This window comes from Mirounga angustirostris, unplaced genomic scaffold (assembly GCF_029215605.1).
Source record: "Mirounga angustirostris isolate CCGP_5_RB_7025 unplaced genomic scaffold, mMirAng1.0.hap1 SCAF_3, whole genome shotgun sequence".
Lineage (NCBI taxonomy): Eukaryota > Metazoa > Chordata > Mammalia > Carnivora > Phocidae > Mirounga > Mirounga angustirostris.
This window is the reverse complement of record NW_026991711.1, coordinates 95,777,598-95,849,686: the sequence shown is the minus strand read 5'-3', so window position 1 is coordinate 95,849,686 and position 72,089 is coordinate 95,777,598. Positions and strand designations below refer to the sequence as shown.

The window sequence follows — 72,089 nt, the reverse complement described above, 5'->3', positions numbered from 1 at the left end:
GCTGGGGTCTATGGGGAACACATGGAAACAAGAGAACCTTCTCTGTGACTTAAAAACTATGCACACGACTCAGAAAACTTCACAGAAATGGCTTATAAATTAGCTTTTTACTTATTTTGTTTTAGTGGAAGAATGGAGTTGACAAATTATGGGTTAGCAGGTTCATGCCAATTGGGAGGTGAATATACCCCCTTCAAAGTGGGAGGAAAGGAAAATTTGTCTCCTTTTTTCCACTTTTTTGAAAGAACCAACAAATCAATCAACACAGATTTCCCGAGCTAGAAATACAGAGATACATCTTTGGCAGTATGTCCTGAATCCTTCTTCATTCCTTAAAGTTAAAATTCTTCTTTATTCTCTTCATTACCTTTGATGACTTAATGTTTCATTTTAAAAAAAAATGATAAATTTTTAGCACTTTAATAAATAATATTATACATATACAATGGATTCTAAATACATGCATTATTTAATTTCTTACCCTAATATCTGTATTTTCTCATAAAATAGAAAAGCATTAAATAAGCACAAGCTTATTTTGACTATGGTCTCATCACCCTCCATGAGGCTGATTCTTTCTTTACATTTAATGGCAGTAGCAGAATGGCCCCTTCGTTGGGTATGGAGACCACTGGTGGACACAGTGATGAAGACACAACCCAAGACATTCCCATTCGTGAGATTTGCTGACCCCCAGAATCTGTCTCTGCCCCCACTTCCAGCCTTTGGGGAGGGGTCTGTTAGCCAAGAACAGTGTCTCCAACTACTAATCACTATCTTCCCCTTCTTCCTTTTCAGGTGCTTCGTGGTGCTGTCCAGTCCCAAGTACCCACAGAAAGTCTTGTGATACAAGAGGGGTTGCTGTGATTATCTAGGCACATAGAGCATGCTAATAATACCCATCTTTATTTAACATTTATGCAGTGTGTTTTGTATTGTTATTGCTACTTCTATCAATTGCTGACTTCTCTTAAAAATGAATTTGGGGTTATAAATCTGAAAAGGCATTTCTGAAATTGCGCCTTGATACCTGTATGCATGAAAGAGCTCTTAAATGTTAGCGTCTTTGTGTGTATTTGAGTCTTAATACCAACAAAGAATGGAGGCTGGCCATGATGTGGGAGCAAAGGGTCTGCCGATGCTTTCAGGCTTGGTGGGTTACCAGCTGTTACAGTCCAGAGAAGGGGTGAAAAGAAGAAAGTGTCCTCAGAGAAAAGGGAGAAGCTGGAGGAAGAGGTTGGAGACCGCCTCCTCCAGAGCAAATCCTGCTCACTTCACTTGGAAGCAGACCCTGCTTTGAAGGCTGCTTGAGAAACCTGCATCCCAGGCCCAGATGGTTCCTCCCCATGGTCCTCACACAAGGGTGACTTGACTTCCATCTCTAGACCTAGCTGTGGCCTGGGCCCGGGAAACAAACCTGTTTATCACTGGGGGATTTGAGGAAGGAGCTAATCAACATGGGACTCCTTGTCAGCAAGGGCACTGGAAGGTTCCTCCGAACAATTCCATGTACTCCATCAGTCGAAGTGTTGGTTGTTTAGAGGAGAGCTGGCCATTCACTCGTCTAGTAAATAATTAGTTAGTACTCGCTATTATGCCACCGCTACCCTAGGTTCTGGGGACCCAGTAGAACATTCACATACCCTCTCCATAGAGCTTATGGTCTACACAGGGAGGCAGCGTGAAGTGGTGGTGGGGGGGGGGCGTTACATGGTGGTTGTGCTCAATGCCACAAAGAGGAAACCCAGTGAAGTATGGAGTGTAAGGAATAGGAGGTTGGGGGGAGGGTTCCCAAAGAAGTGTCATTTTATGCCAAATCTCAATGACAACTGGAGACTAGCCTGGTGAAGGGGGGGGAGGGTGTACAAAGAAGAGTAAATGGTGGGTGTGGGAAGACCCTGAGAAAAGAAAAGGTGGGCAAGGGAGAGAATAGCATAAAACTGTCTGGACCCTATGACCTAACCGTTCTCCTCCTGGGTAAATACCTCACGGGGAGACGTACACTTGCACACCAAAAATCTATACTCAAATGTTCATAACAGCAGTGTTGGTAATATCCCCAAACGGGAAACTACCCAAATGCACGTCAACACAAAGATGGATAAATGAATTGTGGCAGATTCACATTGGAAAACGATTCAGCAATGAGAAAGAATGAACCACAACTATGCACAGCAGTATGGTAGAGTCTTGCAAACATAAGGGTAGATGAGTGAAATCAGACATGGGCAGGTACACGTGTGGGATTGTGCAGATCGAAGGTGCCAAAGCTGAGCTGTGTGGCTGGAAGGCTGTAATGAGGGGCTTCTGTGACGCTGATCACAGTCTGTTTCATGATTAGGGTGCTGGTTACATGGGTGTGTTCAGTTTGGGAAAATTCATTAAGCGACACACTTAAGATTTGTGCCCTTTAATTTGTGTATGTTATACTTTAATAAAAATTTGCAAAATGTGAGGCTAGACAGACAGGCAGAGACATTGTAGGTCTAGTCTAGGTGTGGAGCACCACCCTGCTTATGCTCCTGACCTGGCACCTGGAGCTGGCTATTCTGTCCACGTTTCTACCTTTGACAGCCTGATTATGTGTCTCAAGTCCCACCCTGCAAGCCGACCCCATCCCCTCTACTGGGTTCTGCATCGCCTCCCACCAGCCCCCTGCTGCCCAGCTCACGCGCATCCCCTCCCCCCCCACCGCCGCTGGTCCCCTCCCTCCATCTTGTCTCACCCATTCCCTGTGGATAGCAGGTGTCACGCCCCTCCCCTGAGGCTAGATGGGCAGCATCACTGGGACATGAAGGGGAAATAAATATTTGCTTCTACTTGAGTCATTTGGCGCCACCCCTAAAACACCACAGAAGACCTCCCGTTTATGGTCTCACTTGGAATGTTTTTAAAGCTTATTATCTGGGCGCCTGGGTGGCTCCGTCGTTAAGCATCTGCCTTCGGCTCAGGTCATGATCCCAGGGTCCTGGGATCGAGCCCCGCATCGTGCTCCCTGCTTAGTGGGAAGCCTGCTTCTCCCTCTCCCACTCCCCCTGCTTGTGTTCCCTCTCTCACTGTGTCTCTCTCTGTCAAACAAATAAAATCCTAAACAAAAAGATAAAGCTTATTACCTGATGTGGGTGAATCTTGACCTCCGTCTGCATCCAAAGCCTTGCTCAGGACTTCTTGTTAGGTGACAAAATAATGGTTCAATATTGTTCAAGCTACTTTTCGTTGGCTGCTCTGTCACCTGCTGCTGCACGTGTCCTAACATGCTTGTGGCATCTGCGTACAAACTGCCGCCACTTCCCGTGAGGTCCTCTCCCTCCTGACACCAAGGCTGGTAATGTCTTCTGAGCATGGGGAGGAGTCTGGCCTGGGAGGGAGCAGGCTGAGATCCAACCCCTGTGGAGCATAGTGTTAGACCTTTCAGCATGGAAACAAACAAGCGAAAAAACAAAAAACAAAAAAAACCCCAAAAAACCAAAAAATAAAACCAAATAAGTAAATTGGTGAATGAAGAGATAGAAATTGATTTAGGTGACTGTGGGCAGTTGGAAACCTCAGGACTTCAGTTCCTCTAAATGTTAACGTTCTGTGTCCCGCCAGTTTCATACTTCCTATGTTTCAGTTATGTGCTTCCCACCTTCTTGATTTTTGTCCTATTTTCTTGGCACCCAAACTGCTCGAAGTATTTTGTGTTTGAATTGAATCCCTTTTTTTAAACTTAAATTCCTTTCATAAGGAAGCGTCATATCATTACTCTAAATGAAAAACCAGAATCACTTACAACTAAAGAAGGTAACTAAAAATGAGTGCAACGTCAACAAAATAATGTTATTAAATGCTGGCTGGCTCCAATTGGGTGTGGAAGGCAAAAGGGAAATCAGCAAGTGTTGGACACCCCCTTGATGTCATCAGAAGGGTAAGGGAGTGTTCAAAAGGGACTCGCTTTCTCACCGGGCCAGCCAAAGTGTGTTCACGCCTTGCCTGCCCACCATCTAAAATCGTTCTGCAAACCTCGGGGGAGGTACTGTCCCACGCCTTGGGAAATGCTGGCCCAAGGATCCCTAAGGATGTGGCTGAAAGAAGCGGGGAACTGGAGAGATGGTGAAGAAGGGAGTATATAGAAGTGACTCCCTTCAGCAAAGGGAAAAAATGTGAGACCGATACTTTGCTTTGCAAGTGTCAACGGGTCCCTTGTCCCTGCGCTTCTCATTCATTGTTTGAATGGGAATAGCAACACAAAACTATTCACATAGCGAGGATGAAAAGAGAAAGGGGCTGATGGCTTGAGCACCTCACCATGCTGCCTGCCTGCCTTGTTTGCCCCCGATGTGTCCTGGCTCTTCCCTCATCCTCCTCCAAGTCCAACGCTCTCAAGACTCAGAAAAAGCCCAGAAGTCCTCTCAGTATGGGGCCAACTTCCTGCAGCCTTGTCCTGTTCTTAAATCAAAACCACACTTCCTCAGATCTTTGTATTTTGCATTTCGGCTAGATGGTGGGATCTTTTTGGGGTACTGTTCCCAATCTGTATGGAAGTGAGTTGTGAATGATGAATACCGTAGATCATCTTGTTTGTGAATGGCACCTTAATATGCTGAAAGTAATGTGAAGCCGTATATCTTTCCAGACGAATATATCCAAGTCCTGAAACAGCTTAATAGAGTCCCCTACCCCCTTCAGCTATCGTTGAGGCTCATCAGATGGAGCTCACCAAAAGGCATTATGGCTTTTGACCAAAACTAAAATTTCCTGTCTCTGATTTCCTGTAATTTCAAAGTTATTTCCCTTCTGTCCTGTAACTTGCAAACCCAAATCCCCAAAGCGGAAGAGGCTCTATATTTGGCTTCTTCCATAGCCTTATAATGAATAATTAATATCTTACTGTTTTATGGTGTTGCTTTGCCCTCAGAAGGGATCACAGGACATCCCACATTCCATGGACCTCTGTGGATGCTCCTTTAGTTCTCAAAGAAGCTAACATTGTCAGTCATTTTAAATTTTAATTAAGATGTTCAGAAAGAATAAAAAGCCTGTAAAATATCCCGGGTAGTTTATGACTAATATTTCTTGAAGCAGGTACTTATTTTTCCTTCTGTATGAACTGGGACATCTATGAGCTTGCTTTTTTAACCCATGATAGTACTCTTGTTGCCCACTTAGCGTTAGGCGATTTCCAGTTTCTTAAGTCATCCCAGAAAACCATGTCTGCTTTATTCTTAAAAATTTTATTCCTGCTTCTCGTCCCTCTCAAACTTCTAGAAAAAAAGAGATGATGTCTGTTCCTTTTCTCTTTGTTTCAACCATTGTCTAAATCAGCATTTTCAAGATGTCTGATGCAGAAGACTAGTCCTAAGACATTCCAATGTCAAAATACTTTGGGAAATGACACATACCATAACCTACTTTTGTTGGAGATTCCATGCATGTTAGGCTTTTCAAGGCTCTGAGAATCCTGGGGAGTTGAGAAAACTGTTTTACGTTGTATAACCACATTTTGCCAAACTCACATTGCCCCCTTATTGTGGGTTTGGCAAGATGTTCAATAGCTATTTCTAGAACTGAATTTAGATAGAGGGTTTGTGTCTAAAGGGAGGGTGGTAATTTTAAAACAGGGCCTCGAGTTCATTGACAATCCTTCCTTCAGGAGGTGGGGGGTCTATGTCCATTCCCCTTGAATCTGGGTGGGTCTGTGAAAGGTTTAAACAATGGATTAATGCAGAAATGTGCTCAGTGACTCGTTCACACATGTCCCTATAGCTTCTGTCGTGTCAAGTTGGGAGTCCTAAGCCACCATGTAAGATGTCTAACTACCCTGACACTACTATGATGCTGAGGTGGTGTGTAGGTGTACTGATCAACAGCTGAGCCCAGCTGGCCAGCCATCCCTGTAAGGTACCAGCACAAAAGTGAAGCCATCTTGAATCCACCAGACCCAACTTCTATAGCAGCTGAATACCACCAAGCGACCCCAACTGATGCCTTTTACAAAAGAAGGATCACCCAGCTGCACTCTGCTTGAATTCCTAGCCCACAAAGTCATGAAATTTAAACCCCTAGGTTTTGAATGAGCTTGTTACATAATAGCAAGAGATAATCGGGACAGGGATGGTTGAGTTCTTTAGGTGTGGGAAAGAAATCTGGGTGTCTTCTCTGAGGCATTCCAAAGCTAGAAAGGCCAGAGACCCACTGGTTTCTCCATATAGGTTCTTTCCCCTGTACATGTTACCCCAAGAATGTGTTCATCAGGAGAACGCCTCCCTTGGCCAGCTCTGGGACCTTCCTAATAATGGCACTCCCAGGCTGCCCTACCAGTGAGCCAGACACAAATCATTTGACAGTAGACTTTGACGTGAGTTAAAAGACGGGGAGCAGAAGGGAAAATGTGCCATCTCCTTATAGCCCTCATAGGTTCATACTAAAATGGCTGATGCTTATGTGCAAACACTCTCATCCAATTAGTCATTAGAACCTGACAATGCCACCTCTTAAATATATTATTAAGCCAGTAAATCCTCTCAATCACTGCTTTAGCTCAGATACTCATCATCTCTCTCTTATATAACATTTGCCTTCTGATTCATCATCCTTCTTCCAATGTCTCCCCAACTGTAGCCTGAGGGGTTTTTCTAAAGCACAAATCCGACATATCCCTCTCCCGAATAAGACCCTTCTCACTGCACACAGGAAAAAGTCCAAATTCTACAGTCCTACTATATTAGTTATAGTCCACTGCGGAAAAAAGAAACTATCCTAAGTTTTCAAATAGATGGAACTTATAGAATGAATTAGTTACCCAGCTAGTGGAAGAGCGAAGAAACCAAACAGAAGATGATAAGGTGATGCCGACGTGAGCCAGGGGGAGGTGGGAGCTGGAGGAAGGAACGGAGGCACTGAGAGGGGGTGGAGGGGGAGCTTCGGCCACAGGGACCACAGAGCTGATGCTGGAGAGGCCACTCAGCACAGAGCGAGAAAGAAATAGCCTGGCTTCTGTCCTGCTTCCAGCCCCACACCTCTCCCCAGTTTTCTACCTATGCCTCCCATTGTTTAAACTTCCCAGAAAGCCAATCAATGAAGGATCCCACTCTGGTTCCCAGCAGAGCTGAGGAAGAGTGGAAATGCTAGCTCAGTCACATGGGAGACCTTTGTGGTCTAAACCTATGTTGTGTTTCCATCCTCCTGTTTCAACATGTCCCCAACTTCTTCCTCTCTCCCCGCCCCCACCCCGCTGTACTGAACCACTATTTCTCTATTTCAGAGTAGGTGAACAGGTCCTTGTTATTCCTTCCACTTCCAGTATCCTCCCCTCGAACCGGTTCTAACCCACTCACTATCTTCTGGGTTAAAGTCTTTCTTAGATCTCTCCAAAATAGAACTGACCGCTTCTTTATGAGTTCTATCCCTGCTCCCTGCTTCCTTATTGTAATATCCATCTATCGTATTATTAGTGAGGCAGAAGACTCTTATTTATGTTTGCCCCTATTTTTCTCTCCCAGAATGCAAAAGCCCCTGTTTTTCTCTTAGGAGCCACCTTTCCCAGTTGATATGATGCTAGAGACGTTTTTAGTTGCGTGGAATTTTGTCCTTGTTTTGGTATTGACGTATGACCCAGGTTGAACAACAGGAGTACCTCATCTCAGTGACTGGGGCGGTGGTGGGGACACGAGTAAATGGCCCATCAGAGTTCTTCTTAGAGACGGATGTGGAGGGTAGAGGACAGGGTCACAATCTTTGACACACACAATGCAAGTAGAGCTTCTTGTGCTCATCTTTGCCAACTCTTGGAAAAAACCTGCCTGAGGATCAAACCAAAAGAGAACAAAGCCAGACCAGGTGAGAAAGAGAGAGATTCCAGACATTGTTTGGGCACCTGGATTTAGGGGTGCCTGAATGAGATTAACCCCTAAACTTCTCCAGTGTGTGAGTTAACAGATACCCTTCACCATTCTTGAGACAATTAAAGCATTCCTCATGTGCATTTAAATAGGTTAATTCTCCTTTATTGGAATTCAGAATTTGATATATATCCATAGGATACATTATTGTGTTATTCAGATCTTCGATCCTTACCAGATGGTTGTCTGTCTGTCTTGGGCCCTGAGAAATGTATCACTGTTGTCTATTACCTGTGTATTTCTGTCTGTGTCTCCTTGCTCCACCTGCAGTTTGTTTCCCCTCAGGTAGTTGCTGTTTTATTGGATACATAGATATTATTATGTGTTTATTGTGAATTAATAGTCTGTAGTGTTATAAAATGCACTTTCAAAAAATGCTTTTTGGCCCCTGCCGTGTGTGTGTGTGTGTGTGTGTGCATGTTTTATGCCATGTGGTCTATTTATTTGTTTTCTCACTCTCTTTCTGATCTTTCTCTTGCTATTTGAGAAGGTTCACATCTTTTTTGGTCTTACGCATCACCTTTCAATTAATATCTTTACATAATACCTTTAATTCTGTCTCTATCAGATATCATCGATTAGTTTCTTACTATGAACACTTAGTGTGTAGGTGAGGGGACCTTCCCCTGTAAAATACTTCCCTTCTCTGAGCTCTAGTCTGGCTGGTGTGGGCAATCCTCAGCCTCAAAGGGAAGTCTGGAGTGCAGGTTTTATTTTGTTTTGGGAATATTCTGACCTCTTCTTCTTTTCCAGCCAGCCATTAAGATGTCCTTCCCTGTTTCCTCCTCTGCATTTGGGTTGCCTCCAGTGTGAGACAGGATGAGGTGGGCAAATCTAGTTGTCGACTCCTCCCTTCTGAGCGGCTCTGGCTTAATAAATTCCTCAGTGAACTAAGGGGTGGGGTCTCTTGCCTGGTCCACGGTATCCCTGGGCTGCACACTAAGGATTACACAGATCACCACTACCGTGGAGAGCACAAATGTTCAGGGTTTAATGCCCACCGAGGTCCTTTCCCCATGACTGTCCACCCACTTGGGCATTGCCCCTCCCCTCTTGCTCTCTCCTTCTGTTCTCTCCTCAGCTGCTGGACCTCCTTCCTGGCTGGCTCATTTCTGTCTCCTCTTTGTGGCTCATCAATGGCTTAGACAAATAACAAATGCCTTTTTAGCCACTCTCCTTCCAGTGATTTGCGTGCGCTGTGTCAAATGCTTCAAATTGCTCAGAGTCGGGTTGCAGGGTGTTGGAAAAGGTGCAAAGACTTAAGCCTTGGATTGGTGTCAGAGTGGCTGGGAAGTCTTTATAGATGTTTACTAAGGCTGTTTTGCAAAGAGCTGCATTACAACCATGCCTTACTGCTGGATTTGATTGTCAATTGCACTCTCCTGTGTACTTTGGGCTACATACACATCAGATAGAGTCACTTTTGGAGAAAGAACCCACTCTTCAATGAAGAAGGGCAGAAGAGATAGCCAGTCATGTTAGCGACTTTTACGAAGTCCCCGAAAGGCTGTCAGCGGGAACATCCTTGCAAGCGCCTCTCCGCCCACACCTGCCTCCAGCAAGCACCCTCCCACTCTTTGTCCCACTGTGGGAATATTTGGGAAGGCTCTTTACCTCTTGGACTCATTTTACATTACATTCTGGCAGCAGTTGATAAATACTATCTGTCTTCTGAGCCCCAGGCCCCCCTGAGATGGCTACTTATAATTGAAGAAAGAACAGATACCAAAACTTGACTCAGGCAGTTTAGGTTTATGTGCTTTGTCAATTTACCTGGGTTATTCCCCGGAGGACTAGGAGGATAAAGTTACCTGGGAGTGAAAAACAAGAAAGAGAGGTCCTTACAATGGGGGTTGTGCTTTACACTAAATAAAAATGAACAGTCAACCTCTGACGCAGGTGCTTTTATTCACAAAGGTCAAGTTAAATAACTTGGAATTCATGTCCAGCCTTCACATAAACATCCAGCCTGTTGCCAGAAGTGCATCGTTGTGTTGTGTGGCATTTGTCTGTACTGGGCAAAGGCACAGTTAGTTAGACTCATGTTAATGACTTTGGGGCTCTGGTTGTGATTTCCACACAGGCCTGGCTTTGCCATGGCCACAGACTTTCTGCAAGAATCAGTATTCCCTAAAGCTCCGGGATCAGCCCTCAGTGCTCTCATGTTAGACCTTCTCCATCTGAGGGCACATCTGGCCTCATGACTTTAATTACTCCCCCAATGTGAACAGACTTCCAGAGCTTCCTTTTTCCGTCTTTTGCTATCTGTGGAGCACTAGTTCTGAGGCCCAGGTCAGGTGCCTACCATATTTTCTCTGTCTCAACCCCCCAAGCACACACTCCCACCACCACCGAAAACGACATTTCCCTCTCAACTTTCTGATCTTTATAAACGGTGCCTTTAAAAGAGGAGACTACTGTCCCAATAAGAAGACTCATGCGTATGGAGTAGCCCCAGATAGTCCAATGCTGTTTGCTGCAAAAGAATTGAGTCCTCTGACTTAAGTGAGGGGCCAAAAACCAAGTTCCTCTCATTCGCTGTAGCTTTTTGCAGCACCGAGTGTCTCCTATGTTATAGGTATAACCATTTTGGCCTGTTTTATTTCCTGTTTTCGACTGTGTGAAATCCTTCAGGGCAGAAACCGTGTTGCTATTTTTTTTTTTTTTTATGCACCCCACAGAACATCAAATGGTATGTGCTCAGTAAACACTTGCTGAAAGAATAAATAAGAAAAGGACAAATGAGGGATGTCTGGGTGGCACAGTCTGTTGAGCTGTCTGCCTTCCGCTCAGGTCATTATCCCAGGGTCCTGGGATAGAGTTCTGCATTGAGCTACCTGCTCATTGGGGAGCCTGCTTCTCCCTCTGCCTGCAGCTTCCTCTGCTTGTGCTCTGTCTCTCTCTGCCAAATAAATAAATAAAATCTTTTTTAAAAAAAGAAAGGGAAAAAAGGACAAATGAGCAGGTAAGAGCTTCTCTTATGGGAACCTCAGCTTTGAGTTCTCTGGCCTTTGATGACAATACTGGGTCTTGTGGCATTCCTGTAACAGCATGCCTTCTCTTATTCTTTCTAACTGGTAAGTCACTTCTAATGCTGTTAGTTACATTTAAAAAGTGAGATGGTTGGCATTTGAGTCTCAAGAGTTTTCGAAAATCAAATCTATAAATACTGATGCCTATTTTCCTCACTCAAAGGACAGAAAAAGTGAGACAACGTCTTGGAAAAGGCACATTCCAGGGAAGTCTCTAGGTTGGGGTTGGGTAAGAATGAATGCATTACCACCTGAAAATGTGATACATATCATTGAACTTTGAGCACTAACCTTGTGGGAACCACACTGTGAAGTTAATCTGTAAAGAGTTGCAGTTCCCCTAAAGACATCTCTGCTTGGGATATGAAAGTCATCTAGAGTTCTAACAATTCTGCATTCAAGGTCACCGAGTGGATTTTGACATTTTTTTCCTTTTCAAAAAAAAAAATGCATAAAATTGCATATGTAGAATAAAAAGCCAGGGTAAGAAACTCTCCTAATGAAGTGAGACCATCCTTTCCACCTCAAAAATTCTGAGTAGAGTATGAGTTAATGCTCAAGATGACTAGGCACACTCATCATAGAAAGATGCCAACTTCACATGATCCCTAGTGATTAGGATTACCATACATAATCAAATATCTGAACATCATGGTGTAATTGGCTGAAACCGCTCCAGTGAATCCCAGCGTACTTAGCATAAAATCCATACTCCTTCCGATGGATTGGGAAGTCCTACATCAAGTTTCCACCAGTTTTTCCCATCCCATCTCTTGCCACTCATCCCATCACTCTTGAAGTCCCATCCAGATCAGTTGTCTCTCGATTCTTTGAAAATATCAACTCCATACCTCACTCTACTCATGCACTTTTCACTTGCTGGTGTACTGTACCAGGAATGTCCTCCCACACCTTTGCATAGCTGGTTAATTCTCAGGCCTTTTCTCAATAATTACTGAAAGTAGTGTGCCAAAGTCTCTCCCAGTCATCGCGCTCCACTTTATTTTTTCTTATAGCTCTTTTCACAGATTGGAGTTTATCTATGTATTATCGTATACCTCCTATTTGCTTATTTACCTATCTATGTGCTTACTGTCTCTCTCTTCCACTAGAATATAAATTCATAGAGTAGAAAACCACAGAAAAACATAGCTCTCACCCTGGCACAAGAAAAACTGAATAATCTACAAAATCAAACTTTCTCAGAGCCCATCACAGACTGAGGTCACAAGACAACCAAGGAACTAAATTCCAAAAAGTGATAAACCTCTTCACATGGAGACAAGACCCACAAACTGGGTCTGACAAAAACAAAAACAACCTCATAGTCAAGAGATAAGGCATTGACAGAGCTGTGCTCAGAAACTCAGAGATAACACATATGTTGGAACTATCAGGCAGAGTCTTTAAAATAACTGTGATAATTTATATTAAAAAATCTAGTGAAAAACACAAAGCAGCATGCATAAACAAATGGGGAATTTCAACATAGAAGTGGAAAATTGTAAAAAGGAGTCAAGTAGAAATATGACCAAAACCCTCAGGATATCCGAAATGAATAGATACTATGATGGGCTTATAATAAGACAGACCACACATGAAGAAAGAATCAGTGATCTTGAAGACAGGTCAATATAGAAATTATTCAAACTGAAATATATAGGGAAAAATCAATGACTAAAAGCAAACAGAGCATCCAAGAACTGTGAAACAAGAATATCAAGTGGTCAAACACATGAGTTACTGAAGACCCAGAAGGAAAAGACAGAGAAAACAGACCCAAAAATATAAACTTAAAATGATAATGGTTGAGGATCAAAGACAACAAATGATAGATCCAAGCAGCACAGAGAACCCCAAGCAGAATGAATAAATCCACATACCTAAACAGAGATAGTGTGAGATGGAGAGAGGGCCGATACACTGAGACAGAGCATAATAAAATTGCTGAAAATCAAAGTCAAAGAGAAAATTTTGAAGGTAGACAGGGATAAAGGAAACATAACAGGGCAGCAAAGAATACAGCAGATATGTAGCCAAACCTATGCGAGCCAGAAGACAATAGTGTGACATCTTTAAAACACAGAAAGAAAAAAAAGATTAGCCTGAAGTCACAATTTGATATGCAGTGAAAATATCTTTTTGAAAATTAAGACAAGGGTGCCTGGGTGGCTCAGTCGTTAAGCGTCTGCCTTCGGCTCAGTTCATGATCCCAGGGTCCTGGGATCGAGTCCCACATCAGGCTCCCCGCTCGGCAGGAAGCCTGCTTCTCACTCTCCTACTCCCCCTGCTTGTGTTCCTGCTCTCGCTATCTCTCTCTCTGTCAAATAAATAAATAAAATCTTAAAAAAAAAAAAAAAGAAAATTAAGACATTTTTTTTTAAGATTTCCAAAAAAAAGCTAAAAGAATTTATTGTTAACTGACCTGCACTAAGCATTAAGTAATGCTAAATGAAATGCTTCAAGCAGAAGAAATCAGGTACTAGTTGGACATTTGTTTCAACACAAAGAAAAGAAATACACTTGAAATGATACACAAGAAGGAAAACACAGAATATATTTTCTGTTATTTTTAATTGCTCTAAAGGATGATGATTGAAAGCACATGAAAAGATGCTTGACACCCTTAGTCATCAGGGAAATGTTAATCAAAACCACAATTAAAAAAAAAAAAAAGAAAAACACACCATAAAGTGCTATTCCAGGGCCACTAGAATGACTAGCATAGAAAAGCTAGACAATAACATATGTTGAGGAGGACATAGAGAAGACACCAGAGACTTTCTACACTGCTAGTGGGAGTGCACAATAGGGCAGGTGCCCTGAAACACAGTCTAGTGGTCCCACAGTTAAAAACAGACTCACCACAGGACTTCACAATTCCACTCATAGGTATCCACCCAAGAGACATAAAGATGTGTCCACACAAAAACTTGTGCAGGAATGTTCATAGCAGAATTATTCATTAATAGCCAGAAGTTGGAACCTGCTCAAATGTCCATCAACTGACAAGTGGATAGACATGTGGTATATTCATATGATGGAATGTTATTCAGCATAAAAAACAATAAAATACCAACACATACTAAAATATGAATGAACTTTGAGAACATGCTAGGTGAAAGAAGCCAGTCACAAAGGATCACATATTATACAATTCCTTGTATATTCATTTTTTAAAAATAAGCAAATCTTTAGAGGCAAAGGAAGATTAGTAGTTCCTAAGGGTTGAGTGAATGGAGCCTAGGGGATGATAGCCAAAGGGCACAGAGGTTCTTCTCCAGGTGATCAAAATGTTCTAAAATTTATCGTGGTGATGATGGTACATATCTGTAAGTATACTAAAAACCATTGATTTTTATGCTGTAAATGGGTTGTGTGGTATATGAATTATATTTAAATAAGCTTCTTAAATTTAAAAGAAAAAGAAACTTACTCTAGGGCAAAAAAAGAGTAATAATGTATTGTGAACTTTATAACATATGGAGAAGTGTAAAATGACAATAGCACACAGGTTTGAAGGGAGCCAGTGGGGGTTTACTTTTGCAATCAGATGAGAATAGTACAGCTGAAAATACAATAACTGGAATGATCAACTCAATAACAATAAATTAGGGACAGAAAAAGAATTCATAGCACACCAAGGATATGTTGGTAGAAAATATTCAGATAAAGGCATTGGAGAGAAAAGGGAGTGAAAAATGTGAGAAAGAACATGAATGTTTAATTGGAATTACAAAAAGAGAAGAAGAAAGACAAAAAGGACACAAATAATATTTGAAGAGATAATGGCTAAAAAATTTGCAAAGATTCAGGAATGTCTCTGAAGTCCAGGGCACGTGGCAGACTCAGTCAGGTACGTGTCCGACTCTTGATTTTGGCTCAGGTCATGATCTCGGGGTTGTGAGATGGAACCTGGTGTCAGGCTTCCCACTCATCAGGGAGTCTGCTTGAGATTCTCCCTCTGCCCCTACCCCTGCTTGTGCATTCTCCCTCTCAAATAAATAATTTTTTTTAAAAGAATGTCTCTGATGTCCAAGCAAAATAAATACAAAGTAAGTCATACTTCAGCACATCATAATAAACTCCTGAAAACTGAGAGTAAAGAAAAACGTTTTTAAAGACCAGAGAAAAAGGACTCATTACCTACAAAGTTGCAACAAAATGACTTACAGTTGACTTCTAAAGAGAATTTGTGGAAGTAAGGAGACATTGGCGTGGCACTTTCAAAGTGTGGACAGACACTATCAGCCAACTTGGAATTCAGGACCCAGTGAACATATGCAATTTGCAAGTGAAACTAAAGTGGTTTTGTCATACATAAAGATAACTTAGTCCTAATAGTTCTGCACTAAAATTAAATTGAAGACCATCTCTCAGATTGAAATAAGAAACTGTAGGAAGAGTAAAGCAATAATGGGAAGGTCTTATGTGGCTAAAACATATGTAGAATTTAAGTACATAAATACAATAGCACAAAGTAAAAGAGGAGTAAATGGAGATAAATATTTTACTTTGTATAATACCTTTAACATGGTTGATTTTTTTGAATAGGTGACATTACACACCTAATCTACAGAACACAAATTCTTTCTGAGTGCAAAACAAGCATTTATCAAATTGGCCACATTATAAAAATAAGGCTGTTCTCAACACATTTCCAATGATTGAGATAGTAGTGTCTTCTCTAACTGCATAGATTTAAGCTAGAAATCCATCTCCAAAATAAATAAATAAATAAATAAATAAATAAATAAATAAATAAAACCTGGGAAATAATCAGATGTCTTAACATTAGTGATAATCTTCTGAATGATGCATGGGTCAAAGGGTTACTTGTAATGAGCAGTGGAGAATATTTTGAACTAGATGGTAACAAAAATATAATATATATAAGCTTTGGGATGCAGCTAAAGCCATGCCTAGAAGGAAATTTTTAATCATAAATACATCTATTAGAAGATAAAAAAATAAGTGATTGAAATATCCATCTCAAGAAATTAGAAAAAAATTAAACCCAAAGAAAATGGAAGGAAAAAATAATAAAAAACAGATATTAATAAATTAGAAAACAAATATATAGTAGAGAAAAATCAGTACATAAACATTCTTTGGAAAGATTAATAAAATTGAAAATTCTTAATAATACTAAATGAGATAAAATGAAAGAAGCCACAAATCAATATCAGTAATGCAAAAGAGGACATCACGAAAGACCTTACAGATAACTGAAAGAAAATATTATCAACAACTTTACGCCAGTAAACTCAACAGCAAAGAAAATGCACACATTCCTTTAAAAAATACAGCTTACAAAAACGGACAGGAGGAAAAAAATTAAAAATTCCAATTTTTTGAACTAAAGTTAATTCTTTATTAAAAATCTACTGTAACAAAACTCCATGCCCACATAAGTTCACTTGTAACATTTTAAAAACATTGAAGAAAGAAATAAAACCAATCCCACAGAAACTGTTCCAGAAAGTAGAGAGGACACTCTTCTCAACCAGTATTATGAGGCCAGCATAACCTTGATTTCAGAATCTTTTCAATGACATTAGAAGAAAGGAAAATTATAGTCCAATCTCTTTCATGAATTTAGACACAAAAATTCTCCATAAAGTATTAACAAATCAAATCCTAAGAAATATAGAAGGATAATAAAACATGAGCAAATTGGGTTTATCTGAGGAAAGCAAAGCTTATTTAACATTAAAGAGTTAATCAGTGTATTTGTCATATAAGTGGAATAAAAACTGTGCTATCATTTCAACAATTGCAGAAGAATCATTTGATCAAATTTAACAATAATTCACAAAAAAATTCTTAGCAAATTAGGAATTGACAAAAACTACTTTAATTAATGGATTTCTTATAAAAAACCTTTCAACTAACATCATAATTAATGCTAAACTATTTAAACTTTTACCACTAAGAAACAAGACAAAAGTACCTGCTACCACGCTTCTGTTAACATTGTCCTGGAAGTTCTAGGCAGAGCAGAAAGCAAGAAAAGGAAATAAAAGCCATTATGATGGTGTATTAGGTTCCTGTGACTATTGTAACAATGTCACCACAAATTCAGTGGCTTAAACAGAAATTTATTCTCTTATACAGGTCTGGAGACTAAAAATCCAAAATTGAACCATTGTACTCTTGGGGGACTCTAGGGGAGAATCCACTCCTTGTCTCTTTCAGCTTCTGGTAGTTCCAGGCTTGAGACTGTGTCATGTTAATCTCTTCCTCCATGTCCATAGAAACTCCCCCTGGGTGTATATCCTCCTTTTCTTCTCTCTTATAAGGACACAACATGATGGCATTTAGGGTCCATCCAGTTAATCCAGGACAATCCCCTTACCTCAAGATCTTTAATTTAATTATATCTGCAAAGGGCCTTTTTACAAAAAAAAGGAATGTTTACAAATTTCAAAGATTAAGATTTGACATCTTTGGGTAGCCATCAATCTACCCTAATGGAAAATGAGTAAATAAAATTATCATCCTTTACGGACAACATGAGTTTATGTCATTAACTAGAAAAATCTATAGATAAACTGTAAGGGAAGTGAATTTGCTGAGGTTGCTAGATACAAAGCACTGTTTTAAAATTAATTGCATTTGACATACAATCAACAAACAACTAGAAAATAAACTTTTAAGAAGATACCATAAGCATTAGCATAAAAACCCACTGAGTATCTAGAACTAAGTCAAACCAGTGATGTACAACACCTCTACAATAAAATACGACCATAACTGAGGGACATCGGGAAGGCCTAAATAACTAGAGGGGTAGATCATGTTTCATAGATTGAAATATTCAATACTGTAAAGATGTCAGTTCTCCCTAAGTTGATCAATGGATTCAAGGCAATCCAAATAAAATTCTTCGTTGCTTTTTAAAATGGAAGTTGACAAGCTGATACTTGAATGTATGTGGGAACACAAGGGGCCAATAATAATCAAGATAAGCTTGAAAAAGAGCAACAGCAATGTAGTTCTTAGACTACCAGACATCAAGATTTAATATAAAACTGAAGTAATTAAAATAATGGTATGAGTAATTAAGATATACTGGCATGCTCATGGGAAAGAAAGTCCAGAAAGAGAGCAGCACTAACATTACTCTTTCCTTAAGTATTTTCTCCTTCCAGACTCCCACTCTCTCCTCACCCTTCCTGGCTTACCTAGTGCACATTATTTTTTTTAAATGAGAGAATTGTCTGTACATTGATCTTAACCCTCTACTATTATAATCTTCTGGAGGGAGAGTAACAAATCTACTGTCCTTTTATATATAATAAATGCTAGCCCCCTCTGTAATTTCACTCACAGAAAGGAGACCCTGCAGAGAACCTTCTAGATGACCCAATCCAACTTACTGTCTTACTAAAGAGCAAACCTCAGTTCTGAGAGGTAGAGAGACCTGCCAGAGTAACATATGTAGGTAATGGAGGAACCAAACCTAGAGTCTGGGTAAGAGAAATTCTAAGCTGACAGTCAGGAAATTCTAATATCTCTGGCTCCCTATGAAAAATACAAAGAATATACTCTAACCCCATATTAAAAAATAGCCTTTGCTCTTTGTATATTTCTTAAAATATTGTGATCTGTTTTCTATTAAGATCTGGCAAGTAAAAAAAAAAAAGATCTGGCAAGTCTCATCAGAATGGATTTTCATTTATAGAGTCAATCCTCTGGGGAAGGAGTGGGATGGAAGGGGAGACAGGAAAGGCAACTCCAGCATCTCTGAGCCCTCCCTGCTCTCTTTACACTAAACCTTGAGCAGAGAAGACATCTTGACAGGTGCTTCTGGTACTGCTGTTGGGGTGGGCAGATGAGGAATGATAAGGCAGCACCTGCTACAGAAGACAGGAGAAGAAGGAGACGCCAGCAGTTGACTGTGAGCTGAAAGAAGGTGAAGAAGTTCCACCTTGTGGGCCACAATCTGAGTTCTGAATTGATTCCCCCTTTGAAATCCTATCACGTATGAAAGTTCATTTCAGCTCTTCATAAGGTGTCATTGGAAAGGCCATAATCCAGACCTAAGGACGGTGTTAACAGACAGTGGTCCTACCTCTCCTCAGAGGTCAGTGCTGGGGGACAGGAGTAATCCAAGAGCACTCTAAGGGAAAGGAGAATCTTGGGGAACAAAAGGAGCCACCTTAATGGCCTGTGGACCCATCTGAGCCAGAAATCTCTCTCTATTGCACACTTTTCTCTACTACATGAATTAAGATTTATCTTATGAAGGAAGTTACTTGTATCTTCTGCTTCCTCTGGAAGCCTTCTGCTTCCTCTGGCATGTGAACCATTGTGCTGGGAAATCTGACCTCACTTCTTCCCATGTCTGGTCATACCTTTCTCTTATCAGAAAATTGGTCTCCTTAATCCATGGGAGATTTGTTCACAAATAGGCAATCCAACTTTTCACAGGCCAGTTTTCTGTCTCTCTCTCTCTCTCCCCTCAGGCTTCTGTCACAACTTGAAGTTCTCTGGCGGGAAATGCATTTGCATCTGGTGGCTGTGAAATGCGCTGCCAACAATCAGGTGGGAGAGAGAAGAGCTGGGGCAGGTATCTCAGCACCAAGAGGCCCAGACATCCCAGATCCTGGCAGTATTTCAACAGGAACAGAGAGAGACTTCCAGAGATGGGAAACAAGACTCTTCCAACTAGGAAAAAAAATTTAGTTTAAGCTTAAGCTTCAAATCACCACAGCTAGCTGCCTCAGAGAGTCAGCCAGGCTCTCTTAATGGAAATAACTTGTGGGCAAGGGTTAATATCTATACCCTCAAAATCTCACCTGTCTCTGCCATGCTGGACAGGTCCATGTCAAGACAAGGTAGCCATGGGAAGAGAAAGAGCCTTATTTTTCTCTCTCACCTCTCCATAATGCCCTGTTGTGTCTGGGAAGGCATGGGGATAGAAAGTATGGTGAGAAATTTCACCACATCAAACTGTCTCAATCCCCTTTTTTATAGCTGTTATGGAAAATGGAGGAAGTTTTTAAGCCCTGGGTCCATATGTTTTAAAAAATAATTATAAAATAAGAGAAATATGCATTTCATGCATGAAGCATTTTAAGACACTGGAGTATGGGGCGCCTGGGTGGCTCAGTCGTTAAGCGTCTACCTTCAGCTCAGGTCGTGATCCCAGGGTCCTGGGATCGAACCCCATGTCGGGCACCCTGCTCAGCAGGAAGCCTGCTTCTCCCTCTCCCACTCCCTCTGCTTGTGTTCCCTCTCTCTCTGTCTCTCTCTCTGTCAAATAAATAAATAAAATCTTAAAAAAAAAAAAGACACTGGAGTATGAATTTCACAAAAACCCACGCTTAGGTCAGAACACTGGTTGGCATTCATCACTTACTATAAACCTTGATTTTAGTGCCTGGATTCCTGGGAATCCTCTGCCAGCTTTCAGAGTTCACAGCTCTCTGGTGTCACAATGTCACATTGTGAGAGAATGTGTCATTCAGGACATACTCCCATAGTCCTTGGTACAACCCATGGTGAAAATGACCAGGCGATATGTTCTGTGGCTTCCTTTTGTTTTTCCTTTGGAAAGATTTCAGGAGAGATTTGGTAGATTTTTTTAGGAACCATAGGCTTTTGGGGGGAAAACAGTGTGATCACTTATTTATTGAAACATTAGACAGTAGAACAGAATGTCCAAGGTGACAAGTCCTAGGGCTAGCCTGCCTGGCTTTACTTCTCATTGCCATTAATATCCAGTTGTGTGGACTTGGGTTGTCTATGTCTCAAAAAAATCTTCATACATGATAAAATGGGGATCATAACAGAACTTGGCTTCATACAATTATTGTATGTAAAGGAACACATTGCTGACGAGTACATATTGGCTGGTAGCATTAAAAACTTAAGAGTTTCTCCACATCCATGTGGGAAACTGCCTTTTATTTGTCCTTTTAAAAATAAAATTTATGTATAAATAAATTAAATAAATTTATTATAAATAAATACAATAAAATAGAAAAGAGGAAAAAAACATTCTTGTTGCCGTTCCCCAAAAGAAAACCTTAGTTAAATTTAGTATGTTTCCTTCTGGTTTTTTTATGACATAGATCAAAAAATCGCACACATAGTTGTAAATTTGCTATTAATTCCAATCAAGGAGATGCCTTGTAAACATAAATGTACTGGGCGACCCTGTCATCTTGCTTGATGCACTGTCCAGAGTGGTCTCTGTGGTCATTCTGTGGAGCACTCCTGCTTCCTCAGCCAGAGGGCAAGAGTCCCAGGGGGCATTTTTACCAATAATAGATCTCTCACTTTTATAAACACAGATCTAGGCATATGATAAATTCTCAATAAATAGTTATAGAACAGGATTGTGAAACCATGGGGTTATTGATTATTGTTACAGTAGTAATATTGAAAACTCTAGATAGGGAAGGACCACTAACCTTGTTTGCTGGAACGGCTGATGTTTCTTTCCTTTTTTTTTAAGATTTATTTATTTACTTTAAGGGGGGAAAGGACAGAGGGAGAGAGAATCTAAGCTCCACGTTGAGCCCAACACCGGGCTCAATCTCACACGACCCTGAGATCACGACCTGAGCCAAAACCAAGAGTCAGATGCTTAACTGACTGAGCCACCCAGGTGCCCCTTGAACAGCTGATGTTTCTAAGGGACAGTTACTGTTAATGAATTCAAAGAAGAATCCCAAGTACTACCTTTTGAGGGTAACTTTTGGTCCCATTAGGGATAACATCAAAGTTTAAGAGCTGGTTTGGAAATTTTTATGGAGGAGCAAGGATACTTGAGTAGCCAGACCAAAGATGGCTGCTGATTATATTCCTTCAGGGCCCAGCTGGAAGAGGGTCACAGGTGGTGGGATGGTGGAAGAAAGGTACATCGACTCAGTTGGCCCCATCGGGTGGGGTGGTTGTCAGAGTCTGGTTGATCTCACCTTGGATGCTCTCCCAGGACTGGCTCTCACAGCGAAGTCAGTGTTTGTCTTTGAAACCCACGTCCTCATCCTCTTCTGGGTGGTAAACTTACCCCTAGACTTGCTGAGCTGCTTCTGCTCTATCCAGAATTGACTTTAGGAAATCAGCCTTTGTTTGCCATTTGTGTGTCACTAGGAATGAATCACTGTGCTCCCCCCCCCCCGGGTGGCTTAATTTTTGAAGCATCATCTATCATTGTGAGAAAGGTATTTCTGGCTCCCACGTCAGGCAACGGGGAAGGGAAGACTTTGGGGAACATTAGATCCACCCCAGGTCCTGGACTTGTACTACAAAAGTGGTCACAGCACAATGCTGCCCTTGCTCTTATTTTCCCCAATGCTCCTGGAACTCTCCTCCTAATAACCCTGACTTCAGTATTCTTCTTATCTTCTTTTCAACTATGGAGCGGCACGAGTGGATTTTCTTATTGGATCTTTGCAGTAATTAGTACAACTGGTAGGGAAGAGACTAATTATCTCCATTTCACAGATGGAGAAATTAAGATTTCAAAAGAACTGTCAAAGCTAAGGTACCTAGAGTTTAGTGGCAGAGCCAAGAGTAGAAGCCAGGTGCCCTGCCTTGGGCCCAGAGCATTCTCCTCAGAAGCACACCACCGTGGGGAGGTGGTGTCTGAAGTTAGGACCAGTAGCCCTTTCTCGGGGCTGGGTCTTTCTTGCCATTCAAGTAAGGACCAGGCTTTGGTGGAAGAGGTTGTTTGATCCCCGTGAGCTGCCACCCACATCCACAGGTCTGCCCACTGGTGAGAGTGGCTCTACTTGGCCTCTGCTATCACCAGTCCCTGAGGCAGTCCAGGACTTCTTTCTAGTGGAGCTGAACAATTTTTCCCCCAACACTCCAGAGAAATAAGGTCTTATATGTGCAATCTTTTTATTTTTTTTAAAGATTGTATTTAGTTATTTGAGAGAGGAGGGGAGAGAGTACGAGCAAGGGGAGAGGCAGAGGGAGAAGCAGACTCCCCGCTGAGCAGGGAGCCCAAATTGGGACTCGATCCCAGGACCCTGAGATCATGACCTGTGCTGGAAGGCGGACGCTTAACCGCCTGAGCCACCCAGGTGCCGCTATTACGTGCAATCTTGCATGTCTCTCTAGTAATCCCAAGTCAAAATTCACATTTTTCTAGTCTATATTTACTCTTGACTCCCTTTTATTGATATCTGGTTGTCAAGGTATCATTGTTATTGATATGTGCTGAGGGAGAGGGGCTATGGAGACAATCTCCTGGGTGGGTTATGTTGATATGGGGGGGGGGGTAGGTTACTTGTCCTAATCTGTCAGTTCTGATGCTGATAAGGTAACAAGAGCCGTTACTCTCTTAGTATTTCCTTGACTACATGCCCTTGGTGTCAAACACAGATAATATATTTAACGTGTAATATGTGTGCTTATATCATATATATTTTTTAAAGATTTTGTTTATTTATTTGTGAGAGAGAGAGAGAGAGTATGAGCAGGGGAAGGGAGGGGTAGAGGGAGAAGCAGACTCCGCACTGAGCAGGAAGCCAGATGCGGGGCTCGAGTCCAGGACCCCAGGATCATGACCTGGGCAGAAGGCAGACGCTTAACTGACTGAGCCACCCAGGCACCCCATATCATATATTTATATGTACATATTTATCCTGTATACAATATTTGTGGAATTGATTTGAATTGAATTAAATTTTTAAAAATATGGTGTAAGGGCTGTAACAGACATTTGATAGGACTACTTATACTTCAGAATAGAATAAATTAGTCCATATTAAATTAGTCCTCTATTATACATTATATGTTCAATTGCTCCTCTGTTATAGGAGGATCCGTCCTCTTGTAAGCGTGAAGACAAAGGAGATGGTAGCATATGGTCACTAGGAGTGTCAGGTTTGGAACCTGACACTCTCAGGCTTAAATCTGTTTTGACACTTACAGCTATGTGGTCATGATCAAGGTAATGAATTTTCATCAGTTTCAACTCTGCCATCTGTAAAATGGGTATGATAACAGCCCCATCCTGTAGGTGAGATAACTTCAGAGTTCATGTAAAGCACCTGGAACAATGCTCAATAAATATTAGGTACTGGTATCATTCCAATTAACTGGATGAGAAGACAATGTGGGGGTGGTTATGAAGTGGGAGACTCAGAGAAGTCAGGATAGACAGACTTTCCAGCAGCTCTTTCAAGGACAAGCTGCAGGGGTGGGAGTCTACAGATAGACGGTTGGTTCTGAGTCTATTTCAAGGGCCCGGGATGATGAACAGGGCTTGAACTTGAACTAAGCTGGTGCCCAGTTCAAGTGGTGGTGAGGACAGGATGGATTTGAGAATTCTTTAGGAGGTAGAATCAGAGGGACTTGGCGATGGGGAGGGAAGAATTGAGAATAACTCCTAGGTTTCAAGTCTGGGAGCCTGGATGGTGTCATCAACAAAAAGATGCTTTGTGAGAGGAAATGATGAGCTCAGTCCTGGCCCCGTTCCCCTCCAGGTGCTGTGGGATCCACAGGTAGAGATGGCTATAGTCCATGGGGCATGTGGCTCTGGGTTTCTGCTTTCTCTGTGTCCTTCAAAAATAAAGACAACATATGCAGATAATATCTGCATAGGAGTAGTAGGGAAACCATGTTTGTGTGAATATCACCCAGGGATAATATGGAACAGACTTTCTCAGTTTTGACACGATTGACATTTCAGATGGGAGAGTTTCTTGCTGTGGTGGTGAGGAACTGTCCCATGCATTGTAGGACGTTTAACAGTGCACCTGGCCTCCAACCACTGGATGCCAGGAGCATCCCCTCTCCCTAGGTACAGAAACCAAAAATGTCTCCAGAAGTCGCACAATTCCCCCGGTTGGGAACCACTGGCTAGAAGAAAGGCAAGAGTCCAAGGAACTGAACTCTGAAGTCTACCAACATTTTTTTTAAAGATTTTATTTATTTATTCAACAGAGACACAGCGAGAGAGGGAACACAGCAGGGGGAGTGGGAGAGGGAGAAGCAGACCCCCCATGGAGCAGGGAGCCCGATGTGGGGCTCGATCCCAGGACCCTGGGATCATGACCCGAGCCGAAGGCAGACGCTTAACGACTGAGCCACCCAGGCGCCCCTACCAACATTTAAAAGGAAGACAGAGGAATCAAAGTGTGAACCATCATCGAAAGAGGAGAGTCCCAAGAAAGAAGTGTTTGGAAAGTCCACCTCTTTAGAGAACAAAAATCTTTGAATTTGGTGCTAAGGAGGTGCTTCAGGACCCTCTTCACACAACTGACCGGGGACCAGGGCTCGAAGATGGAAATAAATGGAAGGCATGGGAGAGTCAGGGAAAGTAAACTCTACTTTCAGTAAGAAATGAAGCGTGAGGAGCACAGTAATTAAAGGGGTGGAGCGTGAAGTGTCTTCTAAGGAATGAAACCTCTTACGTAGTGCTAGTTGGTGAACGCTTTGAAGGCAACGGCCATAGCTTCCTTCTTTTTGACATGTCATCCTGGATTTATAGAAGAGGCTCAAGAAATATATGTCAGTTAAATCAGGGACTTGCTTTGTACTCTTCCTTGGATTGTGGATATTTTAAAACAGCTCCAGGAAGAAAGTGATGTTTAACACAAAAGGATGAATCACAAATGGCAGAATTTCAGACATGAGTCAGAGATATTTTGGGTGTAGACTTGCCTTGTGTCCTGTAACCATACCACCTACTCACCTCACATTTCCCATATGAACCGATTGTTCTTTTCTTTGCCAACCAGACTTCGTTCCCTAACTCAAGCCATGGGTAATCATTTCACCCTTGACTAATTGACGGTGACAAGTGGCTACTAAATTGGGCAGATAAGGAGAACAAATTTTGTGTCCTTGTTTTTCCCGGAGTCTTCAGGCTGGGCGAGATTGGAATGTTCCCCTGGATTGAATTGCACAAAATTGTACCGTCAATCTTAAGGATGTCTGCCTGAGCTAATGAGATGCAAATAGTGACACATCAGAAAAAGAGCCCAACTGAAAACCTCATAACGTATAATGTTGTCCTAAGGGCGGCAGCAGAGTACATAAAAGGAGAGGGGAAAAGAATACAGCTCGCAGAATGACTTTTGAGTGATGAGTTGTTGGTTTATCTATAGCTTATGAACCTAATCTCAGCCTCAAAAGATGAACGAGAACAGATTCTGAGAAAGGAAATCTCTTACTCGAAGACGCGGAATTGTCATTTTGGAAAGCCACAAAGGCGAAGTTTATTTTCATTTGGTTTTGACCTCAGTTCGTGTCTTCTCCCCCAGAAGAACTCATAACCAGAAATAGCTTTTTGTTTTAAATTTGGTAACCAATATCACTTACACCAAGAACCATCCCAGACCATAGCCGCGGAGAAGCAAGGATTGACTGAGGTCTTACTTATTACTCATGGCTGTGAGTTACAGCACTCAGCAACTCAGCACTCAGTTACAGCACTCAGTCTGCCTCCTAGCAGTAGCTTGGTTAATGTGTGTTGAACTAACAGGGAGTGGTGTTTTTTTTTTTAACTGATGCAGTTTAAAGTCGGATTTTGAATCTCTAATTTGATTTTACATAAAAATTCAGAAAAGTCAGCCTAGTATCAGGCGACACCATTGGCTTTGAGGAGAACAGCTCTTAGGTAAGCCCCGACTTTTGATGTATCGCTCAACAGCGAGCTTAATCAGAATGCCTTTCTTGAAGCCCATATGATAAGCAGTGAAATGCTAATTGAAATGTACTTTCCCCAGCGAACCACTTAACAATTTATATAAATATCAAAGCCCCGGGCTTTACTGTCAGTCTTTGTTTTGGAATGAGAAATTTATGAAAAACATATGTTTCCAACTGTCATTGACAAAGCGTTCTGAAAATATGGCCACTGAATCACATCCGACTTTTCTTTCTGCAGACACCAAACTAGTCAGGGTGCATTTCTCTGTTAATAACATCTTTTTTTTTTTTTTTTTTTTTCCCAGAAGGAATCTACTCTGCACTGGGGTTTCATTACCAAATTCCGGGGAGCTGTTAATAATGAAGGCGGTGTCGAAGAAAAGAATGGCCAGGGAGAAGGAGATAATGTATTTGAAATTCTAATTCTGAAAGATGAGAAAAAGGAAATCAGTTGTGAGAGAATGGTAATCCTAACGAAAAATATGGTCTCGAGGTTGAGTCTGGATCACTTTCATGGGCCGAGTTCTGTGATTGGGAGTGAAATCCTTCCCAAATCTGAAGAGCTTCCTGCATGAGTTGGGAGAGGGACAGACTGCAATCCTAAGTCTGGCTCGCAGAAGGACTTGGGAGTTGAACGGAAAGTGTGAAATCCTACAATAACTGTATCATTGTGCCAGACAGAGCCTCTTTTGTCTCCTTAAGCTATCTGACTTTCCCATAGGGTTCCTTTCCCCAAACATGCCACAAATCGTGTTGCTTAATGAAAAATGCCACTCAGGACAAGGTAGCTTTCACCAACGGCCATACGTGGTGGACATTCTAGTAATTCTAGTCCTATGGGAGAGCAGGCCAGGCTTAGGCAGCTTGGGAAAATGAGTTCTGAGAGTGGCACCCAGGGAACTGCCCGGCTGGTGGGGCAGAGGGAATGGGTCATATGTCAGCCCATGCCCTCCATGAGCCTCTCCAACGCATCTTGAAAATGCCACGGACCCTGAAACCCATGCAATCGTTTTGTTTCTGGTCTATGTATAAATCTTTTAATTGCATGTCCTAAGCCTTGAGACATTTATGTGGAATTGTTTTGGGGAAAAAAAAAAAAAAGGAAAGGAAGGAAGAAAGGAAGGAAGGAGGAAACTTGCTGGCAGTCAAGCGATCTGCATTTCATTTCAATTTAGATAGTTTTGCTATACATTTTTTCCCAAGGTTTCCTGGATTTCAATAATATATCTTTCATCACCAGATCACCAAAAACTAGTTGTGTTGAGCTGTCCTTGGGGCTTTGGAGTGCATATCAGGGATTACTTTATAACTGGGAACTTATGAATTGTACTGGGTTTACAAATGACTTGTTTTTCTCAGTTTAATGGTCAAACCATGAAACTGATAACGTATTGATGGAAGGGTATGTGTATGATATGTTAATGGGTCTTTGAGAACAGGATTAAAATGCAATCAAAACACACACACACAACTAGTTTTAAATAAGACATTTGCTGGGTAGATGAGCTGACTGCCGTGGAGTGCAGGCTTTAAAATGTCCATTTTAATGTGTTCTTATGTCTCTACCCTTGACACCCCTATCCCACCTACTCTAAGAGCTTGGGGGTTGATTAAAAATTTTTGGCAGCTATCATTTGCCATTGCAACCCAAGCAAGGCATTGTGCAGCCCAGTGGACTGCTGGCAAGAACCAGTCCTGAGCTCCAGTGTTTGCTGACGTGCATGGTGGAAGTCACTGGGTGCTGAGGGTGGTAGGCTGGGAAGGGCAAGGGAGCATGGCACTTTTCTGAGCACATCTGTTTTATTTCCCATCAGTCTGATGGCTGTAGCAGGGCATGGGGGCCCATAGGTGGGGGAGGGGGGTTTCTATAAAAGACATGTTTGGATTTCCATTTTATTGGAATGAAAGACCCTGTGTTTGCCAAATTGCAAGCTCATAGAGCTTCCTGGGCCGGGAGTGGGGAATTCAGCTGCAGCCTTTGGAGTGGAGGTGATTTATGGCCGGCAAAAGGAAGAGTCCAGGTCCACACAGTGAGGGAGTTGGGAATTGAGAAGGCAGCCCAAGAAAATGCAAGCAGCACTGGAATGTTCCTGCCTCTCCAAATGCTCTCTCAGTATAACATTGTGAGGAGTTGGGTGTAAACGAATCAGAAACATATGGATTAAACTTCCCTCCAAATGGGGGAAAGAGTGGGAAACAATGATTGTCAAACTGGGGGCGTGGATGATTCTAATGTGAACTCACTTGAAAAATATCCCAGCTGACTGACAGATGAAAGGTCTCCCCGTGATAGCCTCTCTCCAATTTTGGAGGACAGTTACATTGAAAGCTGATAGTCGAAACTGCGTCTATTATTCCTGAGATGATAGATGTTCTCGCATTCACGGCCTGTCCCTTCCTGCACCCTCCACATCCAAGGCCACCTCCAAACTGTAGGGTCTTTCCACTGTCCTCTTAGGAACCCCCTTGGCTGCCACTCCTCTTACCTTTTTAGGTTCCTTTTCAACACAGTTACTTTACTGGTAATTTCCCCCCCAAAGATAATGGAATAAAAATGCGTGTTGTTTAAAGTTGCAGCATCGTTTCTCTGCCACATGCATCCTATGCATGACAATTTTGGTTAATGTTTAAAAAAAAATTGGAAATTTCATTTGGAGAGTTTGTAGTTCTGTGAGGTGTTACTGGGATGCTAAAGTGATTCTTGGGATGAGGTGCCCTAGAGGGAAGGTTGGAGGAGTGAGAGACGGAGGATTCCGCAGGTAATCTGAATCCGAGGCTGAAAACATAGCTATGCGGTTCCACACCGGCATGGAATAATCGTCATAACATTTCTGGGCTGCTGAAAATGCTCTGGGCATGATGCTAAGATTTCAATGTGTCCTCTGAGAGTAACTATGGGAGCGAGTGTGTAGGATACCCATTTTACAGATGGGAAAACGGAAGCACAGAGATGTCAATCACTTATTTATGTGTACAAAGCTCATAGCACACAGGAGGACTAGGGTGAGGTTCCTCAGCTGCAACATTTAAGAGAGGGCCCCCAAACTAAGGAATCCAGATAAATGTTATTTATTTTTTGTTTTTCTCAGTTTAGTTAAAAATTTTTTTTTTTATTGAAGTAGAGTTGACACACTGTGTTACATTAGTTACATTCGTTCCAGGTGTACCAGATAAATGATATTTAAAAGTAAGATTTTTAAAAAATTGAAATTCAAGCAAAATAATTTGCACTGAGCATGTTATCACAATTGTAAAGAAGAAAGACTGTGACCTTGCACTTACACCATCCCCACCTCCCCCTTCACCCCAGTCTGGGCCCTGGTGCTCACAGCTCCATGGATGTAAGAAATCGGGACTCCACCCTGCTTCCAACAAGTGTCCCCACCACTCACCAACGCCCCCATCCCTGGTGCCCAGGACCTCGGAGCAACGAAGTCAGAAGCAAGAGAGGGTTGAGCGGACTAGGGGTGAAGCAAACACAACCTGTCTCTGAGGGGAGGAAAACCATTGAACCCAGGTGACAGCAAAGTAATGAAGTGGGAGGGACCAAGAAAAGAACTTGAAACCAGAACTGCCCAGGGTTGTGGAAAGAAGCGAAATTGGGTAAGGAGTGCACCCAGGGGCTGGAGGAACTGTTGGGGTTTGTAGTCCTGATTGTTCCAGACTTCCCACCTCGCTGAGGGGGGCAGACAGCATAGTCGGGTCAGGGCAGGGCTCCACAAAGTCCCTGCATGTGAGCATGCCGGCGGGGTGAGAGGGCTGTAGGCTTTTGGTGGGAGAGGTTGAGGAAATGGGCAGTGAGGTCTGGAAGGGAATATAGGGGAACTGTGAGTTGTCAGCAGGGAGAGGAGCCAACTTCACCTCCCTCACTTCAGAGAAAGACTCCTGGGGAGTGTTTATAACCAAACAACTCATTCCTCTCCACCACAGTGGTAACTAGTGTACTTCTCTTTAGAGATGGGGAAACTGAGGCAATGACCATTCAGTCACTTGCCCAACTCACATTTCCCATGAGGTAAAGGTGGATTGTGAACTCCGGCAGGCGGCTCCACTGGTCTGGAACCCCTCGTGGGACTAAGAGAGGTCAGGGCAATGTGGAAGACCAAGAAAGGGAGTTTAAAACTCTCAATCCCTCCCCTGGAACTGTCCTGGGTGAAATCTTACCCCCTGTGGAAAAATCCCCCAGGGGTCAGGGCTGGGGATGCATCCATTAACCCTGCCCTGATTTCCCATAGAGTGATAATTAATAGATAGACTGGCAGCAGGGAGACCCAGACTGGAGTCCCCTTAAACTCACTTTCCTCATCTGTAGAATGGGGTAGTAATCCTACCCACACAGAACAGTTGTGAGGAAGAAACAAGAAAACACAGGTGAAGACAGAAGATCTTTAGTAACCTGAGCTGCCCCAGTATGTGTTAATGTCATTAGGGGTTGGATAATCATCACTGTGAATATCATCTGCCACAATTATTATACCAGAAATAATAGCAGTAATAATAGCTAATGTTTATAGAGTGCTTACCATGCTCTAGGCACTGTATTCCCTCCTTTCATCCTTTACCACTGTCTCAGAGGTAAATACTGTGCTATACTCATTTTATTGTTAAATTAGTCTGAGTGCTGATGTTGTAGGCACTGGTTGACCACTGTGGGTTTGTTTCACCACTGATCACATTTTGAGATTTAGGAGGCATTTTATAGTGAAGTTGTCTTAGCAGAACAAATTCAGTGTCTGCCCACCCTCAGGACTCAGAGCAGCCCTCGTTCCCTCCGTGGAGTCCCCTGTGACCAACACGGTCTGCTGTGGTCCCTTCCAACTGTGAGCGATCAGTCCAACTTCCTGGGATAGCCGTACCTCAACTGGCCGGGACAGAGGTGCGGTCTTGTCATTGCTCTTGGATCTCCTTCCCTTCTATTTGTGGATGACCTGGGGTGGACACTCTGTCTCATGTTACTTTGTCTTCCTTACACCCTCAATAAATAAGTGAACAAATGGTATACCAGAGAATATTCCATGACTTACATCTGTTCACGTTTAGCTAAAAGTAAATGTGATTTCCATTCTCAATCAACTATGAAGGGAATCAGTGGTTCTGTTCTGTTTTATTTGTGGTTTCATGTCCCTCTGCCAGAAAAAGCACTACCACCCTCCATAATCCTATGGTGCTTGCCTGGGTAACAGTGCATTTGAGTATTTGTCTTTCTAATCGTTATTTCATGGGAGACCTTAGAACGTACGCAGGGGAGAATGGCAGGGAAGATGTCAGAGAATTCAGTTCATAACTCCTTGGCCCAGTGATATGATGTGTAAATAGCTCCTTGAGTTTTGGAGATGTCAGCATGCTGAGTGCATGACAGGTAATGAAAGAGGATTGTTCCCACACATTGTTTTTATGGGCTCATTGGCTCCAGTTGTGGAATAATAGAAACAAATCCTGTTTGAAAACATAGCATTGTGCTTCCAGGTAGACTTAGCACCTTGAGAACAGTCAGTGCAACCTGCAGCCTGGACAGGGATGAGCACTGGCTTTTATATCGTCTTGGGTAGCAGAAGTCTGTGAGGGATGAAAGATAAGGAAGGAGCCTATGTGGTCCCATTTCCCACTCTCTTATCTGCGACAGTCATCACTAATCAATTATAGCAGATTTTCCCACTTTGCCCAGTTCAGTTTCAGAATTTTCAATAAAGTGTTCTAGGCAGTCATTCCCAATCAGATGGTGTTGGAATGAGGAAGGAAACTTATTTGCCAACTATGTTCTTTCTATAGGCAGGCTCACGTTGAATTTAGTATTGTTTGGTAGCTAAAGTGAGTTTGACTCTTAATGGTGGGAAGTATCATCTATGTACTATATATTTGACTTTAAGAATGTTACTTAAATTTTTTTGAGCCGTGGTTTACTCAGCTCTGAAGTGGAGAAATAATGGTAAATCCTGCAGGGCTATTGGAGTGATTTATAAAGTTATACACTTAAAGTGCCTAGCAGAGTACTGGGCCATTTAGTTAATTATGGCTCCTCTTATGACTGGCTTTGAGCCTTGAAGAGCTTGAGATTCCACTTGGTCTGTGAAACTGCATCTAGACTGAATCCTGGTATATTTTTTTAAGATTTTATTTATTTATTTGACAGAGAGAGAAAGAGAGTGAGATCAGGAACACAAGCAGGGGCAGAGGGAGAGGGAGAAGGAGATTCCCAGCTGAGTAGGGAGACTGACACAGGGGTCGATCCCAGGACCCTGGGATCATGACCTGAGCCGAAGGCAGACGCTCAACCGACTGAGCCACCCAGACGTCCCTAGACTGAATCCTGTTTAAACCTTTCCCTTTTGGGGTCTGACTCTCAGATGGTGAGAAACTTCATCTGCTTCCTTCCTCAACCTCCTTGTAAGTTTTACAAATACCTCTGTGATAATACAAACTGGCAGATTCTCTCACAATGGTTTTCCTTCAAGAGGGCATGACTGTTGGGATTGGCACAGAGATTTGAATTTAAGGTAGTGACACCAATCATTTGGATAAAGTTGAAAAACTTACTCCAGTAACGATACTGCTATTGCCTGTCACTGTCACCATGTTAATGGCCTTGGGATTGGTCACCTATTCCTACCACACAACAGTGCATTCTTCACACAGTTCCAGTGTGTTTTAAAATGCAAATCTGACAAGTGCCATTCTCCTCCTTAGAGATTTTCAAAGGCTGCTGTACCAGTCAGCATTCTGGTAGGAAATGGTGAGCTCACTCATATGGTAAGCAGGGAAGTTCAATACAGGGATTATACAAAAGTGTGGGCAGGAGTAAGGAAAACCAACAAGGAATGGGCTAGCAACAGTGGGAGCCATCACCACCTGGAGTTTGAAGGGTAAACATGAGGGAGTGGCTGTAACTCAGACATTCTCAATAGGGTGATATCACTCCCAAGGGGGAAAAATCGGTTGGGGGGTTGTGAAAAAAAATGTTCTCTCTGTATGTACAGAGCACATGTATGTGTAGAGCGCACAAACACACACATACAATACATAAACACATCTCACTGGGGAGTGGTTAGGAAAACAAAATGTCTTAAAGAGTTCTGTAGGGAGGTGATAATGGAAAGAAGATTGAGAAACGCTGCTGAAGCTGCAGGATTGTGCCATCTCACAAAATCTATGACCTCACTCCTTGTCTGTCCTCCGATAATCTGCACACACTGTCTGTGGGCAGAACCCAGCTAGAAGCCAGAGCCCAAGGGACTTGTTGATGTAGACCAGCAGGTCTGCCTCCTGGTGCCCAGAGCAGGGTGAGGAAGGTAGAGGGGGCGTTTGGAGGGGCAGATGGAGAAGAGCCAACGGCACCATCAAGAGCTATTAGAACAAAGAGCCAGAGACTTATTTTGGCTCATGAGGGTCTGGGCATCTGGTCTCCCGCCCTGCTCTCCCCTCATGCCCCTTTCACCTGACGCTACCAGTTTCCCAAATATTGAGCTAGCTACTGACTCAGGTCCTGTGCCCTTGAACATGCTGTCCCTTTGATATGGTACATGTTTTCTTCCCTCCTCATCCTTCCACTCCCAGCTTAAATGCAACTTTCTCAGGGGCCCTCCTTGACCCCCTGGCAGAAATCCATTTTCCCCATTATAGTTTCTCCAAGAAGCACTCAGGGCTTCTTCTTTATAGCACTAATTATAATTGTAATTTAAATGCTTATTTGTGTAATCATTTGCTTAACTTCTGTCTCTCCCACCAGACAAAATGTTTTATGAGGTGAGAACTTAGCACATAGTGAGAGCTCAGTCAATATTTGATGAATAGATATGGGCCAGCAGGAAATAAGTACACCAAAGGCACAGAAGCTTCCTGAAGCCACTGTCTGTGTTAGAACATAGCTTTAACCACTTATTAGTTGGGTGATCGTAAGCAAGTTGCTTCACCTCTCTTTCTCCCAAACTTTGCTCATCTATGAAATGAGGATAATAATAGTAGCTATTTCATAGGGCCGGGGAGAGAACAAATAAGTTAGTACATGTGAAGTGCTCATGAGAATTGCTCAATAAATGATATCATCATCATCATCATCATCATCAAAACTTCATTGTGCAATTCTATTGTTGACTGGCTGTTTGGCGGTGATATTTGCACTAGTCAGAGTGGGAGAAAAGCGTATGTTACCCTGAAGTAGTACTGACTCTTACCATATCATTTTTGGAACTAAGAACCCAGTTGTCTTGAAACCGGATCCTAAAAACCGTTTTGTTTTTCATTCGTCATATAGTTAGCATCTGGGGAAGAGTTATTTGACAACAAATCAAATTCACCCTGTAAAAAGCAAATATTCATCTTTTTGCTATTCAGATGGTACGGGAAGGCTTGTGCTGCATTGCAAGTCCTTGCTTTGTGGGTTCTTTCCCAAGACTTTGCTCCTGACTCAACACCAAACAAATTAGGGACAAAGGCGGAGAGAGGATAGTAAGTGGCATCAGGATCGCTCTGAGTTCCCAGGGGCATGGTCTTGGGGCGGTCAGAATTGCTTCCTGAGAGGTCACTGGGAGATGCAGGAGACACCTGAGGAGCTACTAATCCCACTGAGTGTGGGCACAGATGAAGGACCAGGAGAAGCATGCAAGGCAGCAGGAGGGATACCACCAGACGGGAGCTCTGCCGGCATCTGTGAGACCCATCCGATAAGTTCTTCTGGATGGAGCATCTCCTGTGTGGGAACAATTCAATGAGATTGGGCATACAACACTGACTTTTGCATGCAGCCTTTTAAGGATTTCTTTCTGATGCTAGCCACAGGAGTCTTGCGCTAGTCAGAACCTTTCCACTCTGTCCTTTAAAAGTGGGAGAAAGTGAGGTCCAAAGAGGTCAAGTGACTGACCTCAAGCCATGCAGCTATGACAAAATCGGTTTGTGATCTCGAGTCTCCCTGACTCCACGTTATTGCCTTCCATGACTTTCCTTTCAATTCAGCTCTTACCTCCTCTTGTTGCCCTCTATTCAGACTGTAAAAGTTAAAATTCATTCCCATGAAGTCTTGCAAGCAAATCAACTCCATTCTTTGAGCCACACCACCTGAATGGGCATCACGACAATCACACACACACACACACACACACACACACACACACACACACACTACCTGCTAGCCCAGCTCCGTTTCTGGAACCTGAGCAATGTCAGCACCATGTGTCCTTGATTTTTCCGAGTGAACCGTGCATTTGACATGGGTGGGGGCATGCATGGCCGAGCAATCACTGTCACAAAGGGAAGAATTTATGTTTGCATCTGTGTCTCACCTCTTTTCACATCTGGTCTTGGTGGGCCTTTGGGAATTTGCTGGGGAAGGGGAAGGAGAACAGTGAGGAGGGCTCTCCGTACCTCGGGGGCCAGGGCTGAATAAAGATGAGATCGCCACTCTCCCACCTCAAGAAAAGCAGTGGCTTGATGTCCTTGGTCTGAATGGTTCTCTTGTCAGATATTAAGGGCCTTAGAAGCATCTCATAAGGTCAGTTTCATGGTTCACTGAGCCAGGATTTTTTTTCTCAATGAGGGTCACCAAGGAGAAGGAGTGTATCGTATCTTTAGGGATATGTCTCAAATAGGTCTGGTTTCCCTTATTAACCAGGGGTAGATTTATTACTCACGAATCCATCTAGACCATTTTGAAATAGTACATTTCTGTATCATCTTTGAGGTAAGATCCCATTTGTTTAGCTCATGTTGATAAAGTAGGTCTTTCTTTCCCCTGTGACGCGGGTACAGAACTCAGGGGGTGAGTAGCAAAGACCTTCTAGATATTCTAAAGACCCATTTAATCTCTCCTCAGCCTTTATTCTCAGAGTTAAAAGGTCTGTGTTCTTTGATCAGACTTCATATGATAGTTTCTCAATCCCATTGCTTATCATACTTGCCTCCCACTTGGACCCCACCTCCTTTGGATGCCAAGGACAGAACCATATGCAATATTCTCAGTCTAGATATACCACGGGCTAGGCTTAAGAAAAGGGGAAAGTCTTCCCTTTGGTCTATTTTGACCTTCATGGAAATGCTGCACATTTGGAAAATGTGGTTATTGTTGATAGGATACGTCGCCTCTCTTTGCTATAAGGGTGTAGTAGCTTGATGATATCAAGGGGTTCATTTTATCTACACGGATTATTCCCTAAATGCAGATGGGTTCAGAGTACATCACCTTCCAAACAGTATCCCTTCCACACTGATGTCGGCTGGACAGCTGCCTGCTCAGCTTCCCGGCACTGTGGGGCCATGCTCTGGTGACCACACAACCTTGTCTGATCAGTCCACTTGCTCGGCACTATTGATTTAGTTCAGTGCATGAGAGCTTGGTGTGGAGGGCACCCCACCGGCTGGGGTGAAAGACAGGCTTGCTGGCAGGCACCATCCTTTTTACAAGCATGACCCACAGGGTGTCTTGCAACAGTGTATTCCAGGCTTTTTTGTCTGCAATGCCCAGAGATGAATATCTTTTACATTGCAAATCAGTTTATGCACACGAGCACACCCATACACACACACACACATCTGAAACCAAAATTTCACAAAATAATGCTCTTATTAAGTGATTTAACAATTAAATTTAAAAATAAATTTAAAAATAAAATATGGTAGAAAACCATTCCCAAACAAACAATATTCTTAAAAGATGCTGGGTGTTTACTATTAAATTGATCTCTGACACAAACTACTGAGCTGAGGCTAGCAGATTGAAACACAATAGGTTAGTAGAACTTTTATGTGAAGGACCCAGACTTTCTCTTCATTCTTTTCCTTTTAAAATTTCTTTTCCTCCCTTCCTCCCTCCCTCCCCTTCTTTCTTCCTAGCTCTGTTTCCTTTTTGAGAAATGCTTTCGCGAAGACATCATAGTACAAAGTTAGCAACATGCCAATCTGATCGTCACTGGAAGATCTGAAATTCATTCCATTTCCCAGCCTATGACTCATATCCTGGGTCATAGGCTGTTAAGTATCCTCAGTGTTACTGGTTGTTGCCAAATTATGCCCCAGAAAGGTTACACCAATTTACCTCCCCAGCAGCAGCGTATGTGGCTTCCCAAGTCTCCACATGCTTGGTAACACAGGTATTGTGAAACTTTAAACATTTTTACTAATCTGATGTGAAGTTGTTCAGATCATTTGCATAATTATTAGTGAAATCGAACACTTATCTGGCAAATGTAGATCAATCAGATTTTCTTGTATGTGAAATGACTATTCATACTTCTGGTCTATTTTTCTATTAGGTAGTGTTTTATTATTATTTTGTAGCATTTTTATATATTCGATGCACCAAGCATCTCTATACTAAACATTTGCTAGTTAAATGAATAGCAAATATTTTTCCCTGTAGCTGAAGGTATAGGAATTGCAATTAATTTTTTCCCAGTTGTCCCCAACCATACATTAAAAAGTCCCTCCATGTCTCTCTGATTTGCTAGGGCATTTCTATCACTTTACAAAGTTTTTATATATGCACGGGTCTCTAAGATTTGTACTCTCGTCTGTTGTCCTATTTCTTCATCTTTGAACAAATATCATACTGTTTTAATTGCTATACTTTCATAATAGGTTAAAAATCTGGAAGGGTAGGGGCGCATGGGTGGCTTAGTTGGGTAAGTGTCTGCTTTCAGCTCAGGTCATGATCCCAGGGTCCCTCTGCCCCTCCCCCCGCTTGTGCTCGCGCTCTCTCTCTCTCTCTAAAATAAAAAAATAAAATCTTCAAACAAACGTGGAAGGGCAAATGTTCTGTCATCCTTCAGGTTTACTTGGCAACTCGTGGCTCTTAATTTCTCTATCTGGGTTTTAGCATATTTATTTAAACTCCATAAAAATTCTTGTTGGTATTTGAATGGAATTATGTCGTGTTTATTGACTAATCTGGGTAGGTCTGCCATCTGTCGAAACTTCTCAAACTGTTTAATAAGGTTTACATCTCTATTCAGATGATCTTTTATTTTCTTAATATTTTGTCATTTTTCTCCATTAAACTTATTGAAAATATCTTGTTAAATTTAGTCCTAAATAACTTAAAGTTTTGTTAACATAATCTTTTCCCATAATATTTTCTAATTGATTATTTTTGATGTATAAGAATACTATTGATTTAGTCAGTCTAGAAATCTTTATGAGCCCTCTTTCTACTTCAGAACTTTGGGTTTTCTAACTAGACACCTGCATTATAATATAAGGATGACTTTATTGTTTTCAAATTTTTGTAGTGTTTGATTATTACAAAAAAAGCTGTTATGATTACTCCCATATAAATATTTATCTGGAGAGAGCTTTTATTTTTCCTAAGTAAAGAGTGGAATGACTGGGTCATATGGTATGTTAAACTTTTTAAGAAACTTTTCAAAGGGCTGTATGATTTTCCATCCATTCCCACTAGCAATGTAGGAATGTTCCATTTGCTCAAAACCCTTGTACACTTGCTATGGTCAGCCTTTTTAATTTTAGACATTCTGATCAGTGTGTAGAAATACTTATTGTTGTTTTAAATTGCATTTCCCCAATGCCTTATGAGGTTGTGTACATTTCCATGTACTTATTTGTCATCTGAACATTTTATTTGGTACAGGGTCTGTTCCCATCTTTTGCCCAGTTTTTAAAATTGGGTTGTCTGTCTTATAATTAACTTGTAAAAGTTTCTTATATATTCAGGATTAAAGTCCTTTGTTAGGTAGATGTTTAGCAACTATTTTATCACAGACGGTGGCTTGTCTTTAATTTCTTTAACAGTGTCTTTTGGAGAGAAGATATTTCTAATTTGATGAAATCCTATGGGTTGATTTCATTCTTTTATAGTTCATATTTTTAGTGTTGTGTTAAGAAGTTTTTCTCAAAGCCAAGGTTATTAGGATTTTCTCCTGTTTTCTGTTTTATTTTTATAATTTTAGCTTTTATATTTAGGTTTATCCATTTTGGGTTAATTTTGGCATCTGGTAAGAGTTGAAGTTTTGTTTTATTTTGTTTTGTTTGAATGTGTTTATCCAATTGCTCCAGCACCATTTGCTGTAAAGATTTTCCTTTTCCCCATTAGATTTCCTTGGCACTTTTGTTGAAAGTCAGTTCCATAAATGTGAGATCTACTTCTGAACTCTCAAGTCTGTTCCATCGATCTACATGCCTATCTTTTTGTCAAAACCACACTATCTTGATTACTGCAGTTTTATAATAAATCCTGAAACCATTAGTTCAATCCCCTGACTTTTTTCTTTTTAAATGTTGTTTTGGCTATTTTAGGTCATTTGCATTTTTTTAAGAGAGAGAGAGAGAGAAAGTGCATGCAAGCATGGGGGAGGGGAAGAGGGAAATGGAAAGAGAGAATCTTAAGCAGACTCCAGGCCCAGAGTGGAGCCCAACACAGGGCTTGATCTCAAGACCCTGAGATCACGACCTGAGCCATAATCAAGAGTGAGACGCTTAACAGACTGAGCCACCCAGGCGCCCCAGTCATTTGCATTTCCATATAAATTTTAGAATCAGCTTGCCTATTTCTGTAAAGAATAAGCTTGCTGGGATTTTGATTGGGATTATAATTAATATCTAGATCATAGCAGCCTTTGCTGTAATAGCCCCAAACTGGAAACAACCCAAATGTCTTTCAAAAGGTAAACAAATAAGCAAATTGTGATATATCCATATGATGGAACACTACTCAACAATAAAAAGAAATGAACTTTTGATACATGCAAACACATGGATGAATCTCAAAACCATTATGCTGAATGAAAGACCAAAAAAAAAATGTATGGGGTATACTTCCATTTATATAAAATTCTAGAAACTGCAACCTAATCTGTAGAGAGTAGTAGAAAGCACACCAGTGTTCCATGGTGCTGGGGACTGGGGCTGGGAGGGGAAAAGGAAGGGATTACAAAGATATGGGGACATTTGGAGGTGTTCTGGATAGGTTCATTATTTTTATTGTAATGAGGGCTTCATGAATGCCTATATATGTCAAAAGTTAGCAAATTGTATACTTATTGTGCAGTTTATTATAGATCACTTATACTTTAATAAATCTATAAAAAATATCTTATAACAATTAATTTAAAAAAATCCTTTTCCCTATCAACAACACTGTGTAATCTATGGATGATGGTGGGCATCTTGGTGTTGCTCCTGACATATAATGGATTGCTGCTCTGTTGGTTCATAGGGATCGCCCTTCTCCTCTCCTCCCCTGTCTCTTTGTCCTGTCCTTTCTTTTCCCTCCTTTCTTCCTCCCTTCTTTTCTTCTTTCCTTCCCTCCCTCCCTCCTTCTTTTCCTTTCCTCCTTCCTTCCTTCTTCTCTTTTCCCCCATAGGTTTGTGACAAAGTCTATCAAATTAAAGAGTTTCCTAAATCTCTAATTTTTTTTTCCTAAGCACATGTGAAAGTTGAAGTTTCCAACTGTTTTTTTTACATTTAAAGAATTAACATACATTATTATTCTTACTTTGTTAATGTAAAAGATTATATGCATATATATGAATATATATACACCCACACCCACACACACACACATATATATAAATGTCCAAATTGCTTGCATTTTTTTGGATAAATCTTATTTAGGCTTGAGACATTTTTATTCTTGAAACGATAGATTTGATACACTACAGTTCATTTAGGGTGTTTTTTGTTGTTTTGTTTCTTTTTTACATGAATATTCCCAAGCGAGATTGACCAATAATATTTCCTTGCCTTTGTTTTTCTAGTTTTGATGTCAAGTTTGGACTCATAAAATGTGTTCAGACACTTCCCTACTTTTATATTTTTTGAAGCAACTTATATAATATAAGATATAATATATCTTTTCTCTGAAGGTTCACAAAACCTCATCTAAAAATCATCTATTGATGGGACTTTTGGATGGTGCAGTCATTTAAGCATCCAACTCTTTTTTTTGGCTCAGGTCCTGATCTCAGGGTTGTGAGATTAAGCCCTGCGTTGGGCTCTGTGCTCTGTAAGGTGTCTGCTTGTCCCTCTCCCTGCTCCTCCCCCTGGCTCGTGCACACTCTCTCTCTAAAATAAATAAATTGTTTAAAAAATCATCTATTGTTGCTTTAGGGGTAAGGTATATGTATGCATATTTACAGATTCAATGACTTTAATAATTATGAACCTTCTAAGTGTTCTATTTCTTCCTTTAATTGTTTAAAAGACTTTAATTTTTAGAGCCATTTTAGGTTCACAGCAAAATTTAGTGGAAAGTCCAGAGATTTCTGATATGTGTCTGGCCCCCACACATGCATAACTTCCCCCATTATCAACATCTGCCACAGAGTGGTGTATTTGTTACAATTGAGAGACCTGCATTGTCACATCATAGTCACCTGAACACCATAGTTGGTGTTACAAGGTCACTCTTGGTGGTGTACGTTCTGTGGGTTTGGACAGATGTATAATGCCATGTATCCATCACTGTGGTATCATACAGAGTATTTTCACTTTCTAAAATTCCTCTGTGCTCTGCCTCTTCATCCCTCTCTGTCTTAACCCCTGGCAACCACCAAACTTTTTACTGTCTCCATAGTTCTGCCTTTTCCAGAATGTCATTTGGTTGGAATCATAGAGTACGTAGCCTCCTCAGGCTGGCTTCTTTCAGTTAGTTATATGCATTTAAGTTTCCTCCATGTCTTTTTATGGCTTGATAGCTCATTTCTTTTCAGTGTTGAATAATATTCCGTTGATTGGATGTACCACAGTATTTATCCCTCTTAGTCAATTTTTGTAGTTTGTATTCCAGAAATTTTACCATTCTAAACTTTTTAAATTTATTTTTTAAAAGATATTCATAGTGTATATTTTTCTATGTCTATGCATTATATATGTATACAGAGAAAGAAAATCTCTATTGTATCTGTGGTTTTGCCTTACTTGTAATCGCTAATACCATTTTCTTGTGTTTTCTACTATTTGCTTGGCTAGGCTTGCTTAAGTTTTCTCATTTAAAAGAACCAGATTTTGGGGTACTTAGATGGCTCAGTTGGTTAAGTGTCTGACTCTTGGTTTTGGCTCAGTTCATGATCTCAGGGTTGTGAAATCAAGCCCCGCATTTGGCTCCATGCTCAGCGGGGAGTCTGCCTGAGATTCTCTCCTTCTGCCCCTCCCCCTCCACCTGCACTCACACGGGCTCTCTTTCTTTCTCTCAAATAAATAAATAAATAAATATTAAAAAAAAACAACCACAACAGATTCTGGTTTTGTTGATTTGTCTGATTTATTAGTGTATTCTCTGCTCCATTAGTTTCTTCTTATATCACTATTTATTCCTTTATTCTCCTTTTTGTTCTTATTGCTTTTCTAATTTCTTGAACTAAACACATAATTTTTCAATAAATACATTTAAATACATTTAAAGCTATGAATTTCCTTCGAAGCACAGCTTTAGCTTCATTTTACAATTTTAAATATATTTATCTTTCCGTCCTAAGTCTGGGCTAAGTCCTCAGAACTATTTTGCATTTCACAGTTTGTTCTGTGTCTGATCTAGACTTTATTCTTGATGTCTTTTTTAAAATTAAATTAGCCAACATATAGTACCTTATTAGTTTCCGATGTAGTGTTCAATGATTCATCAGTTGCATATAACACCCAGTTCTCATCACATCATGTGCCCTCCTTAAGACCCTTCACCCAGTTACCCCATCCCCCACCCACCCACCCCTTCTGCAACCCTCAGTTTGTTTCCCAGAGTTAAGAGTCTCTCATGGTTTGTGTCCCTCTCTGATTTCTTCTCATTCAGTTTTCCCTCCCTTCCCCCATTGTGCAGATCCTCTGCACTATAGTTAAAAATAGGGCTACCCTAAGACCTAGCAATTGCACTACTGGGTATTTACCCCAAAGATACAGATGTAGGGAAACGAAGGGGCGCTTGCACCCCAATGTTCATAGCGGCAATGTCCACAAGGGCCAAACTGTGGAAGGAGCCGAGATGGTCTTCAAAAGAAGAGTGGATAAAGAAGATGTGGTTATATATATAATGGAATATTACACAGCCATCAGAAAGAATGAATACCTACCATTTACATCGATGTGGATGGAACTGGAGGGTATTATGCTAAGCAAAATAAGTCAGTCAGAGAAAAACAATTATCGTATGTTTTCACTCATATATGGAATATAAGAAATAGCTCAGGTGTATGTTTTTTTAAAGTATTTTATTTGAACAACTACACTTGTCATCTCTAAGATTTCTAATTGGTTTTTTTGTTGTTGTTTTAACCTAAATTTGTGAAAAAATATTTTTGGTTGGGGGGGGATTCTAGATTGAAACATTTTCTTTCTTCCAGTATTTTAAGATGTTATTTTATTGTTATTTTATTGTTTGCCTTCAGTCTTCTTGCTGCTTTTTTGAAAGTAACATGTTTTTCTCTGTGGCTTCTGCATGCCTTAATTTTTTTTTCTCTATCTTTGATTTTTAGCCACTGGACTATGCTGAGTCTAAGTGTGGTTTTCTTTGGGTTTACATTGCTTAGGGTTTCTGAATCGGTGCGTTGGTTCTGTCATCAGCTTTGCGAAACTTTTCTCTAGAAGAATGCCTACCTACCTATCCTTATTCTCCCACTTGTTCTTTTGGGACTCAGTTACATGTACTTAATTCTCTACATTACTTCTTACATGTCTCCTATGCTTTGCTATGATTTTTCATACATTTTTCTCTTTAAACTTCAGTTTGTATATCTGCTATTCCCTCATATTTAAGTTCCTATCTGTAATTCTTAATTTTTGATATTGTATTTTGTAGTTCTACAATGCTCATATAATTGTCTTTTATAATTTGTATCTCTAGTAATTTTTTATTATATACTAGACATTTTATTAAAAGGAATTGTAGAGGCTCTGGATAATATGTTCCACCAGAAGAGATTCTCTGTCTGAGACATTGGGCGGATCAGTATGGAGCTGACCACATCAATCTACTCAACTTAGGTTGGGACTGGGTTGCAGTTTTAGTGAGATTCATTTCATTCACCTCTGTTTCCTCTCCATTTCTTGGACAAGTCTCTCCCAAGCTTTTGCTTGACAGGCTTCTAGGTTCCTATCTCCCTAATCTTAAAATACCAGAGAAAATTCAGGCTCATCCTTCAGAAGTGTGCAGTTTTGTCCCTTCCAAACTTGGTAAATGTCTTGTGGAGGAGAACAGGCATGCATGTTTGAGGTGGGACACTGTTCAAACAGAAGAGTTTCTTCTAAATATTGTGAAACCAGTGGACATTTCCTATCTTGTCAAAGTTCCATAGTCTTTCATGCAACCCTAAATTTTTAAAAGAAACCATACAGGAAGCCAGTTGTGCATTACTGGATCCTGAGGTTTCCAAACTGTTAAGCCAGCCCTATGCCACCTCCAAAAGTTTTGTCCATTTCTCTTCCTCCTAACAAATCCCTTGTGTTTGGTAGGTCTCATCCTCAACCAAAACCAAAATTAACAGATAGTGCCTGGAGGAAAAGGACAACAATTAATTGACTACTCACATTGGAAGAACTCTCTCTACTCTGAAAATGTAGCTCATTTACTTCTTTGTTTCTACAACTCTTGATCTTTAAAGACGTGATTTTTTGCAATGTATCTGGATTTTTAAGTTGTTGCAGTGAAATCAGTGGTCTGCCACCACCTACTACATTTTCCCCAAAACCGTGATCATATTTTAAAGTAATTTTAAGATTTCTCTTATTTTTATCTTATTTAGGGTAAAAAAAAATCTAATTTGATTTTTTTTAACTGCCATTTAATCATCTTCGTTCATGTCTTTGGGATTTTGATTTGCAGGTTCATCTTGAATTTGATTTTTTTTCTTTTTTGCTTCCTTTCTCTTTGTACTTATCACTTAATGGTTTAGTGGTTTTGTAGTTACCTCCTTTTCTCCTTCTGGGAGCTCCCAGACCAATGCTGTGCTTTGTACCGGTGGTTCCTGGCTCTTATTCCCATGGGAATATGGAGCCAGCAGGATGCTTCTCTTAAGTCTTGATTGCAAACTTCCTCTTCATACCTAGGACAATGTGAGAACAACTTCTTCAGCTTTCTGTAATGGGCAAGGATGAGCTGCCTCAGTTTCTGTTTCCAACCAGCGAGTTTAGCTCTGTTATCCTGCTTCATGCTTATGTGTGTGTATGGGAGGGGGTGGTGTTTTCAGCTTGTGAGCTACAGGATATGAATTCCTTCCACCCTTATCTTCTTCTAGACCTGGGTTCCAGCAGGTGTCCTGCTGTACCCTTGCTTATTGGTATTTCTGTTCTTTCATCTTTCTACAGAGGTGTCCATCATGCTTTTGACCATGACTATCTTTTTTAATTCCAGTTTTTATTTTTTATCCATCTTAGCTATGTGTTTGAGTTGAGAGGAGGTGAACATGATCAAAGCATAACATTGCAATGCAATTTCCTCCAAGAGTTGAACTCTAGATTTTTTTAGCCATTGTATTTTGGCTTTAAATAGCTAGTGCATAAAATCTTCCTTTGGATACAGTAGGACAGCACCTCCCACTGTCACCTTTGTGTACTCTCAGTGTTATACAAGTAGGCTTGGATCAGTCACCTTTACAGAATGTAGTTTTGAATTCCACAAAAAATGGGTCATGAATGAGACTCTCCACAGATTTCCCAAAGGAAATGAGATTTAAATAAAGCTCCTATGTGCCCTCAACCATAGTGATATATATCTAACACACATTGCATACCAAGAATTGGACCACATCTCTCACCATTGTCATTGATAATAAAAGGCCAGAGTCTTCAAGCAAGTTTAGTTTTCTTTTTATCCTTGGTCATTTGTTAAATTTTTTCATTTTTCCTTGGATTACTTATCTTTCACTGGACAAGAATTTATTGAGCGTAGTGTTGTCCTTAGTACATAGGCAGACAGATCCTGGGCAAATCCATTCAGGAAGCTCTAATGTTGCTTTCCTAAAAATATCTCCCCAACATTCTTGACTGGTATGAAATGCCCATCATCACTCTCTTTTGAAGGAAAAAAACGAAATTTGTTATAGTCAAATATCTTACTGGATTTTCTTTTTGAAAAGCCCAATTGCCATCATATATTAGAAGAGATGAGTTTAACCTTGATTTGGATGGGATACAAGCAAGTGCAAGAGAGAGTTGTCCAGAGCAGTGTATTTATAAGGTCCATGGGAATGCCCTAGTTACCAAGAGATGGTGGGAGGACACCATTCAATGATGACAGACAGGAGAAAAAAAAAATCCAAGAACATGGGATCCCATGCATGTAAAAGCAGGTATCTTCCAAAGTGTCTTAACAAACAGAAATGAGGACAATTCAACTGCTCTTAGATGGGAATGATCTCACAGGAAGAGAATTTTAAAGAGCTTAAAAAGTTTTTATATTTCTATACTGATGGGTTCATTTATTCATTTTTTCCATTTGGTTAGCAAATATTTCTTGAGCACTTCCTATGTGTTAGGAAAAGGAAATGCTAGGTGCTGGAAATACAGATGAACAAGACACAGTCCTTGTTCTCAAAGGGCTCACCGTTGATTGGAGAAGACAGACAAGCACACAAGGAAACATCCAGAAGTGTAGAAGGTGCCCAGAATGTTCCCCTCAGGAGGAGGGGTATGTACCCAGGAGTGAGAAGGGGCTGAATTCCCATCCAGAACATACTGCTTCTTACATGTTTTCCCTAAAGAAAGATGAAGAAGAAGAGCCTTTCACATTATGAGAAGGATGTGGGAATGTGAGAGGAATCTACATCATGTTGGCAAGCAGGGTTTGGAAGCTTCTTTAAGTTTAGATCTTCTTTAGAAAACCAAAGCTCCCCGCCCCCAACCTCTTAACTCCACCTCCCCACCAAAAGGAAAGACAGTGGATGAGCAACTATGAGACATACAGAACCTGTGGGAACTTGCACTTGGCCATCAGTAGCATTTATCCAGACATGCAATCCCTTGGTTCAGCCCTCTAGGAACTCAGACTAGGCTGTTCTCACCTGTTTTCAGGATCAAAAAGAAGTGAGTACTGAAAAGGACCCTCCATTATCATAAAAAATGAGGCTCATGGGCTCATATCATATCCCACGATTAAAAAACAAATGACTAGGAGGTAAAAAAAAGAAAATATAAGTATTCTAATGTTCTTGTTTCTGTAACATGAAATATTAGAGGCTTTGCAGATATCCTGAGGTTGGGCATAGTGTAGAATAATGATATCTGCTGCCATTTCTTGAGATATTACTATGTGACGCGTACTGTATTAAGTACTTTATAGGCATAATCTCATTTGGTCCTCATCTTTTATTATTGTTCCTGTTCAATATATTAGGTCTAGAGGTGAGAACGTGGTGCCTCCTGGGAAGTGAAAGAGATTCATTTTGAGCAGAGTGTGCTCTGCAAGGTGGATAATGCTGATGGATGAGGCTGCGAGATAGGGAGGGGGGTATATTCTGAAGGGCTCAGAAATGTGGATTTTTCTGACTGCAAACAAAGCAAGTGAGATTGAGGAATTACCACATCCAAATGCACCCAGCCAGCAGGAAGTTTTGGCATCGTTACTTCTTTCTCATCCCTGAGGTTCCCCAATTTTTTCTTGCTTGGGAAATCCCCTCCAATGACAGATCTCTGCCCATCGACCAACCAAATCCTCCCCCTCCTCTCTGCAGATTGGCCCATCAGCAGCTGGGAGAGGGCCACACAGTGCTGCAGGGGCTAGTGAGGGGAAGATAGCCGCCAGCGTTGGCCTCCACCTGGCTCACCCAGAAAATGGTTTTCTCTAGGCGTAATTAAGGATGACTTGATGTCTACACAGCTACACTTAAGTCTTTGTTGGCCTGCTGTTGTTCCTACTGAGCGTGACAAGGCCTAAAAGCTCTATTCTGGTTGCCTCAGCCAAGCGCCAAAGGGGAAAGAAATTAAAAAAAAAAAAATCACTACTTTCTTTCACTAAACATGCCCATTTACTTGTTTTTCTATTTTATTGCATTAGTCATTGCTATAAACCCTATGTGGTCTATTTTTCCCCCTTTTATGATAGTGACATTCCACAGCCAGGTAAGCACTCAAACCATGAAACAGACCTACAACATGTATCCAAAGGCAAACCATGAAACAGACCTATAATATGCATCCAAAGGCAAACCATGAAACAGAGACCTATAACATGTATCCAAAGATGTTGGCTAAAATTCCAACAAATGGTCCCCTCCATATGGATCCCCAGAGGCTCCCAGACCAGGGGAAACCCTTGTTCCTTCACTCTTCAGAGCATCTCTGAAAGGAGAGTGATTGTAATTATCGTCATTATCATTTTGGTGTGTGGTATTGGCCGTGTTCCTTCTTTATTCCAAAAACTAGAGTTGCCCAATTTAGCAAATAAAAGTATAAGACACTCAGTTAAATCTGAATTTCAGATTAATGACAAATAATTATTTAGGATCAATAATGCCCCATACAATTTTTGGAACAGACTTATCCTAAAGTATTATTTAACCTGGCAACCCTACCACCAACTCAACTCTATAAACACATAATGAGTGCTATCTTGACTATCACTAAGTGCTGAAGAGTCACTCATGAATCAGACACACATTTTCCCCTGAAGGGGTTCAAAGGCCAGGAAGCTGGAGATAAGAAGCAACTAAGAAAAATAAACCCGGATATGGATCAGACAACTCACAGTATCCACTCACCCAAATACTCACACATACACAAACACCAACCAAAGGTGATTTAATTATGAATTTCAACACACACAAAAATGCAAAACAATAAATGTTAGCATGTATTAAAGTATTCAGGACTACAAAAAAAAAAAAGAGTAATATGATTCAACCAACTAGGATTCAACCCTGAAATGCAAGAGGGAGTTCAAAATGCAAATATCTACTAATGTAATACATCACATTATTATGTCAAAAAATTGATAATCTCAACATGTAATGAAAAGGAACTTACCACGTAAATATTTGTTCATGAAATTAAAAAAAGAAAACACTTAATAAAAGCAGGAATGGGGCACCTGGGTGGCTCAGCCGGTTAAGCCTCTGACTCTTGGTTTCAGCTCAGGTCATGATTTCAGTGTTGTCAGATCAAACCCCACGTCAGGCTCCCCACTCAGGGGAGAGTCTGCTTCTCTTCCTCTCCTTCTGACCCTCCCCCTGCTCACATGCTCGCTCTCTCTCTCTCAAATAAATAAATAAATCTTAAAAAAGTAAGAATACATAGACAAGTACTTAATATGATAAAATACAGAAATAAATTTATTCCTAAATATGAGAACAACAACAAAAGTCTTAGAAAAACAGATATAAAACCTGTGTGTATGTGTGTGTGTGTGTGTGTGTCCCATACCAAAAGTCAGAATCATACTTAGTGGTGTAGTAGCAATATTTTCCTTAAGCCAGGAATGAAACGATGATGGTTATTATCACAATTATTATTTAATAATTAACCATTACAATTAACCATTGGTAATGGTAAGTATTAACCATTATAATTGGGCAAAAGAAATAAAAACTAAGAGATATAAATACTTAAAAGGAGATACCAAATCTGTTATCTTCAGATGATATAAGACCCAGAAAATCTAAGATCATTTGAAGGTGTTAGAAGAAAATTCAACATAGAAGAAAAAATTCAATAGAGTGTCAGTTAACAAATGCTTGTGCAAAAGTCAACACCCTTTTCTATGAAAAGCAAGAATCAATCAGAAAATGGAACAGAATAAAAATTCTACCAATAATGGCAACCATAGACATAATATCTAGAAGTAAACATAATTTATCATATGTGCAGGTCCTACACGAAGTAAACTTTAAGATGAAGGATCACAAAAGAAGTTCTGTGCTAATAAAAGATGTACTGAGTTCTTGGATAGGAAGTCTCAATTTTATAAAGCTATCAGGTTTTTTCAAAATTAATTTCTAACCTGCAATCTTAATGAAAATATCAAGAGGGGTGTTTTTAGCTTGACAATAATGTGTGAAATTCACCTGAAAAAATAAACTTTTGAAAAAGAAGAAGGAACAGAAGAGATCTGTTTGACCAGGTATTCAAATGTATTATGTAGTTATAGTAAATATTATACTTTGGATGTGAAGAAAAAAATTTCAGGGGAAAAAAATCAGTGGGATGGAATGGAGAGAACAAAAATGTACGTGAGCACTAAATATAAGATAAAACGTTTAAAATCTGTTGGATAAAAGAGAGAATTTCTTAAATTCACATATAGTGAACACACAATGTTACACTAGTTTCAGGTGTAACAGAGATTATTTTAAAAGATACTTCAATTGAGAGCACCTGCGTTGCTCAGTTGATTAAGCATGGACTCTTGGTTTTGGCTCTGGTCACCATCTCAGGGTCCTGGGATCAAGCTCTACATCTGGCTCTACACTCAGTGTGGAGTCTGCTTGAGATTCTCTCCCTCTGTCTCCCCCTCTGCCTCTCTCTCCACTGGTGTGCTCTCTCTCTCCCTCAAAATAAATAAATAAATCTTAAAAAAAAAAATACTATAACTGGACCACGGATTTAAACATGTAAAAATACAGTTATGTAAGTTTCCCAAAATGAGAAGTATAAGAAGCTTTCATAAAGCAGATACATAAGTCAGAAATTATAGAAGAATAGCCTGGCAATGTTGATGAATTAAAAATGTAAAGTATCTGTAAGCAAAGCCATATATAGAAAGTGAAAAAAGAAGAAAAATATTTTTATACATATCAAAAAAGGCTATTGTGTTTTAATTAACAAAGAGCTCATAAAAGGCACTGAGAATAAAGACTAATAACCACTCAAAAAACTGTATGAAGTTTGTGAATAAGCAACTAACAAAAAATAGAATGGACAATTTCTCATAATTTAATAAAATCAGCAGTAATTCTGTGTAACTGATCAGATGGGTAAAAATTAATGGATTTGGTGGTATCTAGAGTAGGCAATTTGCATGGATAAATCAGCTTTATAAGCCATTGGTGGGCATGTAAGTTGGGATACCCTTTCTACAGGACAGATATCTGGGTGATATCTACCAGAACTAAAAATGCACGCTTGCTCCCTTTGACTGCTAAGAGCACTTGTAGGAACTTATCTTTGTGTAAACATATGCCAAAGTAAATGTACAAAGTTATTCACTAGAGTATTGTTTGTAATTTGGGGGGATAAAAGTGGAAGCATAGTGCCCACCATTAGGAGACTGGTTAAAACTTGTGATACATCGGTTTGATGGACAAAAGGGAAACCAGTGAAAAGAAGGGGGCATGAGGTGGATGCTGATATGGAAAGATCCCTGGAGAAGTGTTGTGTGAAAACCCAAAGTGGAGGTGAATGGTGTAGTATAGTCTCATGTGAAAAAAAAAATGTTTTATACATAACATATAAAGAGAAATACATATGGATATGATATTATGCAAAAATATATAAATATATAAATATGTATAGGTAGGGACTTACCTATGATATTCATATACTGGGAAATGCAAACATTTTTTTGTAAGAACAAAAACTGTTCATTGTGTTGAGCACTAAGAATAGAGATTGAGAGTCAGAAGAGGGGCAGATTATCTTCCATTTTATGCCTTTCCACACGTTTTGAATTTCCTAAGCATACACATGTATAGCTTTCTATTTTGTCCCCATGCCACCTGGAGTTATTTGGGGCTGTGGGATGAAAGACTTTTTTTTAAAAAATCATGTTTTTTTAAAAAATCACGTACATTTTCCTTGTGATGATAGGGGTCAATGCAATGCTCAGAGGAGTGACTGTCCAGATTTGGTAACATCCGAGGCTAGCAAGCTCGTGCCTGTTCTTTTGCCTCTTCTCCCACTCCCAGCAGGACAACTCAGTGTCTGTCATTTTCCTAGGCTCCCCTCCTCACTTCCACGCCACGCTCCTCCTCCCTAGGCTCCTGCTGAGGTCCAAGCATAGATGGAGAACTGCTGCTGTTGGATTAACTGGTGCAGTCACAGCTCCAATCTCTCGCACCTGCCAGGCTCCTGGAGGTCTCTTCTTTGGCCCCCCACCCCCACCCCCACCCTCGGGGCTGGTCTGGAATTCCCCTTGCTTGAGCAGTGCCGGCCTCCTCCCAGCCTGGCTCTCCTGAGTGAGCTGCCTAGAGAGGTTGCCCAGGGAGGTAGCGCCCCACTTGGAAGTCGGTGGGGCTTTCAGGTAAAATATAGGTGCTGCCTCTTGCTGGGTGATGACCATGCTTCACTTCTCCAAGCCTCAGTACCTTCAACTGTCAAATGGGGGATGATAGCATCTTCCTCCTAGCTCTGCTGTGGGCAATACAGTGAAATAATGTATGTCCCCCAGTCGGTGAGCAAGAAAACCTAGCTTTCTTTTGTTTTTTTTGCTCTTTATTTTCCCACAGTTTTCTTTCCTTATGGGGTGGGGAGAAGGGAAGGAAGGCTATTGCTAGGTTGCCAACCAATGTGACAGAGTTATGACGTGACTTAGCAATGAGAGCCTTGGAGCTATCCATGCTCCAGACCCTGTCCATCCCTCCATGACCAGGGACCTGAGTCTGGGAGCTTCCCCGTCCCAGTGGCTCCCAGAAGCTCTCCTGGGATGAGCTCAGGCTTCGCCAGTTCCTATTTCTTCATCATTTGATTTACAAGACACATTGCCTATGATCTGGAGGTCTCTGGGCATGGGCATCTAAACAGAAAAGAGCCATTAAGATTCAATCAAACCTGCTGGGTAAAGTTCCAAGTGTGCAGTGAGCCGGGGGCCTGGAGACAGGAACTTCCCATGAAGCAGCACGGCCAGCCCCAACCAGGTGCTGACAGACTGTAGTCCTCGCTTTGATTCTCCCCTCAGAACCATGGGGCAAGATCCCATTGCCATTGTTACCGTTAGGGATAATTCAGCTTTTGTTTCTTTTCTTTGGAACTTGACAACTCTCCTTTAAGATGATTCAAGTAAATCCCTTATTTTAAAGCCCGTGCTCTTTCAAAAGAGAGGAAAGAAATGCAGATGGTCCGCACAGGTTATGGGGCAGCCTCTGGAGTCCACACACCTGCCCGCAAACCCCACATCTGCTGCTGAGAAGCAGGGGAGCATGTGAATCTCTGAAGCTTTGGCTTCTTCGTCTGTAAACTGGGATAGTAGCATTCTCTACGTTAGGCTCAAGGTAAGCAACAAAACACCTAGCAAGGGCCAGGCACACAGCGCACAAGAGGTGTTGTCCATCACTATACGGATTGGCCCCACAGGAAGTGAGTTAAAAGTGAACTCCAGAGGCAGAGTGCCCGGGGTCCTAATCCAGACTCTGCCATTTGCCGGCTGCGTGATTTTGTCATTACTGAACCTCCCCGTGCCTCAGTTTACCCTTCTGGGAAATAGGAATGATAATGGTCTCCACATCAGGTAGTTGTTGTGAGAGTTAAATAGTTAATATGCACCAAGTGCTATTTAAAGTCTGGCGCATAGTAAGTACAGGAAAAATACTGGCTTTTGAAAGGATTGTTAATGACAAACACCCAACTGAAGGAGTCCAAAATAGCAAAATTAAGGAAATATATATACACGCATATGACCAACCTCAATGGAAGTAGATAGAAGGCAATGTCAGAAAACAAATTCTATACACAGAAAAATAGAATCGATAAATACACTGAAGTGAAGTAAGCACACACACACCCACTACTGAAAATGCAAGCTTCTGGTGAGCACCGGAGGGATAGGAGACACCTCAGTGAGATCAGCAGCAGGGAGCACGGGGCTTTCCGAAACCGAGGCTGGAAGTGCCTGTGGTTGGAGGTGGGCCCAGCGCAGCCAGTAGCCGATGGAGGCCTTGCTGGAAGAAGGCCCGCGTCGGAGACGTGCACCCTGCCTCTACGTGGGGCCGCTTCTACCTCTCCCCGCCTGGATACCAGCCACCTGGGGCCAGCTATTCTGCCCCAGCCCAGAGCTCTCTTTGTCATCACTGGTCTCTGGGTGGGTCTCTGAGAAGAGACCTAAGGTTGGCACTGTCTTCTGCAGGAGACCTGCCTCAGACCTTTTCCCCCCTCGCCTCAAGGGGCCCAGACCACCCAGCTTCTCAGCCAGCTTCCCGCCTTGCCAGCCCACCCATCGACCATCTTCAGCCTTAAGACCCGACCTGAAAAATGATGGAAGGGATTTTCGTCCTCCTCATGCAGTCCATCTTCTGGGTGACCCCTGCACCGAAGACTTTGAGAAATGGATGTGAATCAGTAAACATGAATTCGTGCCCGATACTCACAAAATATTGGGCTGGTGTGGTAATATGTTAGGGGGTGTATTTATATATTATATATATTTATATAATTGACTTCCTGCTGCTTTCCAAGAGCTCAAAAGGGTGAAAGGGAGAAACAGTCCAGCTTTGGGGTGCGACCAAAAATAAGTCAATACAGTAATCAGTGGAGTGTTCGCCAAATCTAAGGGTTTGCCCCTGGCAGGGAGTGCCCTGAGCAGACCAGGAAGGGAAGAGACGGGGCCCTACTAATGGGGAGAAAGGAATCTCTTTGAAGGACCTAAGACCTGGTAGGTTGGAGATACAGGTGAGAGAGCACAGGGGAACCTGCATGCACAGGGGGTATCCAGCACTCCTCTTACCCTGCTCTGGGTCATAAAGTGTGAAGTGCTCATTCCTTTAGTCTTTATAACATCCCTGGGTGGAAAGCACCACGATCAGGGCCGTATCATAAATGGGGAGACCTAAGCCCAGAGGAGAAGCTGGCCCGTGGTCTCACAGTTGCCAAGCACAAGTGTGGGGCTCAGATCTGTGTCCTTGACCTCCTGGCTGAGCTGCCAGGTGAGATGGTGTGTGTATTCGGAGTCTGCACTTACTAGCAGCCTGTTTCTTTGGCCTTAAAATGGAAGTAATAATACTACCCCTTGGGGTTTGGGGGCCTAAATGAGATAAGGTAGGTAAAGTCTCTGGCTTATTTTACTTTTTTTAAAGATTTTATTTATTTATTTGACAGAGAGAGAGGCGGCAAGAGAGGGAACACAAGCAGGGGGCATGGAAGAGGGAGAAGCAGGCTCTCCACTTAGCAAGGAGCCTAATGCGGGGCTTCATTCCAGGACCCTGTGGATCATGACCTGAGCCGAAGGCAGACCCTTAATGACTGAACCACCCAGGAACCCAGGCACCCGAGTCTCCGTTTTATAGTAGGTGCTCAGATGTCCCTGGCCATCCCCTCCTCAGTCCCCTCGAAACTACCTTGAGCTTTATGCACTGATCCTTTACTTCATAGCACGTGTGGTCACCATTTCTGGAACGTCCATCAGATTTCCAGGTCTTTGCTTGGTTTGCACAGGTTTCTTCTACCTGGGATGCCTTTTCCTTCCTTTTCCAGGCTTCCAAAACTGGGAAGCCTCCAAGTCCCCATTTAGGTAACAGTTAGCCTGTGAAACCTTTGTTCCCTCCAGCTCTAAGAAGCTTTTCTTCCCTCTGGTCCCCTGGGGTCTTCTGTGTGGGCTGCTTCAGAGCACCCTGGGTCTCAGCTTTGCCACCCAGAAAAGGGGACGATGATAGTCTCCCTATTGGAGCTGTGCAAGGTATGTTACACTTGACAGAGCACAAGAAGCTCCTAATAAGTGGTATCCATTATTCTATTCTCATTATTACTTGACAAACTCTTGCTCATAGTATTGTTTCCATTGAATCTGGTTTCTTTTCCTTCTTAGATGAGGGATCAGGGCAGGGATATTGTTAAATAATGCTTTGGTTTTTTTCCACAATGCCTGGCACAGAGCCTAGAATGTAAGAGGTGCTCAGTGAATGACAATCGACTGAAGGGAACAAATATCAAGCTAGAGATCACACAGTGGGGGAGACTGACCTGGATTCAAAGGAATGAGGCTCTGTTCACACCTGCTATGTGCTAAGTGCTTACAGTCTGCAAAGCCTCGTGCTAAGTGCTCTAGTGTATGGGAAGAAACTCTGGGATTGCTGTCTGGGCCCAGGGATTAGCCTTCTGGTTGGGACTAAGCTAGAGGGTCCAGCACACGGTTTTTCAGCAATTCCAGAAGCACTGGGGCCACCCTTGGGAAAGCTGTGAATGAGGTCCGGCAGAATAGAAGTCCTATGGCTACATGGATATTCTCTTTTTCATCTACTGCTAGATGTCCTATATCCAGCCAAGTGTCATGGGGCCACTCAAAGCACACCATGGGTTCAATGAATGAAATGTGGAAATCATCCTAAGGAGGAGGAGAGAAATGCTGTGGATTGCTGGGGAAAAAAGAGAAAGGTGTTTTATAGGTAGACAGAAACAGAAGTAAAAAAAAAACGCCCCAAACAAAACAAAACAAAACAAAACAACTATGAAGGGAGGACGACTAGCAGAAGTTTTGCTGGCAAAATATTGGGGACAAACTGTATATCCAACAATAAAAAAGTAGTTATGCAAATTATGACACTCCACTCAATGTAATTATTTAGGGGCATTAAAAACTAAGTTTGCAAAGACCTTATAACAAGATAGGATTGATAGTGACAAATGCAATGATAGAAAATCACACAGCAGACTATTAGAAACCTCTTTCTTTAAATCCTAGGTTTATGCATGATTGTTTTCTTTTCTCTATGTTCTATTTTTCTGGGTTTCTCAAAACTTCTATGACCATGAACAATTTTTTTTTTTTTTAAGATTTTATTTATTTATTTGAGACAGAGAGAATGAGAGACAGAGAGCATGAGAGGGAGGAGGGTCAGAGGGAGAAGCAGACTCCCCGCCGAGCAGGGAGCCCGATGCGGGACTCGATCCCGGGACTCCAGGATCATGACCTGAGCCGAAGGCAGTCGCCCAACCAACTGAGCCACCCAGGCGCCCGACCATGAACAATTTTTAATATGGAAAAACAATGAAATTATAAACTTGAATTATATAACAGATCTACATTAATTAAAGTATTTTCTAGATATAAGCAGACTCCTGGAGTTTATATTCACAAACTCTAGTGCAATGTGCATAAATATCCTTTCCCTTTCCTGATTTTGATGATTGAGAATATACTGAATATGATTTGCATACACCATATTTTAGGGTGAGCATGTGTGAATCTCTTGCTATGTCCTATAACTTGAGATGATCACATATGTTTATATCCTTATGATATGTACATATACATATATATACGTATATATACACACACACATGCTGGATCAGAACATAGTTGCGGTAGAGAAAGATGGACAGATGGCTAGACTGGTGGGTAATATAATAGGATAGACCCCTAGTGCGTGCTGGCAAGTTCAAAGGTGTGTTACAGACTGAAAAAGGGAAGACGTTCTAGCAAAAACACATCCTGTCTTGAAATGGACTCAAAGTTTGAGAAGAAATTGGACAACAGAGACTATTTGTGGTTTCTTTCCTTCCCATCTCTCTCTCTCTTTCACACACACACACACACACACACACACACACACACCCTCCCCTCCTCTCCCTCCCCATCTCCTCCTCTCTGACTGATGTATGAGTTGTCCGGCCCTGAGGCAGCTGCAGCTGAAGAACACTGTCCCTGGGCATTTTGCCCGCTAGAAAGAGGCAACCAGGGCTTTGGAGAAATGTGTCTGACAATGACAAAAGCCCAAAGTGGTCAAAACCGGCTGAGTTTTTGAGAGAAAAGATCTATTTTTTAGACCTGTCTGGGCGGGGCTGTGTTTTGAAAATAATTATTTAAGATTGAGTGTAATCCGTTTAATGTGCAAGGAAGTTACTAATTTCAGAGAGAAATAAAGATCCTCAGAACCCAGATTCCTCTGAGCTCTACCTCAACCTTAGCCTGGGGTGATCACTAACTCCTTTGGTGAGAAGATAATTTTATTTTAATTCTCATGCAATGGCTGAGAAACTTCCATACAAATGCCAGCTATCAATCTTTATGAGTAAATTATTGTCCTCACAATTTGGGTGTGGTACAGGAGAGGATGACATACTTTAGGAGCTATAAACCTTGGATATAATTTTCTTCCTAGGCTATTATAAACATAACAACCTTTTTTTTTTTAATAGCTTAAGCTATTGAAAGAGAAAAAGAAAAGATTTCAGCAACAGTGCAGATACCGCTTTACTTTTTTGTTCCATCCTAGAAAGAAAAATGACTTTCCCCCCACACTTTAAAATGTGAATGAATTAATTTGACTTTGAAATTCTCCTGACACTCCTTGAGGTAACTGGAGCCACATGTGGTCAAATCGGATTTGGCAAGCAAGACTTTTCCAAGCCTTTTTTTTTTTTTCTTTTTTCTTTGTTGCCTTCTCTTGGAGCAGACTAGCTTGCAAGGACCCCCTGCCCCCCCAACTCACTGGAGAAACACTTTTCCAACAGATAAGACACCCAAGCCTGAAATCCAAGCCATGACTTCAATGGGGGGAATGAAATACTTGAGGGTTTCAGGGCTCTTGGCCTTTGGATTCTAAGAAGGCGATAACTTCCCAGAATTCAAAAGGACAGTGGTCAGATGCTTCCTGTCTTTTATTTACCTGATAAGGAACTTAAAGTTAAGGGGCTCAAATAAACTGCCAGAGTCACCCATGGTTGGGGACAGGGCTGGGACCAGAACCCAGGGTTGTGGGCTGGACCCCCGCCTGGGGGTGGGGGGGCCCCACAGTTGCTCCTCTGGCATCCACAGCAAGCCCCAGCCCCGCTCACCATGGACGCCCCAGTGGTACCTACCCCAGAGGGTCGTTTGAAGGCGAAGTGAGCCAGTTCGGGCAAAGCGTCAACAGCAGTGCCCGGGACAGTGTTCCTTCTTATTGGTTTAACTGGAAGAATGGTCCTCAAAACAGGAGAAAGCCAGCCAGAGGCATTCGGCACTGACCTCCCAGGCGAGGATGCAGACACCAGCGTAGTCACTGATCACGTGCGAAATCTGCAACAAGCAAGTGTTCAAGTCCCTCGCCCTTTCTTTAGATTTTTACCAGTCATTGAGGCCAGCATTTTTGAAAGCAAGGCTTTGGAATTTGAGTTGTTTGCGTTGAAAATACTTAAGTATTGTCCCGCATCTTTCTGTGAGGAAAAAGAAACTGGGCTGGTTCAGGAGGTTTGGTGCCTTTGTCACAAATAAAGAAGGCAGTTGCTTCCTGTATTAAAGCCAAGTTTAATTTAGAGAATCCTTTGGGTTTTTTTTTTTTTTTCTAAAGAAGCTGGGTACGGTTGTATATAACCAACAACTCTTTCAGTCTCCTGTGTGAAACTGCACTTCTATGCCTTGTGTCCTCTGTAAAAAAGATGCAAGGATCCATCCTTCTTTCCTATGCATGTTTGAATGGTTTTATGTAATTTGTTGTTTCCAAAGAAAACCACTTGGTGAAATGAGAGAGGTGTTTGTGTTCCCCTCCAGACTCCTTCTCCAAAATCTGCACTTTACGCCAGCACCTGGACTGCCTGCTAAGTTTCTGGAAAGTTGTCGGCTCCTCCCCACTTCCCAAAGTCCCATAATTAGCTCCTCTCCTATTCCCAAAGTCCCACAATTAGCTCCCCCCAACTTCCCATAATTAGCCCCGCCCTCCTTCCAACGCCGGGACGCCACAAAGGTGCCCTCGGGCTCCAGGCACTGATGGTCTTGCTGCAAGGGTCCAGGAGCCACAGGGCCCGGAGGAAGTACTTCAAGTTCAGGGGCACCCGTGAGGAGACTGGAAGGGCAGCTTCGGCCCGTGGGACACAGTGGGTCTCTGGGAATAGGCGCCACGACGCTCCCCGACCCAGGGGGCTCCATTGCTCTGTCTGCCGGGTGGGTAAAGCTGCTTCTTGCAAGAAAAACTAGCCCCTGCACCTGGCCTGCCGGGCTACTTGACAATAAACACTGCTGTTATGGAGGGCATCCTTTGCACTTGACACTGGGTTAAGTGCCATCCACCAAGCATCCCTTTGAATCCCCCGCAGTACCCCTCAGAGGCCATCCTCACCCCCGTGTCCCAGGTGCAGGCTGAGCAAGGTGAAGCACTCAGCCCAAGTTCACACAGCCAGCGAGGGGCAGCGTCCCCATCCTTGGTGATTCAGGACAGCAGAGCGGTCCCCTAATGTCTCCTGTTTTCCTCCTTAACGAGAGAGAGAGGTTCCGTGTGGGTTGCTGTAGTGCCTGGGACCTGTCAGCATCTGCCTCCGCGGCTTTCAATAGAATGGATGGTTCACCCGTTAGATAAAGGATTGTATTTGATCTTATTTTCTTGGATTCTCAGTATCAATCCTGCCTAGCACCTTCTTTGCATTCGTGACAGCCTCGAGATGTGAGCATAAAGCTCTTTGGTCTCAGACGCTGTTTTCTGCTTGTGTTTTCCCCAAGTTTGCCTCAGCCTGGGGATTTAAGAGGATGAAGCCATTTTCTCCTCAACTCCATTGGATTGTATTTAGGCAAAATGAAAATATGCAAATCCTCTCCCTTCAGGCTTGCTCTCATTTAAAACTCAGACTCCCAAGTCTGGAGCTGAAGCAAGAGGTTGGGAAGAAATAATCCCTCCCTCACACCCGCCAGGCCATGAGCGCCTAAGTCCTGTCCGGTCCAAACTTTCCACCAGCCGTCGTGGAGGCCCCGATGGGTTTGCCAATGGTTTCCTGAAATCTCCTAGGACTTCTGTCCCATAAATACACCAGACACAGCTTCCTTTTCGGGTGCCTCCCTCTTGGTAAGGGTTAGTTTGGGGCCCATAACCTAGAAATTGTTTCCTCTTAAATAAATCATTGTGTCTTGGCTTTTGACCCTGCACCCATTCATCAAAACCGGTTCCTTTCCTCAGCTTCTTCAGTGAAGTTCCCACCCAAACCAGTTCCCCTGTGAGTGGAATTCCCAGTTTACGGGTTACTTTGATGTTAGTCTTGAGTGTTCTCTTCCCCACTAGTGATGTGCGGTAGACTGGGTGAGGGTTACGTGGGGGAGCCCTTCCAGCCTCAAATGAAGGGTGGATTTTTGTTTTTGTTTTTTTTTTTTTCCGGGGAATTCTGACACACTGGGTGTTTGATAAGGCTACTCTCTACAATTTCTACCCTGATATACCAAGCTGGCTTAGGCTCCATCCTCACGGCGTGCCCCTGAATCCCATGTTCGATCTATTTTTTAAACCCTTATCCCAAGGGAAGCAAGTACTCAATTTTCTCTCTTATTTTCCAAATGCAGTCAGGTCATTAGATTTGACTTAATGAAGAATAGTTGGTGGGAACAAGCCAGGCTCTGAAACACCAAGGAAAGAGTTGAGGGCTCTGAGGGGGTGAGGGGGAAAGAGGTGGCAGAGAATCGAATATATGCAAGTAAGCACTTTTCCCATTTCACATTAAACAGTTTGATGCCATTTTTTAAAAGAAGGAAAGAAATATTTTAGATATTCTAAGCAGAATGCTTAAACCACAAATTCTGTAAAAAATGAACAGCATAAACTATTAGCGCTGTATGCGTCATGAACACCTTCGGCGAGACAATCAGACACGAACACCAGCAGCACCTCCGAGCCATCCGTCTGCACAGCGCTCGACTTCTGCAATTTCCTAAGATTAATGCCTCCGCTGTTTTAAGATGATGAAAGTACAGCTGAGACGAATCTCCGTATTTTTCACCAGTGATTTAATAAAGGCCAGCTCAGAATAAATATGGAAAGGCTACTCCGAAAGCTTTTTTAGCTTTGTGCTGAAATGTGTTGGAACTTTCTTCCACAAATTGATTGTATCCCAAGTTCTGATTTGTCCAAGCACGGAAGGAAGACGTTTACTAAGTCGTGGACTCGAAACATCCCACGTGACACGCTGAGGTTTAACAGGGAGTTTAGAGAGAGGTGCTTCCTTGGGCAAAGCCAGGGGCCGGGGATGGTGAAGTTAACCCTACTTTTTTCTGGCCCGAAATGGGTACCAAGAGAGATGGAGGACAGAAGGAATCTGAGTTCTGGATTTTGCTGTCCCCCAGCTCAGGCTTCTCAAAAAAGTGCTTATGCCCATATGATGTCACACTTTGGGTTTATTTTTGTGCCTCAGGATGTCTTAAACACATGCAATCGATAAGTAGCGAGACAGGCAGATGGATATACACATGGACAGTCAGAGGGGCAGATAGATAAACACACTTCAAGATATTATAGGTAACTACTTCCTAAAGTAGTCAAAATCCTAAGGGACAAGGCTGACTATAATTTTAGAGGATCTATTTAAATCTTATATTCATGAGTAAGAAAAGTTTTTTTTTTTTTCATTTTTGATGAGCGGGAGAGGAGGGCAAGCAAGAGAACAAATGAGGAGGAACGGAATTATTAATTATTAATATTTCTTTGGGCCCCTGTTCTCAGCAACTGGCTCCTTAGTATGTCAGCTAACCCCTTCCAGAGTTCCTGATTAGCCTGTGCACGCGCGCGTGTGGGTGCGTGTGATTGTCATTGGTCTGCAGCCCACTTTCCGGCATGTCAGGGAAAACCGGGGTCCGTTTGCAGGATTTGGCAGGGGCCGGCAGGGTTGGCTCCTCTGAGGTTGGGGAAGCGCCCCCCCCCACCCCCCCCCGCCGCCCCGCCTTCCAACGCTGCAGCAGGGCGGCTGTGTTTGCCCGGGCCTACCCCCCCTGCTCTGGGCCCTGCTGACTTTAATTACTCCCTCCTTGGCCAAATTCACAGGTGGCTTCCCTGGGAGGAGGCGGTTACCTCTCCCCAAACCCCCGGCTGCTCATTTCCTCAGTGGATTAGCAGGGCCACGATGAAACAGAAGCTTGTGGCTTCTCCATTCTTTACACAACCTGGTGTTAGAGGTTGACCTTTCACCCCTGGAGATTCGGAGGATTAAGGCCGCTTTTAAGTCCCGCTCTGGTAACTAATCCACCACTTTCACTGGATGTTATGTAAGCACTTCCTGACTTACCCTTTAAATCCTGTAAACATAATAAAACAGAGTTTAACCTTTACCTTTGGATTTCCCCACTATCTTTTGCGCTGTCGAATCAACTGGACGGATCCAGGAACAGAAAGCTAATAAGTGATAGCCTGATTTTTTTTTTTTTTTTTTGCCCTGGGACATGTAACAAAACATTACAATCTTTAATATATTCAGGTCAAATAGTTGTGGGGGAGCACCAAAAGCTTCAGGCTGGGCAAATAATGTTTCTCTCCCCTTTAACTGCATATATTTTCCCACAAAACAATGAAGCAGATGGTATTGGGTGTTTCCTCCCCTCCCCCTTTTCAACAAATTAGAACCAATAAGGTCCAAATGATAGCTGGAAAAATGGGCTTTTGAGACGGTTTGCAGTAATACAGATTTTCACCGCTCCTGTCTCAAGTCCGCAGCCTCCTGAGAGTGTCCCGAGGGGCCCGCTTTTGCAGACTTCCCGCTTTTAAGCATGAATATTATTAGCTAGCCCCGATTTCTAGGCCCAAAGAGCAAATCCAAAATTGTTTTGGACAAACATAAAATGCATTCATCCTTCTCATTTTCTGTTCGCCCTTCGACTGGTCAGATGCCTTTCCCGAATGTTGTTTCTTAGGGACTGAGTTACAGAATTGAAGGGACTGTGTCTAAAGAGGTCCCATTTGGTAGCAGATTGTCACCAGGCTCCCGGTTAGTGAGGCCCAAGCCTTCGACACATCATTATTGTCACCGTGAAGTCGATGTCAACCACTAGAGCTCCTGAGCTGGCCACCTTCATAACGTTCCTTACTGGTGAAAGAGAAGATTCTGGATTAGACTAATTCTTGTTGTTGTTGTTGTTCCTGTTTTTGCCACTAAGAGAATCTAGCAGACTTATCTGGGCAGCAGCTGGGGGTGAGAGGAAAGTGGTCAGACACTAGACTGCCAGCCAAGCAATGGGACGGCTTGGGACCAGCCAGCCTGTGTCCCCATGCATGTCACCAACCGTAATTGGCCCTCAATTTCCCCATCTTCATATGGTGATAACGTCCCTGACTCCTTCCTCTGGATCGCCAAAGGAAAAATTGCATGCAGTGCTTTCATATTGAGCGAATACATGGTTGAATGTTCACAGAAAGATTATGATTGGCTGGATGACAGACTATAAAGAAAGGAACTCCCTGTATCATTAGAAACTCTAGTAATTGAATTAAATACAGAGAAGACAGCTCTTTCAGCTGTCCAATGGGCTATACAAATTTATCTCCTCTTTAGGCCACGTGGTCCTCAGATAAATCCAGGGGGTCTGAAATCCTCCATGCGTCCCCAGCCCCACATTGCTACCTTGCTGGGCCCTGCACTAGGTAGGGATGCAGCTGATTAATTTAATCCACGCCACAGCTCTGTGTTGTAGGTGTTAATAGCGTTTGCACCCCGGGGACACTTAAATTCAGAGAGGTTAGTATGCAGCTGAGATGCACACCCAGATCTGCCTGAGCCCTGCCTCAGCACACAGATGAGCCCGTGTAGACATGGCACGTTGCGCCTTTGTACCTCTTTCTCATTTCAACTTCTCCAGTCCTTCCGGCTTCCCAAGCAAGCCTCAGAGTTGCTTTCATTTGAGAGTTGAGATAATGAGGAGCCGTAAACGTAAAATGTGATTTATTGTAGTGTATGGATATTTCGAAATATTCCCTAGAGAAAATGTGAAGTGCCCCAGGGTGGGGTGAGAAGTAGGAATCAAAGGGTTTGTTGGCCCAAGCAAGTGAGGAATCGCTGGATTTGGGGATGGTGGCAGGGGGGACTTCCCTGGGATTTCCTTAGCTTCTCCACTCTTCTGGGCCCCTGGAGACACCCTGCAGGAGGGGAACTTGGCCTTCTCTGCCTGTGAGGGACAGTCCTTCCCCAGGTCCTCCAGGATGGAGGTCATGCGAGCTGAAGGCTGAGTCACAGTCCGGCAGCCTGCTTCTCCTCCACGCCCCTTACCACAGACCTTCCCATGGCTGGAGAATTAATGGGCATCTGAACACTTAAGAAATGCTTCTGGACAAGGAACATGTGTAATTTGTGTCTTGTGGTAAATGCTTTTTCAATGAGCCTCTGCAGAAGTGTAATGTCCTGTTTGTGACAAACGTGTCCTTTCTTGCAGGTAGATGTGTCACCGCTCGGCTCTCATGCGAAGCCCTCACACATAAGGACAGACGCTAGGATGTGCTCATGGGTCTACGCACATGCCACGCATTATAGCTGAGGGAGGAAGGCCCAGCAGCACCTTCCTTGGCATTCGCTACCTGTCCCTGAGGTGATGAGGAGCTGGAGAGAAGGCGACATGTGTGCCAGAGTGAAGATGCTCCAAAGCAGGCTGGATCCACATCTAGCTCTGCTTGGGGACATCAGGCTTCCCAGCGGTCAGGTTCCCCCAGTGTGCCCACTCCTTCACACACTCAGCCCCTTTGCCTTCTCTCCCCCAACAAAGTTCACCAAGTCCAGTTCTTCCTGGGTCCTGCCAGGTGGAAAGGGGAGAATCCAGGGGAGTCTCTTCATCTGTGAAACGAGAAGATCAATACCTGACCCACCTAGTTCTCAAAATTTTTTTGAAGGTCACAGGTGATGATGGGAGTGATAGAATTTTTAAACTGCAATCCAAATAGAAAATTCTGATCGAATGTAAGTTCCATGAAGATGGGAAATATACGTGTGGTGATTTATCTTCACAAACTGGAAGTGAGAGCTCAGGGTAAGAGAGGAGGCAGAAAAGGCACTGAAAATAAAAAGTCACGCATGCTAAAAATATCTAATATAAGGTCAATGGATAAAGAGAGAAACTTCCCGACAAGTTCTTACAGCCCATAAGTATTCAATTTTTAATCTTTAAACAACTTGAAATTCTTCCTCTTTTTTGTTTTTTTGCATTTAATTGAACCGTACATCAACAAATATTTATTGAGGGCTCACTATGTACTGGACACGGGGGTTAGAAAAGTTAAGAAGTGGTAAGGTAGTCCTCCCTTATGGAGCTTAGATCCCTGAGCAAGATGAGCCATAGGGACCAACGTCTCTCGTATGGCAGGTCCAGCCCAGCCCCTTCTCCCGGAGGTGCTGGGACCGTGGAGCATCAGTGGTGCTCTTGGACTTGGGAGCCGGCTTCTATGAAGACATACATCTCTGACACGCAAGCCGTCCTCTGCATCTCAAGAAGCTGTTGCCGTGGGAAGTAGAAGACGAAGGGAATAACAGAGGTATGCCTGTTGTCTCCCTGTCTGCTCATTTAGCTGAAAAGCAGGAAGCTGCCATGATTCTAATTCACTTTCTTTTCTGGTTCCTGAACCCACATGGTTGATTTTATATCATTAGAATCCACATGTGAGGTGCCTCCACATCTTTATTGTGTACTGTTAGTGCTGAAAAGCGGCAAGGCCGTGTGGACACAAAGGCTCTGGGGTCAGAAAGACCTGGTGCATTTCTCGCCCCTGCCTTCTAGAGTGGATAAGTTACCTTATACTTCTTTAGGCCTTTATTTGCTCAGCCATGAAGTCGATGAAATGACATCCACGTGGTAGGGCTCTCATGCAGGTTTGACCTATGGAAAGCCCTTTACCTTGTTTCATATAGAGGCTTAGTGAACAGGAACATTTGTTATTGTGGCAACTCGAAATTCTTAGTGATAGCTCAGAGTTACCAAGAAAAGCTTAAATAATATTTTGGATCTGCTTCCAAAAGACAAAGATGTAGATTTCTAGCCAAAGGGAACTGTAATGACATGTATGTCGAAGGATAGCTGGTCCATTGAGGTGACAAAGAACATGGACCTTGGAGTCAGGCAAAGCCAGGTCCAAATCCAGGCCCTTCATTCCAGCTGTGAGTCACCAGACATGTGACCAAACATGGAGAAGTCTTAATTCCTTCGCCTATTAAAAAAAGTGGGGTTGATTGTAAAGATCAGATTAAAAGACATCATGTTAATAAGATGCTTGGCACATAATAGGAATGTAGTCATGCTCACTGTTATTTTTCGCTGGAAAATTCAATCGTATTGAGCATCCCAATCTCAGCATCACCCATGGTATATTAATAATCAGAATGATAGCAATAATTAATAATCATATCATTTATCACCTAGGGGATGATCAGCAAAGAGACTTAACCCCCCCCCCAAAAAAACTCTCAGTGTTAAGAGGACATTTTTTTCCTAAAAATTTTTAAAATTGCTAGCAACAGATGCATTTGCTAGATTTCATGCCATAAATAACCATAACCACTTAGAATTGTAGTTACATGTCTTCCTTGTAGCTCACACTTATCAATCAGTAGGGGTTGCTTAGGCCAAACGGTTCCCAAATACAGTGGCAATGAAGAAAAGAATCAGAGTAGATGTATTTTATGGTGTAAGACCCTTTTCAAATTGAAGTGTGAAAACAATCAATACAACCAGGTGCCTAACTATCCCGAGTCCACATAGAGCAATTACTGAAATAACAGAAAAAAATCAAAAAGAGCCTTCCTACCAAGGTAATTCTGGAAAGGCAGAGTAGCACCTTGTAAACCTTCTGTTTCCATAGCTCCCCAACAAACAAGGGCTTTGGACTCATGTGAAAACTGCATGATCTACAGCCAAAACACTCAGTGTGAAGGTGACATTTCTAGAAGGAAAAGTAACTTAGTTGGGGTATTGAGTTTCTAGATAATTCTTTCTGTGCTAAACACGTTTAATATTTTGTGGGTAAAAAATGACCCTCTTTTAACATCCATCTTGCCTTCTAGATATCAAGTAAGTAGGATTAGTGTTTAAGTTTTCTTTTTTTTTTTTTTTTTTTTTGAATGAGGTGAGGATTCCTTGATTCAGTGTGTAAAACAGATGAACAGAAGTTACTCTAGTTGGTGCTGGAGTTCCTTCTCTTCACTGCCCTCCCCCTTCACCTGAGGGACCCCATGGAAACTCAGAGGAACCCTAGCACTCAAGAGAAACTATCAGAAATTACTTCCTCTTCTCATCCAGCTCTAATCATCTAGTTATTTTAGTCTTACACTAAAAAAAAAATCCTCCCCAGTCAGAAATTTCCCATGTTTGGAGGACACATTTAGAGGATCGGGACTGCTAGAGAAATTTTTGAAGTTTCTAATAAGGGGAAGCCAGCTCCCAAAGTGCTAGAGACAGGGACATGAATGACATTTCTGATGACAGAGAGCACATCATAAGCAAATGGCCCTTGGGAGATCCAGAGGGATGAGGGCTGGTCCATAGTAGGGGCTACGAGCCATGTCCATCTGTAGTGTTCGCTCTTCAGACTCATATAATGCCCAAGGGGAAGAGACCTCAACTTGTTAGTCCTGGAATATTCAGTGAGTAATAGAAGAGTCAGTTTGGGGATGCTTGAGAAGGTGGCAGGTCCATCCCATGGTGAGCAGACAGTTCTGTCCCATTATCTTAAGACTTCCAGGGAGGAGCTTCTATGACACCCCTTGCTTACTATTACGGGATTTTATCACCTCCACGACTGAGAAGCCCCATTTTGTCAGCTAACATAAACCTTTCATGGAGGAATCAGTGCCCATTTTTGTCTAAGAGACAGTTAGGAATTGCTGATGACTATTCTCAGCACCTTTGAGCTTTCTCAAGTCCCATATCTTCGGTTTATTTTTTCCGTGGTGTGGAAATTGCAAGTGACTTCAAGCTACAGACATTGTGAATTAATTTCCTATGCCTGCCCCTGGGGTCCTGGGAGGAAATGGGTGCACCTGCCCCAAATCAAATGAATAATTCATATCGCATCTGGGTCTAAAAGGTGATAGGCAGCATAGAAATGGAGAAACAGCTGCAAACAAGATTAGGGATGCCCCCCCTTCCCTCCCAAAAAACGCTAAGGCAGAAAGGTAAACTTCAGGTGATTGCACTGGTACTTATTCTCCTGAGCTTTGTGAGCTCGGGGTTTCTGGCATGCGTATTCCTCTGAAAGCGCTGGCTGGGGAGTTCAGAGGACAAGGAAGGCAAAAGAAGACAAGGCTCAGGGACTGGCTATGTTCTGCATATTAGGGGGAGATCACCCAGCACTGGGGCCTGTCGAGTGTGCCTCTGGGTACTCAAACATCTGTGGACAAGTGTGTCTCCCTCCAGCTGGGAAGACGGCATTGTTAAGGAGAGGCAGGTATTTCACTGTGGCCATATGTGGGAGAGGACCCCAATCTGCTGTTGTGTCACTATGGGAGATCGTTTTTGCAAAGGCGCCCTAATATACACTCCATCCCATGTATTTTCTTTAATGTGACACTGACACTGATCTTTGAGAAGTGGGGTCTATGTTTTCGTCCTTGAACCTGGATGGACATTTGTAATTGCTTCAGTCAATCAAATAGGATAAATGTGGTGCTGTGTGGCCTTCGAGGAAGGTCACAAAGGCGTGGCTCCCACGTGGCCCTTTCTCTCTCTGGATGCTTCCTCATGGGATCCAACCACCATGTTGTAAGGCAGCCCTGGCCACATGGAGAGGCCACACAAAAGTGCTCCAACTAAACAACCCCAGCAGACAGCCCAGATCAACCTCCAGACACGTGAGTGAGCGGGCCTGCAGATGAATCCAGCCCCCGAACTTCAAGTCTTCAGCTGAAGCCACAGACATTGTAGAGCAGAGACAAACCATTTCCACTATGCCTGGCCCACAGAGACGGTGAGAGATAGTGATTATTGTTGTTTGAAGGCACTACGATTTGGAACTCAGCCCCCTTGGGCAAATTATTTGCCTCTTTTTGGCTGCAATGTCTGTATTCTCTAAAGAGTCTGCTCTCAACGATTCTGAGGTAAAACAAACAAGATAACAGATATACAGGGCCTTCTGTCTAGTATGTGGTGTGTAAAAGGGAGCTAATGTAACGTGGGGGGCTGAGACAGCCAGGACACCCCCTTTGGGCATCTTTGCATATCTCCTGGGGCCAGTTACGCTTATGGTGGCACCAAGCACACAACACCTGCTGTCATCCTGGACACCCTTGTTTGTCCACCATTTGCCCTGCTCAGGCCTCCACCCCCGAGTTAGATGGGGAGCTCCTTGTGGGCTCAGCCTCAACACTCCAGGCACATAGAAGGCACGTAGCAAATACCAGTAATCCTGTTCGTTTTTTAAACTCAAGGCTGTTGCCGATCCCACAGAGGTAATGTGTGTTGGGGGAGCAGGTGGGGTTAGAGAAGGAAGAGGTGGAGTTCCCTTCCTCCTTTCTGTGCTGATGATTGATTCTCTCTAATCTTTCCAGACTCACCTGTAGGTCCCATCTCTTTGAAAGCTCCTGGAACCTCCCTCTCAGTTCCTGTATGCTTCTAGGGGAACCCATGTTTCCTTCTATCATACCACCAGATTGTCTCTATTATCTACCACTCCCCAGTAGACCATAAGCAAGATAAAGTGTTCTATAGCCATATCACCAATTATCTGTCTGTGGCACAGAGCAGGTGCTCAAAAAATACGGACAGATGAATAACACATGAATGAATGAACAAATGAATTTAGGACACCAGACTGGGTTCACTTGCCACTTGCTGGCACAGTGACCTTGGGTAAGTCTACTTATTTGGGGGGGGGGGGGTTGCTGTTCTCATTTTCATATGTGCAAAGTGTTTACTTTGCACATACCAAGGGCCAAATGAGATCGTATATGTGAAAGCGCTTGCAAAATGGCACAGTGTTGTTCAAATAGGCAAATCATCATTTGTTTACTCTGTATAGAAGAGAGCAAAGGTTGGCGAGAAGGGGATGGGCAATGGAGGTGGGTCGGCAAGGGACAGAAGAGCATCACCATCACTGACAAAAGCAGTAACAAAAATCACCGTATAGCAGCTCGCACTGAGCACGGATTATATTCCAGGCACTCTCTGAATGCACGGACCTTTCATCTCCTCGATGACACAAGCAGCTTGGTACTACTGTTTGCACCTTCCACTTTGCAGCTGAGGAAACTGAGGCACACACGGGTTGAGGCACACACTTTCCAATGCTGCAGAACTGGTAAGGCATGGAGCTGGCATTTGAACTTGGGCCTTTTGGCCTTAGAGTCTGCACTTCTGACCACACAGCATTAAGCTGTCTCTTCAAACTCACCTACACAGGAAGGAGGAAATCCCATCCCACCTACCGGGAGGCCCAGATGCCTCCAGACCCTGTAGACTGGGGTAAAACATACCAGTAAGGAGATGTCTTGAGGGGGCTTTATGACAAGCTGGAAAGGACTTATCTAAGATATCTTCTTCCCTGGGTAACTGCTGGCTGGAATGCTGCCATTAGAACTTTGACTTTTGTGGCCTGCCCTTCGGAGGACCCGCTGAGTCTCGATGTTCCCAGGGTGAGAGCTCACAGCTGTTTAGTAAGAATTAGTTCTCAGACTTTCCAGCTTCCTCCCTTTACGCCACCCCCACCTCTCAAGTAACTGGCTTCATTCCCTCATCATCTCTCACACAGGCCCTTTCTTGTCCCTGTGTTTTTGTCAATCCATTCACTTTGTCAGGGATGCACCTCCCCCCAATGTTTGCCGTTTTAAATCTCACCCTACCTAAGATTTAGCTCAAGAAGTAACTTCTCTAAGAAGTTTTCTCATATTTCACCAGAGGGACCTCATTCCTCTCATATAAGGTTTGTTAGAAGAACTACACTTTTTAGCAAATAGTAAATTACCCACTGAAGTGAAAGACTTGTCTTCTCAGGAGAGATCCTTCTTCCATGTGGCTCTTCCCTCATCAAATCCAAACACCCTTTCTTAGAATAAATAAGCTTACAGGCTGATTTCCAGAGCATGTATAACCCCTCTGATAACCTTTTCAAAATTAGTTGACTCCATCCGCCAGGTAACTTTACCCTCA

At 42.4% G+C, this 72,089-nt stretch overlaps 1 long non-coding RNA gene across 1 annotated transcript; it reads left to right on the top strand.

Moving 5' to 3' along the window:
• Positions 1-37,531: 37,531 nt before the first annotated feature.
• LOC123838559 (uncharacterized) lies at positions 37,532-71,253 on the top strand. The gene is made up of 3 exons (XR_010409824.1): positions 37,532-37,608; positions 65,400-66,489; positions 71,102-71,253. It is a non-coding gene; the product is annotated as an uncharacterized LOC123838559 (long non-coding RNA).
• Positions 71,254-72,089: the final 836 nt, after the last annotated feature.